This window comes from Silene latifolia, chromosome 1 (genome assembly GCF_048544455.1).
Source record: "Silene latifolia isolate original U9 population chromosome 1, ASM4854445v1, whole genome shotgun sequence".
Classification (NCBI taxonomy): domain Eukaryota; kingdom Viridiplantae; phylum Streptophyta; class Magnoliopsida; order Caryophyllales; family Caryophyllaceae; genus Silene; species Silene latifolia.
Window position 1 is genome coordinate 45,810,871 of NC_133526.1, and position 72,089 is coordinate 45,882,959.

General features: G+C 38.7%; 4 protein-coding genes across 4 annotated transcripts; 2 read left to right on the forward strand and 2 right to left on the reverse strand.

Moving 5' to 3' along the window:
• The first annotated feature begins 21,776 nt into the window (after positions 1-21,776).
• Positions 21,777-22,259, forward strand: LOC141645661 (uncharacterized). Its single transcript, XM_074453991.1, has one exon. The coding sequence runs from the start codon at positions 21,777-21,779 to the stop codon at positions 22,257-22,259; it is 483 nt and encodes a 160-aa protein (XP_074310092.1).
• Positions 22,260-27,388: 5,129 nt separating this feature from the next.
• On the forward strand, positions 27,389-35,694 carry LOC141604900 (protein CHLOROPLAST IMPORT APPARATUS 2-like). The gene is made up of 4 exons (XM_074423461.1): positions 27,389-27,534; positions 27,649-33,476; positions 34,239-34,394; positions 35,242-35,694. Exons 2-4 carry the CDS (start codon positions 32,394-32,396, stop codon positions 35,284-35,286), a joined length of 1,284 nt encoding a protein of 427 aa, XP_074279562.1. The 5' UTR covers positions 27,389-27,534; positions 27,649-32,393; the 3' UTR covers positions 35,287-35,694.
• Positions 35,695-36,676: 982 nt separating this feature from the next.
• Positions 36,677-39,744, reverse strand: LOC141604908 (laccase-17-like). Its single transcript, XM_074423473.1, has 6 exons — positions 39,519-39,744; positions 39,097-39,248; positions 38,680-38,924; positions 38,459-38,587; positions 37,275-38,237; positions 36,677-37,165 (listed from the first exon to the last, which is right to left on the reverse strand). Exons 1-6 carry the CDS (start codon positions 39,621-39,623, stop codon positions 37,035-37,037), a joined length of 1,725 nt encoding a protein of 574 aa, XP_074279574.1. The 5' UTR covers positions 39,624-39,744; the 3' UTR covers positions 36,677-37,034.
• Positions 39,745-57,109: 17,365 nt separating this feature from the next.
• On the reverse strand, positions 57,110-62,826 carry LOC141604917 (E3 ubiquitin-protein ligase SDIR1-like). The gene is made up of 9 exons (XM_074423485.1): positions 62,607-62,826; positions 61,739-61,892; positions 61,533-61,587; positions 61,359-61,411; positions 61,051-61,279; positions 60,856-60,970; positions 59,896-59,941; positions 58,951-59,082; positions 57,110-57,463 (listed from the first exon to the last, which is right to left on the reverse strand). Exons 2-9 carry the CDS (start codon positions 61,811-61,813, stop codon positions 57,344-57,346), a joined length of 825 nt encoding a protein of 274 aa, XP_074279586.1. The 5' UTR covers positions 61,814-61,892; positions 62,607-62,826; the 3' UTR covers positions 57,110-57,343.
• Between the last annotated feature and the right edge of the window lie 9,263 nt (positions 62,827-72,089).

The following is a 72,089-nucleotide window of genomic DNA, read 5'->3' on the forward strand; positions in this document are numbered from 1 at the left end:
TATGTTAAATTTATATGTTATTTTTTTTTTTTGTAGGGAACAAAAAAGGCGGCTTTGGCGGATAAGCCTAAGTCCACAGACATGCCAACGACCTCGACTTCACAACAACTTGATGAGGTATTTAATTAACTTCTCCATTTTTTAAAAATTAACCTCGCTCCCTTTATTTATATTTTGTCTGTATTTATAAAAAGCATGGTAATTTTGTGTAGGGGACAAAATCAAAGACTCATTCTTTCCGGACCGAGAAAGTTATTAGGACTTTAAACTCCACACAATATAAAGGGAAGGATTACATGCAAAAAGTAAGAACGGTGACGATGAAGAGACTGCATGAGGAGGCTGGCCATCGCATAGCCACCGAGCAATTGATAGTTATTCCGCTCGAAGAGGATATTCTAGGGGTTGAGCGCCAAGCACATGTATCATGGGATGTGCTAGCCGTATGGGCCCCTAGACAGTTGATGTCCAACACATATTTGTTTGGATGAAGTAAGTTTCTTAATAAATAATTTCATAGTCTAATATTCCGACTACTAGATAGTGTTTTAAATACCGGAATTAATACCGTAATAATGTAGGATATTGAAATTGAGAGTGATCCCGAGAAGAATATTCCATCCGATCTATACAGTTCCTGTGCCCCTATGTTTTATCTTTATTTATTCCGGATTTCACGTTCGAACAACGGGTAGATTATATTGCTCAAAGAATTGGCGACAACCAAGAAGTTGATTTTTGGCGCTTATAATGAAAAAGGGTAATAAACAAATTAATATTACGTTTCCCCCTACAATTGCATTTTCATACCTAATATATGTACTTGTTATTAATAATGATGATGTCTCTTGATGTAGCACTCATTGGGTGCTAGCAGCCATCATGCCGACAAGGAATAAAGTTTTCTGGTTGGACTCTTTACATCATCAACCAAGCGAGACTTTTAAGCACTTGATTAATATGTAAGTTTATAATACTGATTTATTTATAATAACATTTTCATTTTTTATTTATAGAAAAAAGCTCTTTCATATTTTTGCCCCTAAAAAAATTAGTTTCTGCCTCCTTTTTTATTTTTTAAAAAAAGGGTCTTTAAGAAGAAAAGAGCAAACGAGCAGGATCAACCCACGGAAGATTCTGATGTTGGCCCTGAATTTATTACGATAACAGGGGTACGTGCTCAAATACAATAACATTAAGTGCAAAATCTGTGTTTAATACTAATTAATACAATACCTAAAGTTCAAGATTTTGATGTGAGCCTTCTCTCGTCTGTTTTTTTATGTAATAATAGGCCCCTCGCCAGCCAGATAGCATACAATGTGGATACTACGCTTGTCGGTTCATGTTGGAGATTATTAGGCGAAGATATCTCGTTATTCCAGAAAAGGTTAGTAATAATTTAAACATGTGTTTATTACTTTTTTTTAAATTAGAGCTAATGTTGTCTTGCTTGTTTGCTATATATATATACCATGATGTTGCTAATGTTGTCTTGCTTGCTGCTATATATACCATAATGTCTTCTCTTTGTTTTTGCCGCATGTATGCAATCAACCAGATCTACAACAGATTGAGCGATACTCAAGTGTAGATATAGACGAGGTAAGAGACATGTGGGGCAACTACGTCTTAGAATATATTAGCTAGAAATGCATATACTCAGAGTTTAGATCAACTTATTAGTAAATTTTTTGTTGAAGTTAGGGAATGATTAGTTCATATGTAAATTCAACTCCTTGTAAGTATATATATATATATGATGCAGCTGATGTTGTGGTTGAATTCACAATCTATTGAGTTCTGATGAACCCAGCTGTGATTTATCTTTAGTCTTTGTTGACATATATGTGCGGGGTTTTTGAATGATATGGCATGAAACAAATTTATTTTTTCAAAACATTAGGAGTTTGTAATAAAAACGGTTACTAAAAAAAACCGTTGTGAATACCTTTCACAACGGTTAATAAAAATAACACCGTTGTGAATGACATTCACAAATACCCGCGCATAATATTCAACAACAGGTTTTAATCGAAGAACCGTTGTTAAAAGTCTTCACAATTTTGGAGGTAAAATTACAACAACGGGTATTAAACAAAGAACCGTTGTTACTAAAAATTTCAACAACGGGTATGTACCATAAACCCGTTGTCAAAAGTCTTCACAATTTTGGAGGGAAAGTTACAACAACGGTTATACATACGACAACCGTTGTTATATGATTCCCTCCAAAATTTTGAAACACTTTCCACAACGGAGAACACCCAACAACAACGGCTTTTAACCGTGGTGAATACTTTAGACAACGGTTTCACTAAATAAGCAAACCGTTGTAAATACCTTCTACAACGGCCGCTTTAACAACGTCCGCTTTTTTATTTTACAACGGTTTTTACCCGTTGTTATAGGCTGTATCTGTAGTAGTGATGGTATAATTTATGTAGACGAAGAGTTGAATACTGTGGTATGAAATTGGCTTGGAAAGTGCAGGTTCATGTTCTCATTGTTGGACTAGCCACCAAATACAAACTATAATTTGTTAATGGACTTCAGTGGGCATCTTATGGGCATGGTTGAATTTAGTAGTACAAGTATAGGTAATATTGTTACATGAGCACTAATTGATACAATTACGATAGTAATGTAGCAAATATAGGAATAGGCATGAGTTGGTGTTGCTATTGTATTTCAACTGATCTTGAGTGATGGGTAACTTGTTAAGGATTTTTCCGAGCGCTGAGTAGTGCACTTAAGAAACATTTAAAAATATGATTATAGGTTGAGCTATGTACATTGTGGGTCTATTCATTAGGCGAGAATTTATGTAACAGTGAGTTTACTTTGTAAGTTGTGGGTTATTTTTCAATGTTAAATAGTTTAGTAATTGTATAATTTGTATATTTATAGTTGGTGGATTAGTGGAAAAAAGATTTATGAATTAAGCTAGCTTGGATTGACTACCTCGAGAGGTAAGGACTTTTACCCTTTCTAAAATTAAGAGCATGTTCGATTTAACGTTTAAAAAGTTTTTACATATGTTTGGTAACTATGTATTGCTATTAGCTTTTCTGACTTTTAAATATTGTTCTATGTGACCATGGATCACCGGTTGGAAATCATTTAGCGCAAGCCGTCTTTATAATTATGTAGCAGACTCTGGGAGTTCTGTTGGTCTAGCAGGTTTTAAGGTGCATCTGAGACGTCCTTGGGATTTCGTCCCGAAAACTGAACTCTTGGCCCGAGTTCCATTTGGGTGGGGTTTGACCGGCTTCCACTCGCTAGGGGGGTTAGACTTTCTCTTTTGGCAGCCTCATCCTACTAACTGCCCAAATGTGAGAGATGCGCATTCTTATAAGTCTAACCAAGCACATGTGATACCTCTAGACCGTGTCAAGGGTAAGACCTTGGCACACAGGTGGTGAAAGTTATGGATTTTGAACGGTTTAATAAATGTTATTGGATTTACGATAATGTTGGTTTTGGAATATAATTCTGTCTTACTTTGATTTTGGAACTCCGTAAATTTTATAATATTATTCTATGTATTTGTCATTTCTTCTTATTTTCTTAAAACTCAGCTTTGCTGACGTCCTTATGTTTGGGTCGTTCTCCCACTGGAACTTGTACCTGTTTATGTTTTGGGTACAGTTGATAGGTACACTTGAGATGGTGCAGCATGGGTGCATATTGGAACGGGGAGTATTACGAGCGAGGAAGGATTTTTAATAAAACACTTCGTCTGAATTTATTTACATATTCTTTTGAGATTTAATGGATTTGGATTTTTATTTATCGTTTGGATTTTGTAAGACTTAAAGTCTTCCGCTGCTACTTATAACTTATTATTTATTTTGATATTGTTTTTGGACATATACTTTGTTTTCAAATATTGCCTCTATTTTACCTTGCGCTTGGCTTTGTGAGCTAAGTGTGGAGTGACAGCTCTGAATTTTCCATCTCTGGTTTATCGTTTTTGGTAATTAAATATATCTGTACAAATTAATTATACTATATAGTTTTAATCGATATCGCTGTGTGATAGACTGTAACTATTATATAGTTTTGGTTAAAGTATAAATTTAGAGAATACCAGAATATGATGATTTTCCTTAAAATAAACATGCCTCACTTATGGTATTAATTAGTATAAAGATGTTAATTATATAACATACACAAATAATATAATATAAGTATGTTATATTTTGGAAAATATTAAAAGGTAAATAAATCAAGCTAGATTTTAAAAAAATATAATATTCTGTAATTATTTCGATTTGATTTAATGCATATAAGTAATATATTTATATAAATATATAAGTATTTTAAAATTGCATGCCTAAATAGTAAAAGTAATTCTATTAGTAGTGAAAATAATTGTAGTAACATTGGATATAATAATATAAAAGTATTCGCTTATTTGAATAGTCAAAGCAACAATATTAGCAACAAGCGGAAGTAATGAAAAGTAATAGAAGTAATGACATTATACACTCATGCAAAAAATTTCTCGCTCCCTCTCCCTCTCTTCTCGCTAAGAACCCTAGCCGTCATCAATCAAATTTGAGGCTTCCATCGATTATTGACCGATGGTAAGGCCCCCAATAACTTTATTTATCAATTTTTAGTATGAAACTTTATGGATTAATCAATAAAAGTCTCCCTTTTGGTAAGATCTGTTTGTCCATCTCTATTTTCGGAGTTTTTTTAGTCCTTGTCTTTCTAGATTTTAGTTCTATTGGAAATATAGATAAAAGCGTCTTGGTCGTTCCTCACATTTTGAAGATGCGGAAGATCAGTTTCCTAATGGATCGTTATATGGTATTACATATGTTGTCGATTTATTGGTTGCACTCAATTTGGTTAGATGAAATTGTCTCTCGTCAAGGCTCAAGATTCTACGATCTTCTTGTGAAAAGCAGTTTGCGGCGATATGATAGAGGATGTGCTTTGGAGCAATTCAAGTTTACGGATCTTTCTTTGAACGAGATTTTATTTTATTTGGTTCTAGTCGAGTTGTATCCGGTCAAATTTGACACATGTTGTAGATGTCGTATGACTATTTATTAATGAATTGATCCTTTCTTTTAAAAAATAAGTAATAGAAGTAACAATGGGGTGGTGAAATTATCAATATTAATGCAGCAGTAGCACTAATAAAGTAACAATAATTACAGCGGGAGTGGTGAAAGTAACAATAACAATAACGAATGTAATACAAGTAACAATACTAATAACAAAAGAAGGTATATATTAACAATTAGCTAACCAATCGATTTAATTAAAATATTAATAGCGGAAGTAGTGAATTTGTCTTATAATTTATTTAATCATAATTTTAAAATTGTTTTTCTAATATGTGCCCTTAGGGCACACATTAATAATCCATATATGATAAGATAAACATATCTATCTATAAAATATAATTAAAAGGCTACCCTAAAATGAGAAATAAACGCCACGTAGACAAAGCCACGTAGGATCCAAAAAGCCATCTAAATTAAAATTTAATGTGACGTGGCATATTTAAATGTGATGTTGCATATTTTTAAGATGACATGGATTATCAATTTATTATTACATGACATTAATTTAAATCATTTATCTATAAATTAAAAATATTTACTTATTTCTATAATATTAAAGGATATTATCATTATTCTTAAATTAGTTTTGTATATTAAATATTATGTCTTCCAAAATTTATATAACCCTTAAATATTTACATCAAATTTCATAATTTATAATTAATATAGACGTTTTAATTGAAATTTTTGTAATAAAACATGTTAATAAATTTCATAATCTATAAATATTATTAAAAGGGTAAACTAAACCCTCAATTAAATGCCGCCTAGGCATGCCTAAATGCCACATAGACACACTAAATGCCACGTTGGTTAAAAAAAATCCAACTCACCAACTTCACACGTTCTCACCATTATCATTATATGCTACCACAACCAAAACAAACCATCTCTCGCCTACATTAATTAAAGCCCATATCTTAGCTTTTTAATCATGTTGTGCGAAAATCCCATTCAACAACTTGACACACCGTCACTTTGTTCATCATCTGTTATCGACAATCTGTTATCGGCTTCACACAGCTGCCGAAGATGGTCAAGCCGGAGAGCCCCACCGATGCCCTTGGTTTTGGATTATATTCACCCCGATCGGTAGGTTGGACGGCCAGCTGCTACCCCTGTGCGCGGATGGTGGCTGACACGCCTAAAACGTCGCTATTTAAGACGACCAAATTAACAATTTATATACCACAATACGTAATAATTAATACTAATTCTAAACTAGTAAAGTAGTAAGCAATGGGATCGAACCCAAGAGAAGGGGGGTTTTGCAATGGTGTATTCAATAGAGCAAGTAGAACAATTGTGAAAAATTAAACAACAACAAGTATGTAAAAGGGGAGGGGGGGTTGGTTTGGTTTTCGAAAGTAACAAAGACAAAGCAAAATTCAAACAAGAGTAAGCAACAAGTAATCAAACAAGTAAGTTTTTTAGATGGAAATTTATCAAATTTGAGAGAGACTTAATCCGACTCAATAAAGTGAGACACTTTAGTTAATAAAACCACAAAATCAATCCTTTAATTATATATTATCACCCTATTGTGAATATAAACCTTCTAACTCTCCTTAATAATGGCCAAATGACAAGGAAATTACACTTAATCAAATAACCCAACTTATCAATTCTACCAAGTAGAAATCACATACATTGGTCAAATTAACAAGAAGATATGAGCACTAGAGATTCAATAGGGGTAATTAGACACAATGAAATCACGATTAATGCCTAATTACAAGTTAATCCTTTACTTGCTAGTTAAGCCAAGAAGAAATTACATTCATTAGCAAAAATAACAAGGTGTTGCAAAGATGAGATTACAAGGAAATCACACTTAATAATCCCAACAACAATAAATTAAGGAACTTGATTAATTAAGCAACAAGGAAATCACACTTAATTACTCAATGTAAACAAGGATTCCAAAATTCAAACAATAAACACAAAGGATTAGCAATGATAATGAAAATTAAGGAAAGATTAAGTAGTCTTACAACCAAAGATTACACCTTTGAGCCGGATTAAGAAGAGAAGATTAGTTCTCCATAGTAGATCTAAACCCAATCAAAAAGATGAATAATTCCCAAAATTACAACTTGATTAATTAAAAATGAGCATAAGATGTCTTAACCTAGAGGAAAACATCCTATATATAGTCTAACATAACCTAATAACCATGGGCTTAACATAGGAAAAGCCCGTAACACAAAACGGAACAAACCCAGAAAACTCGCACCGTGCGAGTTCTGGGGTCTGGAAACTCGCACCGTGCGAGTTATGGCCTGGAGTGCGCTTTTCAACTGTTGCTTGCTTGATCCTTGGAAGGCTTCTTCATGATGTTTCTTCAATGCTTGTTCTTCACCCTCCTTTGATGCTTCTCTTAGTCACTTGGCACTTCATTCTTCACTAGAAAATCTCGCTAAATGGCAAAGCACTCGGAATTGGTCAAATAAGGCTAGAATTGTCAAAAACCGATACCAAATGTTACCAAATGAGCTCCAAATGATGCCAAACAAACGTAGAAATAGGAGCTCATCAAACACCCCACACTAAGCCCTTTGCTCGTCCCGAGCAAACTATAGTAAATCTAATCACTGCTAGGCTAAGAAAACCGCATGGGCACTCCTAATTCCCCTCACTTCTCTCACACTCCCTTCTTATATCATCCCTCTTCTAAAACACATGGTCACTTTTCTTCAAAGCTCCAACAAGTGAGTAAGTGACCCAAAATCCTCCAAAACTAACCTCTCTTCCCTCACTCGCCCTCCTTATGTCATCCCTCTTCTAAGATGATCCTAGTCCACCGATTCTTCATCACCAATTCTTCATCACTCACAACAACTCTCCTTATTTCTCCCCCTTATCACTCCGCTTGGTTCAACACAAGGTCACCATATTCATCAAAGCAACTCCTAACACATCAATTAGGCAACCTCAAATTCCTCCAAAATGATTCTCAATTCATTCATTCAAAACAACACAACTCAACATCTTCATTCACCAAGTGCGTCAAGCGCTAATTAAAGATTCGGCCTCAAACACCCCCCACTTAGTCTTGATACACTTCTATCCTACCCTTCCGGCCTTCTAGAGCTTCACTACTTATGTCACCACCATCAAATGGAAGTAGTCATATATGTGACATGATTTCAAGGCTTCAAAGAGTCGACAAGATTTTTCAATTTTTCCTAATTCTCTCATTTTGCCTAAACCGCCCTTTCGGGTATTCGGTTTAGCTCTTTTCCTCACCTCTACTCTCGTGGCTTGCATTCTTTTTTTCATTTTGCCCGGAGTGCCCTTTCGGGTTTTCACTCCGGCCTCGGCCACTTTCCCACTTTTGCCTAGGATGCCCTTTCGGGTTTTCATCCTAGCCGGGTTTTCTTCTTTTCTTTTTTTTTTTCTTTTCTCTTTTTCTCTTTTTTTTTTTTGAATTGAAATACGATGCATGAAGTGAATATATTACAATATATACATGATTTTACCAACTCATGCCCACCCCACTCTTAATTCTTTACTTTGTCCCCAAAGTGTGAGGTGAACACCCTAAACCCGCTCAAGAGTGTGAGCTTGAGGCACCTCCACTTCCCGGAGGTCCTCCCCTTCTTCTTGATTCCCTTCTTCTTCGAAATCTTGCCATTTCGGCTCTTGCTTCATCCACTCGAGTCTCACCATAGCCTTGGTATTGGGTGGGGAATTGTTGCATGTGTTGGGCATTCATGACTGCCACCATATCAAAAGTTGTGTTTTGGACATAACGCACTTCTTCCATATCCTCTTGGTAGTGGTGATAGCGGTTCTCGGTGATTCCCCACCGGGCATTCTTCATGAGTTGAATTTGAGAGAGAGTGGACTCAAGGTTTGTTACACGGTTTGTGATATCCGATTGCCATGTTTGGAAAGCCGGGTAGTTGAATTGTGGTGCCATGAAGGGATGTTGTTGTGGTGGTTCTTGTGGCATGTGAGGTGGAGTGAAGTGGGGTTCATTAAAAAGAGCATTTGGCATTGGCTCATCAAAAGGTGCATCAACATGTGGCATGTCACCATAAGTTAGAGCTCCCCCCCCCCCCCATTGTGGTTGCTCTCCATCTTCCTCATTGTCAGGTTCAACTACATGGGCTCTATCAACCCAAAGGTCCACAAACTCGTCATCGGGGGGGGGGGGGGGCATGTAAAAGTCTTGGCCACTTCCCCAACCTAAGGGTGAGTTGGGGGGACGGGGTAAATACATGTAATACTTGTAGTTCTTCCCACCTATACACCAAATCACCAAGGGGGTGATTCGGTCCACAACCTCAAGCATGTTTGCTTTTGTCAAGAATTTGTAGTCCATGAGGCAACTACCCTCAAGTGTCCATGCATTAGGTGGGAACGGTACACCCGTCTTTGCCACAATAATCTCAATCATACCCCCGATAAAAATGGTTTCCTTTGGTTCTTTTTGTAACTCGAGGCAACCTTTCACAAACAAATCAACCCAATCCGGTATCCCCCTCCCCTCCGGGGTCATGGACCAAAGGCATTATAATTGGAGGTAGTTCATCTTGGTGGGTTCGGTCATGACCAAAAAGTTTGTGTTTATATGACGGCTCAAGATGCGCAAAATGGGGTGGGGAAGGGTTGTGTTCTTTGAATTTTCGTGCCTCACATCCCCCGTAATGTTGTTCCAAAATTCACTCAATTTCTTTTTGTCAGTGGGTTCATTTATGGGGGCTTTAGTGATATGGAGGGCCTCCCTCACTTGGTCATAAGTCAATGTGTGGACACGTCGACATGCCCGGAACTTGATTCCCGGGGTTTTATCCCTCCCCAACTTTACTTTCTCTAAGGTGGAGAGAAATTCAAAGGTAACACCTCTTCAGGTGTGGGCGGCTTGCCCAATAATAGACTCTAGCCCGACCTTTTCTAGGAGCATTCGGGTCATGGGAAGCATTACCAACCCGATAAGAACATTTTCATCAAGAAATTTGGTTTGTGCTACGGTTGACACCGATGCAAACTTTTTCCAATTTTGGAGGGCTTTGTCACGGAGGCCCTCCTTTCGCGAGTACTCATTATCGTCAAAAGCTGAGGCTCCCTTGGGTCCTTGTGAGGAGGAAGCCTCGGAAGCCTTACCTTTTCCCATTGTACAACAATTGTTTTCAGAAAAGACACAAGTTTGAAAAGGATTTTTGGTTGAGGCAAATGAACAAACACCTAGTATGCACCAAAAGAGTAATGTGCTAACTAGCTGTTTATTGAATGTAAAGCACCTCACAAGTTAGAAATTGTTTAAGGGCAAGAACAACAACAATTAAACCACAAAATTATCGACTTTCCTAAGTAAAATTTCGAAAATTTGGTAACTTGAAATGACAAGAATACGAATAAGGTGTATACCTCCCTTTTGATTCTTGTAATTGTTGTTGGATGATGAATATTACACAAGAATGCTCCAATTAGTCCCTTAATCCAATTGCAAACCCAAAATCTTTAAATCTTGAATCAAATGAAACCCTAAGTTGAATTTCGTGACTGAAACGAGTCAAAATTTCTGCAAACTTTCGCCCAAATTGATGTTGGGTGATGAAGATTGATGAATATTGGAAGTTAAATGCTTGAAATTGATGATTTGTGAAGGATTTGAAGGTCGATTTTGAGTGGGTTTGCGTTAGGGTTAGGAAAGAGAAGGGGAATTATGAGAATTAGGGAAGAACAAAAGGCAATATAAAGAACACACGGTTTGAATTTCTGGGCTAGTCGATTTCTCGCACGGTGCGAAATATGGGGGTTGAAAACTCGCACCGTGTGAGTTGCCTGCTGGACTCGGACTCTTTGTTGCTTAATTCTTCAACTTAGCCAATTCTTTTACACATATTTCTTCCTTCCTTTCTTCACACATGCCCTTGAGTTGGTATCCTATACACTAACACACACATTAAAACATCCTAACATGCTAAAACATTAATAAAAATGCAAGTGAATTAATTTATAATGCAATAATTAAATGATGCAATTAATTTAAACATGCAAAAATGCAATGAAAGCAATGAAATGCGGAAATTAAATATGCAAGGGAAGAAATATTTACAAACTTTTGCCGTTTATTTAACGTCGATGGCTCGACAAAGTTGCATCTTCATTAATTATCATAAATTGGATCAACAAGGTGGAGTGTTCCCACTTCACCCATTTCAATTCCTTCATGATAGTGCTTGAGCCTTTGACCGTTCACTTTCAAAACTTTCCCGGACTTTAAGCATTTGATCTCGATTGCTCCATATGGGAAAACACGAACCACCTCATATGGTCCTATCCATCTAGACCTCAATTTTCCCGAGAAAAGTCTAAGCCGATTTTGAAAGAGTAAGACTTTCTCTCCTACTTGGAACACTCTTCTTGAGATCATGTTGTCATGCCATGCTCTTGTTCTTGCCTTGTAAATGGAAGCATTCTCATAAGCATCATTTCGAATTTCTTCCAATTCTTGGAGTTGAAGTTTCCTATGAAGTCCCGCTTCACTCATTTGCAAGTTGAATGATTTGACCGCCCAATAAGCCCTATGTTCAAGCTCCATGGGTAAATGACACGGTTTTACAAAATGTAAGTGGTAAGGTGACATCCCGATTGGTGTTTTGTAGGCCGTGCGATATGCCCACAAAGCACCATCCAACCTCAAAGTCCAATCCTTGCGGTCGGGATTCACCGTCTTTTCAAGGATGGCCTTGATCTCCCTATTAGAAACCTCGGCTTGACCGTTGGTTTGAGGGTGATAGGCGGTAGATACCTTGTGAATTACCCCATACTTTTTGAGTAGAGCTCCAATGGCTTTGTTACAAAAATGAGTTCCACGGTCGCTTATCAAGGCCTTAGGAAAACCAAATCGAGAGAAGATGTTGGTTTTGATGAATTCTCCAACTACTTTTGCATCATCGGTCTTGGTGGCTTTAGCCTCCACCCACTTGGAGACATAATCCACCGCTAAGAGTATATAAATATAACCACAAGATGCGGGAAATGGTCCCATGAAGTCAATACCCCACACATCAAATATTTCACAATAGATCATTGGAGTTTGTGGCATTTCTCCTCTTCTTGAAATTTTTCCAACTCTTTGGCATCTATCACATGTCTTCACCATAGCATGAGCATCCCAGAATAGTGTGGGCCAAAATAAACCGCTTTCCAAGACTTTTCTAGCCGTTTTCTTGGCTCCAAAATGCCCACCACAAGCATATTCGTGACAAAAGTTAAGAATTGGAATGATTTCGGTATCCGGGACACATCTCCTAATGACTTAGTCGGCACAAAACTTCCAAAGGTATGGGTCATCCCACACATAATATTTAGCATCACTCTTGATCTTATCCCGTTAGGAACGAGAAAGACCCTTTGGAAACTCTTGTAAAACCAAGAAGTTGACTATATGGGCATACCATGGCTCAATAGAAGACAAGGCTAGAAGTGTGTCATCCGGAAAGGTGGCTTATATTGGTGATTCCAAGACTTCTTGAGGCTTCTCTTGCACAATTCTACTAAGGTGATCCGCCACCGTGTTGGTTGTGCCCTTCTTGTCTTTGAGCTCAACATCAAACTCACACAAGAGTAATACCCATCGCATTAAACGGGGCTTGGATTCCTTCTTGTTCACCAAATGCCTTAAGGCGGCATGATCCGTGAAGATGATGACCTTGGCTCCAAGAATATAAGGTCGGAATTTCTCCAAAGTAAACACTACCGCAAGGAATTCTTTCTCGGTAGTGGTATAGTTTCTTTGATCCTCATTCATCATTGTCGACGCATATTGAATAACATGAGGTGCTCTTCCTACCCTTTGGCCAAGTACCGCGCCAAGGGCATAATTACTTGCGTCCGACATTATCTCTAATGGTTCATTCCAATTGGGAGGTTGAATTATAGATGCCGAAATAAGCTTCTCCTTGAGCATATCAAAAGCTTCCTCGCATTCTTCACTCATGATGAATTCACAATCCTTTTGAAGTAGCTTGCATAAAGGAGCGGCAATCTTGGAGAAATCCTTGATGAAGCGCCGGTAGAACCCGGCGTGACCTAAGAAAGATCTCACTTCACGCACATTAGTAGAATAAGGCAAGGTGCGAATGGTATCAACCTTGGCCTTACCAACCTCAATCCCCTTATAGGAGACCACATGTCCCAACACTATTCCTTCATCAACCATGAAATGACATTTCTCATGGTTGAGAACGAGGTTGGTATCAATACATCTTTGCAAGACCCAAGTGAGATGACTCAAACAATCCTCAAAAGATTGGCCATGAACAGTAAAATCGTCCATAAATACTTCAATAAAGTCCTCCACATGATCTGAAAAGATGCTCATCGTGCACCTTTGGAACGTTCCAGGTGCGTTACAAAGACCGAAAGGCATCTTTCTATAGGCAAACGTTCCAAAGGGACATGTGAAAGTTGTTTTTGTTTGGTCCTCGGGTGCAATTGGAATTTGAAAGTAACCCGAGTAGCCATCCAAAAAGCAATAAAAAGCTTTTCCCGCTAACCTCTCCAACTTTTGATCCGTGAAGGGAAGCGGGAAGTGATCTTTTCGTGTCACGGCATTGAGCCTACGGTAGTCGATACATACTCGCCACCCATTTTGAACTCGAGTGGGAATCAAAACACCTTCATGATTCTCGACTACCGTTAGCCCGGATTTCTTTGGGACAACTTGGGTTGGACTAACCCATTGACTATCGGAGATAGGATAGATCATACCTACATGAAGGAGTTTGAGTACCTCCTTCTTCACAACATCCATCATTGGAGGGTTCAAACGCCTTTGTGGTTGGCGAACGGGTTTGGCTTCATCCTCCAAAAAAATCCGGTGCATGCATAAAGTGGGACTAATGCCTTTGATGTAGGCCATTGTCCACCTAATTGCTTCATTATGCTGCTTAAGAACTCGGATGAGAGCCTCTTCTTGCTCCCTTGAAAGCTTGCTTGAAATAATTACCGGTAAAGTTTCTTCATCTCCTAGAAAAGCATACTTCAAGTGGCTTGGTAGGGGCTTCATTTCAACAATAGGAACCTTGACAATAGAAGGAACGGGTTTCTCCTTCGGTAGCTCTTCTAACAAAGTGGAAGAAAGGAAGCAAAAATCCTGGACAGGAGTGAACTCGCACGGTGCGAGTTTCCTGCTCTGTTTTTTCGCACCGTGCGAATTCCCTGCTGCCCTCCGGATTGCTTCCTTCTCTTTCCACTCTTCCATTGGCGGATTTTCCTCTAATTCTTGGATATTTTCCTGCAAATTACAAGACAAGGCATACCCCATATCCTCTCCAACCATTCCATTAGTTAAAGCAACATCTAATGTGTCAAGCTTACACAATTCATACACGGTTTGCACAATTGGTTCAAAAATTTCAAGAAAACACAAAGAAGAGGTCTCGGTTGGGTATTTCATTGCCTCATGTATGCTATACTCAATCTTTTGCCCTTCAAACTCTATTTTAAGGCGTCCACTAGACACATCTATCTTGGTGTTGGAAGTTCTCATGAAAGGCCTTCCCAACAAGATGGGAGTGGAGCCTTTCTCGGGTGCCATTTCAATTACATAGAAGTCAGCGGGGAAAAGCATATCCCCCACCTTCACCAAGACATCTTCAACAATTTCCTTAGGGTAGATATTAGACCTATCGGCCAAAGAGATGACCGTACGAGTCGGTTTTTAAGGTCCTAACTTGAGAGACTCATAAAGGTAAGTGGGCAAGACATTAATAGATGCACCTAAATCAAGCATAGCATGTTGACAATCCAAGTCACCAATTTTGCAAGGGATGGTGAACATGCCCGGATCACTACATTTTTGTGGCAAACGTTTTTGAAACATTGCCGACACATGTTCACTAGCCCTTACCTTTTTCATGTTTTTTGCCTTGTTGGTCCTCTTAGTAGTGCACAACTCTTTCAAAAACTTTGCATGCTTGGGCACACTACTAAGAAGATCAAGAAGTGGAATGTTTACCTCCACTTTACGAAAGATATCGTAAAGGTTTGAAGTCTTCTTGTCAATTATCCTTGTGTCATTCAAAGCACTTGGAAATGGAGCTTGTGGCTCGTATTCCGGAAGTGGTTCATTGATCCTTACTTGTTCGGGTGTAGATGCTTCCCCATGTTCCACTACCACTTCAATTTCATCTTCAACTACATCCTCCACTTCATGAACAATAGGAGGTGGCCTTGATTTCTTAGGAACCTTGAGTGCCTCTACCAACTCTCTACCATTCCTCAAAGAGACCGCTTTTGGTTGTTCTTTGGCGGGTGGAGGAATTGTGTGAGAAGGGAGGCTCCCTCCTTGAGTGGGTTGTGAAGTGAGTGTGTTGAGAATTTGACTAACTTGGGTCTCAAGGTTACCAATCCTAGAATCGGTGAGCCGATTTTGTTGAAGCACGGTGGTTTGGAATTCCTTGGTATTTTGTAGCAAGGCTTGGCTTTCTTTTTGCAAGATTTGGCTTTCTTTTTGCATTGCCACTTGATTCATAGCAAGTGTCTTCATCATCTCTTCCAAAGAATTTTGTGATTGGTTTTGATTTTGATTTGGCTTTTGAAATGAGGAATTTGAGGATCCCTTTTGGTTTTGATTTTGATTTCCACCCCAACCCATATTTGGATGAGATTTCCACCCTTCATTGTAAGTGTTGGAATATGGGTCAAACTTACTAAACCCAAGAGCCTTCACCGCTTCAATTGCCTCCTCCGTTTTCAAAGATGGACACCCATCGGTGGGATGAGTTGGATCATTACAAAGACCATAAAATTTCACATGAGATGTACTCCCATTCGCTTTTGCAAGTTCCTTAACCAAATTGGTAAGAAAATCAACTTTTTCCTCCATATGGTTGGAGCTTTGCCTTGAAGAAGATGCCACACTTGCCTTCCTAATTCTCCCCCCGAAATTCCTAGAGCTTCCTACCAATCTTTCAATCAACTCATTTGCTTCTTGGACCGACATGTATTTAATCCCTCCTTGTGTAGCGGCTTTAATCATCCTAGCATCATCCTCAAGGAGACCACCACAAAATTTCAAGAGTAGGTCGTGGTCGGTATACCCATGGTATGGACAACTAGCAAGAAGTTGTTTGAACCTCTCCCAATACTCATACAAGTTCTCCCCATCCATTTGTTCAACATTACTTATTTATTTCTTCAATTGAGAGGAGAGACTAGCGGGAAAATACTTCTCTAGGAAGGCCCTCTTCATTTGAGTCCAAGTAGTGATGCTCCCGGTAGGGAGATAGTAAAGCCAATCGTTTGCCGCGTCCTTGAGTGAGAAAGGGAAGGCTCTTAGTTGAAATTGCTCATCGGTAACCCCATTAGGCTTCATGCTTGAGCAAACCACATGAAATTTGTTTAAATTCTTATTGGGATCCTCCGTGCTAAGTCCATGGAATTGGGGCAATTGGTGGATGAGCCCGGACTTGAGTTCAAAGGTGGCATTTTCCGCTAAGGCAGGAAAGGAGATACACAAGGGGACTTGTGTAAGGTCCGGTGTGGTGAGTTCTTTGATGGTCCTAGGCCTTGGTGGATGTGGATCCTCATGTGGGTCATGTCTTGGTTGTTCTTTGGCATCCCCCATGATGATTCTTATGGGTTGTGGCTCGGTTTCTAGAACAAAAGCAACGGTGTTATCTTCCTCTTGGTCTTGTTGAGCAACGGGATTAATTTCTTCAATAACCGGGGGGTCTCTTCTAATACCTCCTCCTATCCAAGCAAGTGATCTTTGAATCTCCGGGTTGAATAGAAAAAGTGGCTCACTTGAGTTCCTGGTATTGACCATAAACAATTCTACATAAGAGCACACAATCAAAAAGGTTCACACAAGTAATGAACAAGACACTAACAACAATGAACAAAGATTAACTAACACAACTATTCTAAAAACACCAACAAAAACACTAGCAAAACCGTTACCCTCCCCGGCAACGGCGCCAAAATTTGACACACCTAAAACGTCGCTATTTAAGATGGCCAAATTAACAATTTATATACCACAATACGTACTAATTAATACTAATTCTAAACTAGTAAAGTAGTAAGCAATGGGATCGAACCCAAGAGAAGGGGGGTTTTGCAATGGTGTATTCAATAGAGCAAGTAGAACAATTGTGACAAATTAAAAAACAACAAGTATGTAAAAAGGGGGGGGGGTTGGTTTTCGAAAGTAACAAAGACAAAGAAAAATTCAAACAAGAGTAAGCAACAAGTAATCAAACAAGCAAATTTTTTAGATGGAAATTTATCAAATTTGAGATAGACTTAATCCGACTCAATAAAGTGAGACACTTTAGTTAATAATACCACAAAATCAATCCTTTAATTATATATATTATCACCCTATTGTGAAGATAAACCTTCTAAATCTCCTTAATAATGGCCAAATGACAAGGAAATCACGCTTAATCAAATAACCCAACTTATCAATTCTACCAAGTACAAATCACATACATTGGTCAAATTAACAAGAAGATATGAGCACTAGAGATTCAATAGGGGTAATTAGACACAATGAAATCACGATTAATGCCTAATTACAAGTTAATCCTTTACTTGCTAGTTAAGCCAATAAGAAATCACATTCATTAGCAAAAATAATAAGGTGTTGCAAAGATGAGATAACAAGGAAATCACACTTAATAATCCCAACAACAATAAATTAAGGAACTTGATTAATTAAGCAACAAGGAAATCACACTTAATTACTCAATGTAAACAAGGATTCCAAAATTCAAACAATAAACACAAAGGATTAGCAATGATAATGAAAATTAAGGAAAGATTAAGTAGTCTTACAACCAAAGATTACACCTTTGAGCCAGATTAAGAAGAGGAGATTAGTTCTCCATAGTAGATCTAAACCCAATCAAAAAGATGAATAATTCCCAAAATTACAACTTGATTAATTAAAAATGAGCATAAGATGTCTTAACCTAGAGGAAAACATCCTATATATAGTCTAACATAACCTAATAACCATGGGCTTAACATAGGAAAAGCCCGTAACACAAAACGGAACAAACCATAAAACTCGCACCGTGCGAGTTCTGGGGTCTGGAAACTCGCACCGTGCGAGTTATGGCCTGGAGTGCGCTTTTCAATGTTGCTTGCTTGATCCTTGGAAGGCTTCTTCATGATGTTTCTTTAATGCTTGTTCTTCACCCTTCCTTTGATGCTTCTCTTAGTCACTTGGCACTTCATTCTTCACTAGAAAATCTCGCTAAATGGCAAAGCACTCGGAATTGGTCAAATAACGCTAGAATTGTCAAAAACCGATACCAAATGTTACCAAATGAGCTCCAAATGATGTCAAACAAACGTAGAAATAGGAGCTCATCAGTGGCGGTTCCCGATAATCTAAGGTCCGTTTCTGCCCTTTAATTTATTGCGCTTAGTCAGTTTTACCGTCTTAAATTTATTGCAACTTTTGAACATCCCCTTCTCAGGGTTACTAGCTCCTATATTGATGACACTTAATTGTCGTCCCTCTGCCTACCCAAACTGATTTCTACACACAATTTGATTTAATTTAGGCATTACATTAGGTGGATTTGGATGTCAATTGGGTCTACATATTGGAGTAATTGTCGTCCCTCTGCCTACCCAAATTGATTTGTACACACAATTGTATTAAATTGGGGTCTTATATTTGTTTGATTTGCTAGTAATTTGAATCTACCTATTGGAGTGAATTATGCCCCCATTCATTTTGTCCGTGTTAGCGACATCTGGAATTCTTCTTCACCTTCAACTGCAAATCTATTCACTGTAGTTTGTTAGTTTCATTTCTCTTGGTTTAATTACAAGTTTGGTATTCTAGAAGTGTGTCCGTTTCGCGATATGAAGATCAGTAAAATGTGGCGAGGCTTTAAGACTGGTTAACTAATGATGCCCAAACTATGTGTCAACAAAATATTTGAGACCAACACTTGGACGCACCCTTGGCAGATACTAATAACTGAGTCTAAGTAACATGGTGTTACTAATGGTTTATTCCTTATTTGTTTTATATTTTAACATAATGTGTTTGTTTGTTGCAGTTGTGCGTGTGATTCACTGACAACAAGAATTGGCAGACTTACATTCATCTTAACAAGTTCTCCTGAGGTGGGTTCTTTGTTTTTTCAAATTTTGCCAGCACTTTTGCTATTCATCAACACATTTATATTTAGGGAATGAGGAGAACCTATATAGAAAAATGTGTCTCTGATATGGAACGAGTAATGGAAAAAAATGTATCACAAAAGTTGTCATTAGTGATAAGTTGATAACTGATAAGTACATCCTGTTGCCATTCTCTTTCTACCCTCACCCCAACAAAAAGCGTAGTTTAGCATAAATGAAGCATCCTTATGTTAAGTTTTGCGAGTTCTCACCGTCCGATACGCAAGCGCAACTTCCTGCATCGAAAGAATTCGGCCACTTTTGATTGAGCTCATATTTAAGTGTATCAGGGTTTGTACTCTTAATATCATATAATTTACAGATTGTTACCCACCCATTTGAACACGCCTTATTTTTTGTGCTCTAAATGTTAATATGATCATTTCAGGTTACTAAGCATAGAAAGTGATTAATCATTTTTGGACAAATTAAAATAGAACCCGATCAACTTACTGTGAATAGAGAATATTTAGTAATTTCAGCAATAGTTATGTCAGGAAGGCACTATTTGTTTCTTAGTTGGGAATGTGACACCTTGGTCATACATTTGTATACTGAAGTTTCCTTCCAGTGGTACACCATAGATCATGTAGTCATGCCGAAATCAGGAATTGCCCGACCTTAACTTTCAATCATTTTAGGATACTAAGCATAGAAAGTGATTAATCGTTTTTTGACTAATTAAGATAGAAGTCGATCAACTTATTTTGAATAGAGAGTATTTAGTAATTCCAGCAACAGTTATGTGAGGAAGGCACTATTTGTTTATTGGCTGGGAATGTGTCACCTTGGTCGTACATTTCTCTACCGAAGTTTCCTTCCAGTAGTACACCACAGATCATGCCGAAATCAGAAATTGCGCGTTATTTTTTCCATCTTCCAACGTCTAATTTTAGACATATTTACCATTATTTGTTTAATTCCAGCCTATTTAACATGGCTACTGAGCTCTAACCCCAAAATTATAACTCACAGTTTTCATATGGAGTGTGGTCGTCGCAAAAGAGGTCGTCAACGTAAGGCGACAAGTTCCAATGACTCAAATTGGATCACCCCTAACATCTCACGGCCGGTCGTGTTGCGGAGTGTAGACAACAAAAGTGGTCCTCTTCTGCCCGTTTTTATATTTGTTGCTGAATATTGTAATTAAAAATATTTTGTTCTTACTTACCATATTCCGGGTCGCAGCTCCAACGTTTGACGGCATGGACATTGAACCAACTAATTCTCCGACAACGGCCCAACCAGCTGGTACCTCTAACTTCTCAACATCCATGGAAACTGCGGGCGGAAATTTCCCGATCAGTTCGGTTCATCCAGCCACCAACGGACGTAAGAGAAACACAGGCACCAGTGACCTTGCTTATAGTCCCCGTAGGCGAGGACGTCCACGCAGGTCAACAAGTGCTGATAACCCTGCCTCAACCGCTCGCGCCCCCCAAGTGGTCTTCAGATCCAAAAACAGTATATTATCCCCACTTTATTTATGTTTTGCTATTTCTGAATTACACAAAAACGTTTCATAAGTATTGCCTTCATTAAAAACAGGTCCAAGTCACATCTCCGAGGCCACGCGTCCACGCATGACCAATCTGTTGCCACGACGATGATGAACCCGACTTGTGCAAGGGAAGCCTCAGGAAGTCTTGGAATCACCAATACAAGCTTCCTTTCCGGATGATACACTCCTAGCATTGTCATCCATTGAGCCATGGTATGCCCATATAGTCAACTTTTTGGTCTTACAAGAGTTTCCAAAGGGTCTTTCTCGCTCTCAACGGGACAAGATCAAGAGTGATGCTAAGTACTATGTGTGGGATGACCCATACCTTTGGAAATTTTGTGCCGATCAAGTTATTAGGAGATGTGTCCCGGATACCGAAATCCTTCCAATTCTTAAATTTTGTCACGAGTATGCTTGCGGTGGGCATTTTGGAGCCAAGAAAACGGCTAGAAAAGTCTTAGAAAGCGGTTTCTTTTGGCCCACATTATTCCGAGATGCTCATGCCATGGTGAAGACATGTGATAGATGCCAAAGAGTTGGCAACATTTCAAAAAGAGGAGAAATGCCACAAACACCCATGATCTATTGTGAAATATTTGATGTGTGGGGTATTGACTTCATGGGACCATTTCCCGCATCTTGTGGCAATGTTTATATACTTTTGGCGGTGGACTATGTTTCCAAGTGGGTGGAGGCTAAAGCCACCAAGACCGATGATGCAAAGGTAGTTGGAGAATTCATCAAAACCAACATCTTTTCTCGGTTTGGCTTCCCAAAAGCCTTGATAAGCGACCGTGGCACTCACTTTTGCAACAAAGCCATTGGAGCTTTTCTCAAAAAGTATGGGGTACTTCATAAAGTATCAACCGCCTATCACCCTCAAACCAACGGTCAAGCCGAGGTTTCTAATAGGGAGATTAAGGCTATCCTTGAGAAGACGGTGAATCCCGACCGCGAGCTTGAGGTTGGATGATGCCTTGTGGGCCTATCGCACGGCTTACAAAACGCCAATCGGGATGTCACCTTACCGCTTACTTTTTGGGAAACCATGTCATCTACCCGTAGAGGTTGAGCATCGAGCTTATTGGGCGGTCAAGTCGTTCAACTTGCAACTGAATGAAGCGGGCCTTCATAGGAAACTTCAACTTCAAGAATTGGAAGAAATTCGGAATGATGCTTATGAGAATGCTTCCATTTACAAGGCAAGAACAAGAGCATGGCACGATAACATGATTTCAAGAAGAGTGTTTCAAGTGGGAGAGAAAGTCTTACTCTTTCAAAATCGGCTTAGACTTTTCTCCGGGAAATTGAGGTCTAGATGGATGGGACCATATGAAGTGGTTCGTGTTTTTCCATATGGAGCACTTGAAATCAAATGCTTGAAATCCGGGAAAGTTTTGAAAGTGAATGGTCAAAAGCTTAAGCATTATCATGAAGGAATTGAAATGGGTGAAGTGGAGGAAACACTCCACCTTGTTGATCCAATTTACTCAAATTAATGAAGATGCAACTTTGTCGAGCCATCGACGTTAAATAAACGGCAAAAGTTTGTAAATATTTCTTTCCCTTGCATATTTAAATTCCGCATTGCATTGTCTTTATTGCATTTTTTCATGTTTAAATTAATTGCATCCTTTAATTCTCGCATTATAAATTAAATCATTTGCATTTTCATTAATGTTTTGGCATGTTAGGATGGTTTAATGTGTGTTTTAGTGATAGGATACCAACTCAAGGGCATATGTGAAGAAAAGAAGGAAGAATGATGTGTAAAAGGATTGGCTAGAGTGAAGAATTAAACAACAAAGAAGAATTAAACAACAAAAAAGACGATTCCAGCAGCAAAGTTGCACGGTGCGACATTTCTCAGAGCTTTTCTCGCACCGTGCGAGAAAACTGCATATACCCAGTTTTCAGCTTCAATTCCCACGACATCCCCATTTGTTCTTCCCCAATTCTCTTAACACTCACCCTTTCTCCTCATCCTAACCCTAAACCACTCAAATCCCTCCTTAAAACCCTTCTCAAATCATCAAAATCAAGCAATTAACCTTCAAATTTTATCAACTTTCATTACCCAACATCAATTTGGGCAAGGTAATTGCAGAAAAATCACAACACCATCAACAATTTCGACTTAGGGTTTCGAGTGATTGAAGAATTGAAGACTTTTGGAGTTGCAAATTGGATTGAAGGGACGAATTTAAGCATTCTTGGTTAGCATTCATCAACCAACAACACAAACAAGGATCAAAGGGAGGTATAAAACCTTATTCTTCTCCTTGTCATTCATAGTTACCTAAATTTCGAATTTGAGTGCTTCAAAATCGAAATTTGGTTGTTTAATTGTGTTGAAGTTTGTCCTTAAACAATCTTTTAACTTGTGAGGTGTTTTAATTCCAACAAATAACTAATTAGCACATCATTTTTGTAGTGCATATTAGGTGTTTGTTCTTTTGCCTCACCCAAAATCATTTCCAAAAAAATTGTTTTTTTTCTGAAAATTAATTGTTCTACAATGGGCAAAGGTAAAGCTACCGAGGCTTCCTCCTCAAAAGGACCCAAGGGAGCCTCGGCTTATGATGAGAATGAATACTCGGGTAAGGAGGGCCTCCGAGACAAGGCCCTCACGAATTGGAAAAAGTTTGCTTCGGTGTCAACCGTAGCACAAACTAAATTCTTGGACCAAAACATTCTTTCTAAATTGGGAATGCTTCCCATGGCCCGAATGCTCTTGGAAAAGGTCGGACTAGAGGCCTACACTAACATGGCCGCACACACCCGAAGGGGTGTTACCTTTGAGTTTCTTTCTTCTTTGGAAAAAGTGAAATTGGGAAGGGACAAGACCCCGGGGATCAAATTTCGGGCATGCCGCCTTACCCACACCTTGACTTATGATGAGGTAAGAGAGACCCTTCATATCACCAAAGCCCCCATCAAAGAAAACCTTGACAAAAAATTGATGAGTGCCTTTTGGAATGATATCACGGGGGATGTAAGACATGGAAACTCAAAGAACACCACCCTTCCCAACCCGGTTTTGCGCCTCCTAAGCCGCCACATAAACACCAACTTCTTGGTCATGACCGAACCAACAAAAATGAACTATCAACAAATACAATGCCTATGGTCCATGACCCCGGAAGGGAGGGGAATACCGGATTGGGTTGACTTGTTTGTGAGCGGTTGCCTTGAGTTACAAAAGGACCCAAAGCTTATGAACTTGATGGTAGTGGTCGCATGGACTTCCATTACTTGAAGCAAGCACACATGCTTGAGGTGGTTGACAAAATCACCCCCTTGGTCATTTGGTGCATGGGTGGGCAAAACTACAAGCACTACAAGTTCTTAACACCCCCCCCCCCCCACCCCCACCACTCACCCTTGGGGTGGGGGAGTGCACAAGATTTCTATATGCCTCCCGACGATGCATTTGTGGACCTTTGGGTCGATAGAGCCTAAGTAGTTGAACCAAATGAGGGTGAGGGTGGAGAGCGACCACAAGTGTGGGGGGCTTTGACTTTTGGTGACATTCCTCATGATGATGCACCATATGATGAACCCATGCCTAATGCCCTGTTTGATGAGCCCCATTTCACTCCACCCCAAATGCCACAACAACAACAACAACAACAACAACAACAATATCCTTTCACGGACCCTCAATTCAACTACCCGGCTTTCCAAACATGGCAATCCAACATCACAAACCGTGTCTCAACCCTTGAGTCTACCCTTTCTCAAATGCAACTTACGGAGAATGCTCGGTGGGGAATCACCGAAAACCGCTACCACCACTACCAAGAGGATTTGGAAGAGATGCGTTATACTTCAAACGCAACTTTTGATATGGTGGCCGCGATGAATGCTCAATACATGCATCAATTCCCCACCCAATACCAAGGGTATAGTGAGACTAAGGTTGAGGAAACAAGAGCCGAAATGGCTAGATTTAGAAGAAGAAGAGAATCAAGAAGAAGGGGAGGACCTCCGGATTATGGAGGTGCCTCAAGCTCACACTCTTAAGTGAGTTTAGGGTGTTCACCTCACACTTTGGGGACAAAGTGAAGATTTAAGTGTGGGGTGGGCATGAGTTGGTATCATGTATATATTGTAATATATTCAATTCCATGCATTGTATTTCATTTCAAAAAAAAAAAACACAAAAAAAACAAAAAAAGAAAGAAAAAGAAAAACTCGGATAGGATGAAAACCCGAAAGGGCATCCTAGACAAAAGTGGGAAAGTGGCCGAGGCCGGAGTGAAAATCCGAAAGGGCGCTCCGGGCAAAATGAAGAAAAGAGTGCGAGCCACGAGAGTAGAGGTGAGGAAAAGAGCTAAACCGAAAACCCGAAAGGGCGGTTTAGGCAAAATGAGAGAAGTAGAAAAAAAAAAATTGAAAAATCTTGTGACCTCCTTGAAGCCTCGAAATCATGTCACATACATGACTATTTCCATTTGGTGTTGGTGACATAAGTGGTGGAGCTCTAGAAGGCCGGAAGGGTAGGTTAGTAGTATGCCAAGACTAGGAGGGGGATTTGGAAGCTTACTTTGTTACTAGTGCTTGGCATACTTGTTGTGTGGAGTTGAATTGTTTTGACTTTTCTTATGCATTGTTGGAGAGGTTGAGTTTGGTTATTGAGTTGTGAGTTATTGGAGAATTGTTGAAATGGAGGTGTTTGAGGTTGCCAAATTTATAGGTTAGGAGAGGCTTTGATGACTATGGTAGCCTTGTGTTGAACCAAGTGGAGTGATAAGGGGGAGTAATAAGGAGGATGTGATGAGTTTGGGAAAAAGGTGAATGGTTGAATTGGTGGACTTAGGATCATCTTAGAAGAGGGATGACATAAGGAGGGGGAGTGAGAGAAGAGAGGTCCGTATTGGTGGAATTCGGGTCACTTACTCACTTGTTGGAGCTATGAAGAAAAGTGACCATGTGCTTAGTCGAGGGATGATATAAGAAGGAAGAGTGAGATGAAGAGAGGGGAATTAGGAGTGCCCATACTTCTTGGCCTAGGTGGTGATTAGGTTTACTCTAATTTGCTCGGGACGAGCAAAGGGCTAAGTGTGGGATGTTTGATGAGCTCCTATTTCTACTTAGTTTTGGCATCATTTAAAGCTCATTTGGTAACACTTGGTGACGGTTTTTGACGATTTTGACGTTATTTAGCCAATTCCATGTGCTTCACCATTTAGCATGATTTCAAGTGAAGATTAAGAAGCCAAGAGATCGAGAGAAGTGTCCAAGGAAGAGCCAAGAACAAGCATTGAAGAAATACCATGAGAAAGCCTTCCAAGGATCAAGTAAAGCACGAAAGAAAAGCGTGTTCCAGGACCAAACTCGCACCGTGCGAGTTTCCAGACACCAGAACTCGCACGGTGCGGCTTTTCTGGGTTCACGCCGTTTTGTGTTAGGGGCTTTTCCTGTGTTAAGCCCATGATTATTAGGTTACGTTAGACTATAAATAGGATGTTTTGAAGTAGGTTAAGACATCTTATGCTCACTTTAATCAATCAAGTTGTAATTTGGGAATATTTTCATCTTTTTGAATTGGGTTTAGATCTAAGCATGGAGAACTAATCTCCCTTTCTTAATCCGACTCAAAGGCTTAATCTTTGGTTGTAAGACTCCTTAATCTTTCCTTAATTATTATTATTGTTCTTAATCTCTTGTGTTTAATTGCTTAATTTTGGAATCCTTGTTAGATTATTGTGATTAAGTGTGATTTTCTTGTTGCATAATCTTTCCAAGTTCCTTAATTTATTTGTTGTTGGGTTTATTAAGTGTGATTTCCTTGTAATCCCATGTTGCAACAACTTGTTATTAGACAAATGAATGTGATTTCTTCTTGGTTTAATTAACATTAGAGAGATTAAGTTGTGATTGCTCATTAATTGTGATTTCATTGTGAGTAATTACACCTATTAGATTCCTATTGCTTCATCTTCTTGTTAATGAATCTATGTGTGTGATTTCCACTAGAGGAGTTGATAAGTTGGGTCAATTATTAAGTGTGATTTCCTTGTGATTGACTTCTAATTAAGGGAATTTGGAGATTTAATCTCACTAATAGGACAATAATATTAATTAGAAGGATTGATTGAGGGGTTTTGTCAACTAAAGTGCCTAACTTTGGGTCGGGTTAAGTCTCTCTTAAAATTGATTAATTTCCATCTTAAAACTCACTTGTTTGATTGCTTGCCTCATACTCTTGTTTGAATTTCCTTTAATTGTCCTTGAAAACTCAACCAAAAACCCCCTTTTTACATATTCGTTGTTATTGTTGTCACAATTGTTCTAATTGTTCTTTTAATTTCATTATTGCAAAACCCATCTTCTCTTGGATTCGATCCCTTGCTTACTATTTTACTAGTTTATAATTAGTGTTAATTAGTGTGCTTAGTGGTATATAAATTGTTAATTTGGTCGTCTTTTATTGCGACATTTTAGGCGTGTCAGGAAGCCACTGATCATTACAGTACGTACATTTACAAAGAGGAAAAGGATTCGAACCTATGAGGTATCGTCCATAAACTTGCCGTTTTACTACAATGCCGATGTTAATTTTCAACTAGCTTACCTTTGAACAAGTTGTCATGCTGAGTTTAGTTTGGCGTATCCACATACTTTTTACATTTGTTTCCTTATATGGACTTGTTCTCTCTTTGATGAATGGTCTTTTGATGAAGGACCTAAAGACATAATAGGAGTAGACTAGTATAACAGTTGAAGTGGCTGTTTCACTGTTTGTTCCCAACTCTTTTTATGACCACTGTGAGTTATTCTGTGTAAATTGTTCCCCTTGTTTTCCCGCAAAGTAAGCTATTAAGTGTTAAGCGTATGTATGGTTTGGTAAAATAATGTTCGTTTTCCTATCTGTTTTCTCAGGGACCTGGATGATTGCTTATTTGCTTTCCTTTCAAATTTACAATGACGAAACTATTTGAGCTTTACAGCAGTGGAGCTCCACAAGTTGATTGTATTGACTACTTCTATTAAGGTGTGCAAGTTTATGTTTGAAGTCTTGTTATTTGTCAGCGAGGGGACAATAGACATACACAGGAAGTGGAAACCAAATAATTTTGATTAAAATCTGCTTTTAAGATCTCTCCTATGTTTTGAAAAAGAAATGTCATTTTCCCTCCTTTTTTATATTTATTGTCTCATATATCTGAAAGATCCCTAGTCATCAACTACTGTATTGAGCTTTATTTGGGGAGACTTGCAATATTCGCCGAAGATAAATGTGTTAGAACTTAGAAGTGTGTAGATATACGATCTCCATCAAATTGACAACATATGCATAATATATGGACTAGATTAAGTTACGTGGGTACTTGTACTCTATCAGTGATTTCATTTCAAAACAATTAGATTAAGCGACATTCTAGCATTTCAATTAGTGTGCTTTGTCATCTTGGATTGTCATATGCTTAATAGTGTACTCCATTTGATAATTATTGTATGGTAGGCTGTGGACTATCTTGTGTCACAATCTAGGATATCTATCCTTGTGGAATAAGTGTGGTTCAGTTTTTCAGCTTGCCAATAGTAAGCACTGAGCCGCACAAGTTTGGAAACTTAGCCTTGCTGTATGCATATACTCCATTTTATTTGTTATCTGTTAGTTTTTTGTTTTTGATTTATTTGTTGTTTTGTTGATATCTTTGTTGAGTTTATGGATGTGGTACTCAAGAAGGGTAAATGGCTGAATTAAGTACCCATTTTTGAAAATTTCGTTGCCTCTCAGGCTGTGTTCTTTTGGATTTAAAGTCACTCCTTTTTAAGTTCAGTTCATATTCAATAAATTCAGCTTTAAAAAGTCCAGTTCCTATTAATTCAGTTTAGTTCATACCCTATAAGTTTCGAAAAGTTCAAATCTAAGTTCAATTCATATCCTATAATTCAGTTCAGAAATTTTGAGTTAACATATACAGAGGATTAGGTTATGTTATGTTCAACTTGTAAAGTTAACCTTTTATTGGTCAGTGAGGGGAAAATCAATTGTAAAGAAGAGCTTATTTCGAAACAACCTCTCTATGTTGAATCAACAACCTATTAATGTAGTGTGCATTTGATCCTTTTATCCCGCTATTTGCGATAGCCCTCATTAAGGTAATGTTATTACTATAACGACACTTATTATTTCTCTTCACTACTTCATTGAGTCCTAGTTTGTTTTTGCTATTAGTCCATAAATACCCTCACTTTTCGAACATCATTATTACCCTGGAACTAGTATTTTGTTTTGGTGGGTATGAAACAACTCATAGAAGTATTTTTATTTTGGATGTGGCGTATGTTTTATACTGTACATTATTCTTGTAAAATTTAGTAGATATTTTTATTTTGGATGTGCGGTATGTTTTACGCTATATATCCTATGATAATGATAATTAGGAATTTGTTTTGCTGTTATGGGATAGTTAAAAGTAGAAAAAATCTACTGTATGAAACGGAGTAAGAGATAACGATTGCAAATAGAAATCAGGAGACATTGGACTTTTCCTAAATTCTAATCCCAAAATCTGTAGTGGTCATTTAACGCAACGTAATAAGGTCATCTGCCACACAAACCATTGGCAAAAGATACCAAAAGTTGCATATCATTGTCTTGCTGCTTTGAGGGAAATATAAAAAATATTAATATCTCAAAAAGGAAGGACTTTCTCCCTCTCTATTCCTAGTTACACGTGAAAGTTGCCGCCAATCAGAAAGTATCCTCCATGTCAGCCCTATAATCCTGAGCACCCAATAGGAGTTTGCCATGTCACTGGATAAGAGAGCTTACCTTAAGAAAAAAGTGTATTTAATGAGTTAGGATTATTTCACAGATATTATTGGTAGCTAATGTGAATGAGGAGCAATCCTTGCCCATGATTAAGATAAATTTATGTTAGGATATATCGTTATTGTGAAACATTTCACAATAACGATATTTTAGAGAAAAGGGAACACATTAGGCTGAATAGGAGGGAGTATATATCATGTTAGGATTGTATTCATATGACTGATTGATTATTACTCTATAGTATGAAATTATTCAATATGTTACTATAATTTTTTTGCATATTTTTAACTATTGGAAAAATAAAATAATTTATTCAGGGTTGAGTTGAAAGAAATTATTGAAACAATTTCACATAGGATCGAGTAACTTTTAGCTGATATGAAGTAAAACCACTAGAATAGGCATTGTCGCATCGACTTCAAGAGAAGCCGCCGGGTAGAAAATCTAGCAATAATTTTTGGTACTCTATAACATAATTCTTACTCTTATATAAGACCTTTTTTAGTTTTGTGCTAAAAAAATGTCTTCAGTTCAAAATGGCAATAACTAATTTTCTAATTGTGATAGTTGTTAAAAAGTAAAAATTGCTAATTACGAACTAAATTCACCATTCCCTTCGGTATGGTTTGTTATACTCTTCCTTCCCCGTCTCAATTAGTCTCACTATAGACGGATATATCCGTCTAAAGTGAAAGACGGGTCAAATATGCTTAAAGTGGTGACATTTTTGGGCCCCGCCATGCAACTTGTTACTTGTCTTATGCTTAAAGTGGGTCGATATTTGGCCCGTCTATAACTATAGACGGATATCTCCCGTCTATAATGAAAATTTGTGTCCCCGTCTTCTTGCTTCCTTTGTGCTAATCGAGTTTGATTACCCTAATCATAAAGTACATACCAATTCCTTATTAGTAAAATGGGCCAGCTGAATCATTTTTGAGATGAGGAGTTAAGGAAGTTGATATTTACCAAATAATAATGTTCTTGAAATAATGTCAATATGACAAGTGATGAGTAACTATTGTTCATGAATTAATTACTCATGAAACACTCCACCAGGCTACCACTAAATTATTATCATTTTTGGCTGAATATTGGGAAAGTGAACTTTTATTTTTTCACAATCTGGTAGTTAGCCCTGTCGCAATTACTATGAAAGAATTATTAATTTGAAAAAAAATATTAAAGTCATGTGTAATAATGACTATGAAAGAATCCCCTGCAAAAAAAAAAAATGACTGAAAGAATTTCTATTTGAAAAAATATTAAAATCATGAGTAATTTTGGAGGCAATCTGGATACAAAAATCCAATTGATTTTTGGCTCTCAGACAGACTCGTGTTACTAACAAAATGGTAAAGTTGCGTACATCCGATCCTCCCCCTACCCCGCAATTGGTGGGAGCCATTGAGGTAATGGGGTGATTTTGTTGTTGTTGTTGTAATGTCTGTGTTGCTGCATTTGTCTGCTATCGTGTTAGTAATTTTCTATAGAGTAAAAAGCTCCAAGATAATTTTGGTACTCCCTACCTCTAAATTATTTGTTTACCTTGTTAAAGTACTCTCTCAAAGAATAAAAATGATTAACAAATGAATGAGGATTCAATCATGTTTATGACATTCTTGCTAACGAATATATGTCATTTTTACATATCCGATCGTTTTATTCAAAATGTAATGCTTGAAATTCTACAACATATGAGTGTATCAGTTTATACTCCTACAATAGCAATAATTTTGGCCAAACATTTCCAGTTTCACCTCTGGATTTTCTTCCCTTGCATTAAGTCTTGCTATGCTCATTTCTGGACTTAGTGCAGTGGAGCAAGTACTTGAATCTGAGGGGCACTATAGTCAATGATGCTTTTAAATAACAGCTTTAAGGACTTTACTTGAGTAAATAGAGAGAAAATAAGAGAAAGGTAATAAAACTAAGAATGGTCCACTTATTATTGTTGGGCATATATGAAAGAAAAGGTTGTCCGTTGCTCAGTTGTCAGTCCATCACTCATAAAAACACACACTACCTCTCTCTGTTTTATTAAGCCCTTTGTTATCTTCATAGATTTCACCTTAACCAGATCTTTATTTCTTATCTCTTCCCCCACTCGTGACCTATTATTATAAACACAAATTTCAATTTGTGTGACCCTCAACTTTGTTTTGTGGGGCTAACTTTTAATTCTAGGACTTTTGAGCTTTGTATATTTGCATTTAGCTAGCTGACTTCTCAATCTTTCCCTACAAAAAATCCATCCCCTTGAGATTTTTAGTTTTTGAGATTTGTGCCTGTCTTCCTTCTCTTATTAGTATTTACCCCATTTTACTGTTTCTATATATATAACATAAAAGCAGAGTCACTGCATTTCTGCATACCAAAATCATAACTTACATTTATTGAATAGCTTTCGTTGGTCAATTCAGTTTGGAATTCCAGAAGTTTAAGCTTAGATCAGTGAGTACTGTTTGTTCTAGGCTTCCTGTCTATTGTTTGCAGCTTTTAGCATTCGTCGCCTTTTGCTAAAGTTTACTAGGCCCTTTAACTTGATTACCTAATAGGGTTCAGGGTTTTTTTTTAACCTATTTTCCTGCAAAGCTTGAAGCTTGTACCTCAATCTTCTACTTGCCATTTCTTTGCTAAAGCTATAGAATTCCCTGACTTTCCCCTTCTCTAAAGCTTATTTCAATTAGTCAACTCAATCTTTTTTGAGGTTTGACATTCTATTGGATCTAAATTTTGATGAGGATTCAAAAACAGTAGTGCTGCCTATTTTACAGGCTACAAGCCTTAAATTTTGGTTAGGTTGAGGACTATTTGATTAGATTTCATCATTCTTTCCACAATGAGCTCTTGCTTGAGTGGAGGTGGTAGAACTGCCTATGGAATTAACCTTGATATCATTATACCCCCCTCAACTTCGTCTAGATCGTCTCATTCTTCTTCACCTTCCTCTACTATATCAGAATCAAGCAATTCCCCACTTGCCATCTCCACTCGAAAGCCGCGAACTCCACGAAAACGCCCCAATCAGATATACAGTGAGGCAGCTACTCTGCTGTCAACGGCTTATCCAAATATATTTTCAGCTACTGATTTGAACAAACCTTGCAAGTTTATTAAACCCCATGAGTATTCTTCCTTTTCCTTTTCTTTTGAAGATTCCTCAGATGAAGTGCTCATGCCTTCTGTAGTTGATAAACCTTCTTTCCAGATTGATTCAACTGCCTATGAAAATCCATGCTCAAATTTAACAGATGAGTATGTTTGCCAAGCGAATACTTTATGTGATGGGTACGACGATTTTGATGCTGAATCTATCCTTGATGAGGAAACTGAAGAAGGTGTTATAGACAGTATAATGGGTAATTTTGATGTGCGTCTAAAAGAGGAAACTGATAATTCCAGTAGTAATGGTAATGGTGAGGTTGGTGGTGTTAGTGTCCCTGTTGATTTTTGCTATGGGTATCCGCTTGGTTTAGGGTTAGGATTAGGTGGGAGATTTGATTTTGGATTTGGGATGATTAGAGGAGGATTAGCCAATCCCTTTAGGCAAAATGATGAAGGAGAATGGTGGAGGTTTCCTGTTGTTAATGTGGGTGAAATTTCACCTAGATTAAATGAGGGCAAATCGCCAGAGAAGAAGAAAAAGAAAAAGAAAAAGATGATGAAACTGAATGCTGAGCCTTCTTCTCCACAAAGGGAAAAAAAGCCAGTGTTAGTTCCCCAGCTGAGTTCAATTACAAGCAAGGAACATTCAGAATCTAATTCCAAGTCATTCAAGGAAAATTCAGTCGCAGTACCAAAATCCAAAGGTGGGATGCTTTTAAAACTTAATATCAACGATGTTTTGGATGCTTGGTCTGATAAGGGCTCAGTTTTCTCCGAGGATGTTACAGGTTCAGAGTTTTCAGGGAGCGATGCATTGGTATGTTTAGATTTTAATTAAATTCTGTCTCCCTGCTCAATTTCCACCTTCCTTATTTTTACTTCAAATATTAATATCCAAATTGGGTGGTTGGTTTTTTTGGATTTCTGGCATCTAATTGAGCTAATTATATGCTCCATATTGATTGATCAAATTTATTTGAAAAGAATGATGGCCATATTTAGTATAATTCCAACTTCAAAGCTCTAGGTCATCACCATAGTCTAAGAAGAGTAATAGGCCAATTGATGACAGCAGCAAGAAAGGATCTTGTGAGTTGTGACTTTGTCAGGAACAATATTTTTAATGTGCCGCAAAATTCTTGTGCTGGAGCCTTTTTTTGGCATCATCTCTGTCATGACCCATGATTGAATATTGATGCATATCATTATAAATATACTCCCTAAATGACAACGCAATAGAAAAGTGTGTGTTTAATCATTATTTAACAAAAGATTCCCTTTTATATGGAAAAAGCCCAAATTAGATGTTTTGTTTATGATGACAACCTTCTACAGGACTAAAATATAGTGCTTCTGAATCTGAATATGTACGGAGTATTTGTTTATAATTTAATCCTTACTAAAAGTGCTACTTTGATATGTAGAACATCACCTTGTTAATTTTATAAGGTATAATATAATACTTGTGAAAAATGCTTGCGTTACTGTATCCACCACCTCTATGGTTACATATTCCCTTCCTCTGGAGCTATTGTTTGAAATGGCGAATTAGTAACTGAAATAACTGAATTTTTGGCAGGTACGTTTGGCGCAAATAGATTTGTTTGGGGAGAGTGGAGCGTTGAGGGAAGCAAGTGTTCAACGGTACAAGGAGAAACGACGAACACGTCTTTTCTCTAAGAAAATAAGGTACCAAGTCAGGAAGGTTAATGCTGATCAGCGGCCCAGAATGAAGGTATGCCAATTTAGCTATGCCATCTAAATCCATAAGCGTTTTCAGTCATGGGTCGTGCCAAATAGAAACATTTGGATTGGAATTTGTGGTTGTTGCTTTGTGTTTTTTTTTGCATCTTATATCTGGCTGGGAAGAAAAGCAGAGCATGAAAATTTAAGAGGAGACGAAAATTGTGACATAAAAACCATATATTAGGTGATAGGTTTGATTTCATTCGTGGGTGATAAAATCTACAAGTTAGTTTTCTTGACATTTTTCCATGAGATTAGTTTTTGGGAAAGATTTTATTAAAGCCTGTTAGTAGCTAAAATCAAGGCCAAAGGCAAAAAATTATCGAGGTTCAACACAAATCCCCAAAGTACACTCAATATAACGAGTCCCTTGAGATCTTTACTTACATATAGAGGTGGATTTGCCGATTTGGATAATGGGTAGTTGAGAATTTGATATATGCTACGGCCTGCAGTCAGCCTAAACTGTTGGCAGGGACACCTTGTAGCTGTTAATATTGATACAGATGTTCCCTTTGTTGAAGACCTGTCTAGGCATGATTTTTTTTCTAGTGAGCAGGTCTCGGATGGATAAGAGAGTCTCATAACACAATCATACAAGTATTTTAGTTGAAAGAAAAGGCTTCAAATCTGGCATTCTTAAAGAAAAAAAATCTGGCATTCTCAAAAATCTCGCCATTTGAACTTTTAAAGCCTCTTCCCATGTATGTCTTGTCTACAATTACTGTGATCAATATTTAGGTGCATTTTCTGTGCCAAAACTAATAAATATTGATGTGATTTCCTTTCATGACCCCTTTTCTGAAACTTGACATCACACATATTTTTGGTTGCAGGGCCGATTTGTTAGAAGGTTGAATTCACCTCAGCGTGAAGAATAATAAGTAGGAATTTGGTAGCTTACCATATTGTCAAGTGTCAGTTATGTGTGCAATCCTTGACATGATTTCATTATGTTCGTCTGCAAACAAGCTTTATGTGCTTTCACCGCTGGTATGCCACATACAGTGACTGACATTCGACGAACAGCCATGTATGGGAGTGCTTGATACGTTAGGTGGATTTGATTGTATTGTTAGATTACAGAGAATAATGGAGAGGTTGCAGTGTTAGTATTCACTCGATTTTAGTAAACTTGAATCATGGTTTTACTGCCGTCTCACCCCAGTTCCCTCTACGTTTGAATCCTGTACTTTGTATTTATTTGTCCTTGTAATGTATCTCAGTGACAAGATGCAAAATTACAAATTCATAAATGTCAGTGGCAACAAATAGCAACTGATTTTCTAGAATTGTCTTCAATTATTCCATAGCAGGAAATTGCTTGCAGAAATCTACACACAAAATGCAGAAAGAATTGAACTCTTGAAGCCTTGACACTTGTTCTGTACTCGATAAAATAGGTAAACAAATAACTGAATGAATAAAATAGGTAAACAAATAATTGAATGAATAAAATAGTTGAACAATTGATTGAACTGACGGAACAGTGGTTACTGAAAAAAAAAATCTTAAATATTAATTTAATTGTTTTTAGCTTTAGCCAAGGCTCGTAAGATTCATAGCAAGTCTCAAAAGCAACTAGGAGGAAGAGTGTTACTGAAAGTATAACTGGAAGCAATTAGCAGCTTTAGCATTTCGATTTATATCCGTTACCTAAAAGTATTACCGGAAGAGTGTTCTAGTAGAAAATACGACTAGGAGGAAGGTTTTGAGTGAGAGGAGAAGACGCTGCTGTTATACTGAAATCTATCTCTATGTCTTGGCTTAGACACAAATTCCGGAATGTGTACTTTTTCTTCCTTGTTATTCCTCCCAAATATCCTATTCAGTTAAGAGTTCCTGATCAAATTCCTCAATTCCCTTGTTCTTAAAGTGGATTGTCTAGACTCTAGCGTGCCGACCATGAAAAGGTTTAAGCATTGCTGGTGCTGCAGATGAGAGGACGCGACAGGAGTTGTGATCCTATTTATTCTTAATGTTTATTGTTTTCAGCTCATTTTAGGCCTCTCTTGCTAAAGTCATGATTATCAATTAAATTATGGAAGTGAGAAAGCAAAGGGAGATTGCAGCTGCTACAACTGTAGATGGGAAGAAAGGCGGGAAGATGCAAAAGCTGCTGGAGCTGCACATATCCAGGTTAAGATGGAGGCAAAGCAAAATACGTACTTTACTCTGTTCATCTCATATATGAAAATGTTATTATAAACAGATGTAGAAACAGATTAGTTTATTTTTTGCTTTTAGATGCATGCGCTAGCTGTGATGCAATTGGACTAACGTTTGCTTTCGATAGGATTGTATACCAAAATATGGTGAAGTTTAAACAACTTAAGAAAAGTCATATGTCAATTTGCTCATAAGTCATAACTTGTACAAGTTCAAACTAGTTATCGGATTTCTTGATCATTCAACAAACAAACAAACAAACGACTGGAAAGAATTGCAGAATGAAGGAGCGAAAATAAACTCAGTCGGCCACTCTTCACTAGTAAGGGTGAAGAAGATGGAAAACAGTGGCCGTGTAACTAAGTAGATCGAGCTCTGGTCTCGGAAAAGGTTATTCTCTGAAGACTGTAGGCAGTGCAAAAAATAAAAAATGATAATAAAAACATCCTAGTGAAAGCTATCAACATTTCGGAAGATCAGCTGGTGGTGGAGGCAGCTTCTGATTTGGGTGTTCCCCGTCTTGAACTAGCCAGGCCATCTTCAAACCCCAGCTTGTGTGAACTTCTAGATGGCAGTGCATAAACCACACGCCTGAAATACGACGAAGTTTTATAACCAATATCAGAAATTTATTATAGTTAGTTAGTCATCTTAAAATACTGTTATACTGCAATAGAATAATAAAGGCCTGCATGCATACCTGGGTTGTCGGCAAGGAAGCGAATAGCAACCCATCCTCCATCAGGCACACCAACAGTGTTCCTTTCAACAGGGTCGATAAGGTTGAACTTAGCTGGATCTTTCGTAGGATCAAAATTGCCAAAGCCTTGACCAACGACAAAGAAGTTAAATCCGTGGAGGTGAAGAGGGTGGCTCTCAGTCCCAAGGATGCTAGTATCTTGCAATATAAGCTCAACGGTTGTGTTATAGGGAATCACCTCTACTTTTGTTCGATTGATAACCATTGTATTGTTGGGTGGTGTTCCAGTGTAGTTAAAGGGGTGTAGCGGTGAGGAGGGGAAGTCGGCCGTGAACACTCCTAGGGAATTCTGTTGGAAGTGTGTTTGGAGGAGTGCTTTGGTGGGCATTACAAAGGACACATTGTTAACTGAACCAGCAAACATAGTGTTATTTGTTGGACCTTTACAAGCTTGGTTTTTTGGGCACGGGTTCGTCCCTAAACCCACAGTGAAAAAGAAATGCTTATCAACTTGTTTTGGGACATTGGCCGGGAATTGGGCATTGGCTAGGCTTCGAAGTTTGTTAGTATAATTGGTAACAAAAGAAGTATCTCTTAGTGCTGGAAGCACAGGTTTGAACAAAGGAAGGTTTTTAATTGAAGATGATTTAAGTGGGCTGTGGTATTGGAGTATGCCAGCTACTGTCGAGTTATCGAAGGTTCCATTGCCAGTAACATAAGGTCGAGCCATCATTAAGAATGTAGCACCTGGGTGATAAGGTTTGGCCTTGAGAAGGACATTGGAGGTTTGACCTGGAGTTATGATAACTGTGTCTGTTTCAAAGGGTTTGACATAGACAGCATCAACGTCAACCACGGTGAGAGTGTGGTTGGCAATACTGAAGAAAAGCTCGTCATTCAGTGCAGCATTGGCTAGTCTCAGGAGATAAGTTTTCCCCGGTTTGACGTTCAACCTGAAGGTATCTGCAAGTTTGCAACAAAAAAAAAAATGAGACTTTTTGTGTATCCAGCATTTGTCTTGAACATTACATTTTAGGGAAGCTAATCAGGACCACGATGGTCCAGGCGGCCAATCCTGGTCCGGACTTTTTGTGTGGTTGGACAAGTTTAATTTATGAAAAAATGATAAAAAGGAAAGGTCTAATGGTAGGGTCCTGGCCGGTTGAAGGCGTAAGTTTAGTTACCTTTAAGAGAGCAATTATATAAGGGGCCAGGGAGTCCATTGATAGTGTAGGCATCAGATACATTTGGACCGCCTCCTGTTAGTTGTGCTTGGTTAATAACTGCCTCAGTATCTGCATTCCACCATTCTCCTGCAGTCGTCACAAAGTGAGATTGTTTCATATTACTAATTGGAGGATTAATGATACAGGCATACAGTATGTACAGGCCGGTAGAGGCTTACCAAACACAATAGGAACTTCCTTGTGAGGTCGCTGAAATGGGTATGGAACGCCTCGTTTAGGGAGGATAATGATGGGCCCGTAAAGGGTTGAACGGAGCCAAGAAATATGTGCATGCCACCAAAGCGTGCCTCTTTGCCCAACAACAGTGAAGTTGTAAACATAAGACTGCCCAGTTTGTATGGGGCACTGTGTTATGTATGCCGGTCCATCTGCCCACCCACTTCGAAGCTGTCTGATACCATGCCTGTTCATGTACTTACATAAATCAGTATTTAACCTGTTTCTCGTGATTCTACTTTGGTTAATTCTTTTAGATAAAATTTGCTAATTTATGAAGGAATGATGTAAATTTCAAACTCAATATAGATAGATGTTACTCCGTAAAAAATATATCAAGTTTTTTAGCTGTAGAATACCAATGGATACTGATATTGTTTTGAACATGGTTGACAACTTTGATTAAGAGTCGATCACCCTCTCGTGCTACAATACGAGGTCCTGGAAACTGCCCGTTAACTGTAACGATACTCTTTGTGTGGCATAACCTTGTCACATTTTGTAGCTTGATCTATTAACATACAAATAAAGGACATGGTTAGGAATTATAAATTTAATATTGTAAAAAGATGATCGATCAACTATTCTTAGCCTGCATGAGAAAATTTAGAAGCTAATAAGTAGCCTTTTTCTTGTAGTGCGCAACTTCAGAATATACGATAATCTTGACTTTCCTTAATATAACGAGTACATAAACAATGTAAGGCTACTTGTTTTTTTTTTTTAGTATCATGCATGCATGAATAGATGAATTTGTAAGAGAGGAGTATGTTTCATGTACATCAAACTTGTAGTGTCTGGTGACACCAGTGTGTGTCGCATCAACGACATTGTCACAAAGAGCCCAAATAGTGGCAATGCTAAAGATGGCAACGAGTAACTTCATGATTGTAGGTCGAAAAACGCTTATTGAGAGGCCGGGAAGGGAAATGGGAGGATGAATTTGGAAATTGGAATAATGATGATGAAAGGTGGGAGAAAGAGAGTTATATAGTAGTGTATTGGAAGTGATTAGGTGAAGAGAGAAGTGAATAGAATATATAGAAAGATCGAGCATGAAATATGTTAGTTAGATTGTTAGTTTTAGAGTGATCGTAAAGTCTATACGTTGCACAAATACACAAGCTAGCTACATTATTATCAACTCTCTCTTTGGTTCCACAATTATTCATTCTATGTTATTCCAATTCTCTATTGATCATTGTATTTACATTTCTGACTTTAGTACTTATAAGGCTTTGATAGAAAGATTTAGACCGCTAAAATTTACCAAATTGACAAAAGAAAACGGTCACTATTTTTTTAACTATCCGTTATGAAAATTAACACGGTGTAATTAATCAAACTAAACTTCTAATTAGAACATATGAAGTAAAAAGATGTAAAATAAAATTAACACAGTGAATTTCCAATAGATCATATTGTGAATTGTGACTTTATTATAAACATTTAGTTGACCAAGTGTTTTAAGGTCTATTTTACGTTGTAAAAGTATAATTTTAGCTCTGAAGTTGACATTTACCAAACCAAACCAAGTCTCTTTCGCAGGAGAGAGTTTGTTCATGTAAAAGTATGACATACTTGAACATAATGTTTTGTCTATGATATATAGTATGGTGGGATTACAATGGGTAAACCAAGTATATAGAGGTACGTAAAGCGTCACTTAATGGGTACTCTTGTCTTTGATAAACTTAGTACATACATATATGAATGGTATGCAATGCATGGTTGTGAGGTCTACCTCCATACATGATTGCATTGCAAAATACTACTACTACTTGTTCAAGCTATGTTTTAGGCTGTGACAAATACAACCACACCTAGGGAGGGGGTATTTAAAAAATACGGGCTGAAAGAGGCATCTTATCCTGTTAAGTTTGATTGTTTGTGTAATTGATTTTATGTTTTAATTGGAGCACATCAGCCCCAAAAATTTTTGTTATTCCGTATAAGTACAATTAACTTCTAGACTTTATTTCAATGACAATTTCCTATGAAAAATCGTGAAAAAAAATTATGGGCAATTTTCTATGTACACCTTGAGATCATACTAACAGTTAGGAATAGGGATGTCAATTTAGACCGAAATCGAATCAATCCAAAGAAAAAAGTTCGACACAAACCCAATTTTTAAAAACTCGTGCCTTCAACTTTATCAACTCAACTGCGGTAGAGATAATTAAAACCCTTAACTTTGCGCAATGGTGATATTAGGCCCTTAGGTTTCATTTGTAGCAATCAAGCCCTATAAATTTAATTTAGTCGAAAGTGAAATAAACCCCATTATTTGATTTTTCATGTACATTTCACCAAAATTCATTTTATAATCTAGTTAATCGAATATAAAATTCAATTTTTATAACCTTGTAACTTTATATCGCACAGTCTGATGTAGCTACTACTACATTAAAGCCATGCGTGTAATTTGCCCGATTATTTCCTGCTGTCAAAAAAAAAAAACTCTAATACAATAATTCTAATAGCGAGTATTTCTAATAATTTTATAATTGTTAAACAATTTATTATAATTGTAAGAATAGTTCATTAAATTTTGTCATATTTTATTTTATTTATTATAGATGGATGTAAAATTATTCTTTAGAATAATAATTGTATATAAACTTTATGTATTATTACTTGTGTAATATTAACATAAAATAAATTTTTGTTAAGAATTCAGTGAAAAATAAAAATCGTAGATGAATTTCACTTTTTTTCGTTAAAGTTAAGCGGCTTAATTATTACAATTAAAACTTAAAATCTAATCACCATTAAACAAAATTAAGGGGCTAAATTGCAACTTTTAAAAATCCCGTATCCAGTCCCAACCTAGGAAGTATGTCTCTTGCATTTGCATACTTGCGCTCCTCACTATGTGTAACGATCTTCAGGGATTAAATTCGGAAAGAAAGCTACACCAGGCAAGATCAGTCACAGGAACTCCAAGAATCAAGAAAAGAGTTCGGATGAAAATCGAAGAAGTCTTATTAGCTAAAGAATGATTACAAATGTAAAGATTACAAAATGTAAACTATTCTTAGAACTAAATGATTACAGGAATTCTAGAGAGAGTTTTTGTGAGGGAATTGTAATGAAATTTCTGAATGAATTCTACAAAATGATATCAAGGTTATTTATAGTTCATAACTAACTTCTCCAATTGTCTAACTAACTGAATAACAACCAATTGACAGCTGTAACAGTTGTTATTCTGATGTGTCAAGTTTGTTAGAGCAAGTTCGTTGCATTTCACTCCCCTTAACAAAGCACTTGTCCTCAAGTGTTGTTCAAATTGAAATCAGGAAACCTCTTGACAAAGTCATCATATGACTCCCATGTAACATCTTTTTATGTGCCATTAGACCAATGCACCAGCAAGTACACTTCATAACCCATTCCCTTCTTAAACATTTTTCTCTCCATCACTGCTACTAGTTCCGCTCTCAACTGCAAATTTTCATCCACAATAAGCATAGAGGCCACCACAGGGGATGGTCCATAGTGTCTTCTGGATGCACCCTTGCATGGTCAGGTAGGTTCGGTTTATAAGTTACTTCCCCTATTATAGCAGTAATCTCAAAGGGGCCAAAGTACCTAGGTGCCAGTTTATTACAGGACCTATAAACAACAGAGTGCTGTCTATAAGTGTAACACCCCCTCATACCAAGGTGCCTTACCAGGACCACCCTACCATGAAAGTATGTTACCATCTCGGTTACCCGAGGTTAGTAAATATCAAAAGCGTCTGAACTAAGCACATTTATTAAAGTACCAATGATATAATGTTTACATCAAACCAAATCCCAAACTGATCCAACGAAATATAAATAAATGTCTAACAACTGAAAATCATAACTACGACTCGAACAGTGATGCTACGACTGATGATGACAATTCCCCCATGACTGTCCCAAGCTCACCAATAGCAATACCTGTCAAGTCTGCTCACCATCCCCGAATGGATCACCGCGGGTTTTACAAATAACAACAGGGGGTCAGTATTACTCAATCAATGTAAGGCAAACAACACGGTAACCAGCTGATCATCCACACTCCCCGGTCTCCCGATCTCACATAGTAACCGACTACACACCGAAGTGTGTAGCCCTGCCAGATTACCCATCGCAACAAGTAATCCACGCCACCAGTGGGTGACCGCAGCCGATCCCACCAAGTCTAGCTCATCAACGAGCCACTAAAACAAATCCCTGTCTCTTAATGTGCACATCCCCTCCCGTGACGAGTTCCACGGAGGGCGAACTAGGGTGTGAAGCCACTCCCGCAAGTGACTCCACCACAATCACACACACACACACAACATCACAGCTGTCACAACACCACAACCGTCACAACACAACCACACCAACACCAACACCGTCACCACAACACCCAACCTCCGATGATCAGCAGATAACAACAATTACAAAACAAACACAATCTTGATCAATTAACAGTAAAACTGAGTAGGAAACCCTACCTTAGCAATCAACAGTAGAATGTAGATCAGACAATCAGAAAGGCTCCTCTACGAAGTCTTCTCCTATACAATAATCACATAACACAATTACATAATGAACCATCCCCCTTTTATTCCCTAATTCCAAACATACAGTAGTCCCAATAAAACATAAATGACATAGGGAATGAACTTACCAACAGTAGAATGCGAGATTGCACGTAAAGGTCACAACGATTGCACACACACGAGATTAGAGGATGATTAGGGAGTGACTAGAGAGTAATTAAGGTAATCGTAAAATGATTAGGGTTAAAATGACGTTTTAGAAACTGACGGTAAATATAAAAATAACCCTAAACACTCCCGCATCAAACCACTAAAACAACACTCGCCAGACCGGATACTCGGTCGAGTAAAGATATACTCGGCCGAGTATCCTCTACTCGGTAGAGTATTCCCATACTCGGCAGAACCAAAACAGACCCTACAATTAACACTACGCGGCCGAGTAGAGCCTACTCGGTCGAGTATGCAACTTAATAAAATCCGTAGTATTACAGTCTTCCCCCCTTAAAAAGAACTTCGTCCCCGAAGTTCACACTCCACCCCAAAACAAGACACAACACAACGCAAAAATACTATGCTAACAAGCATTTACCAACGTCAAAGAACCACACAAGACACCACAAAACTCACTAACCCGACTCAAACTAAGACAAAACACAACCGCGACCATCTCCTACCTCCCTAAAAAGACAACGATTACGTCCCCGTAACCAAACATACCTGATCAAAAAGATTAGGAAAACGTTCTCGCATGGCTTCCTCGGGTTCCCATGTGACCTCTTCCACATTATGATTAGACCAAAGGACCTTGAGTAAGACCGTCTCACCATTTCTTGTCTTACGAACCTTGCGATCAAGAATCTCTTTAGGAATCTCGGCGTAGGCCAAGGATTCATCAAGCTCGATATTCTCCATCTCAAGGATATGCGATGGATCACTCACATATTTCCGAAGCTTAGAAACATGGAAAACATTGTGGACTCTATCCAAAGCTGGTGGTAAAGCCAATCTGTAAGCTACTTCGCCTATACGGTCCAAAATCTCATAAGGACCTATAAACTTCTGACTTAGCTTACCTCTCTTACCAAACCTCATCACACCTCGCATAGGTGATACTTTCAAAAGGACCTTGTCACCTCTCGCGAACTCAATGTCCTGCATGTGTAAATCGGCATAGCTCTTTCGACGATCTTGAGCCGCTCTCATCTTTTGCCGAATTAACGGACTTGCTCGGCCATATCCTGTACCAGGCTTTGTGGCCCTAAAACCACTGTCTCGAACTATCATCCCAACAAACGGACTTCGCACTTCCGGCCATACAAAGCCTCGAAAGGTGCCATCCTGATGCTCGTATGATAACTGTTGTTGTATGAAAACTCGATCAGATCAAGCCTGTCTTCCCAGCTGCCCCCAAACTCCATAACACATGCCCTCAACATGTCCTCTAAGGTCTTGATGGTTCGTTCCGTCTGACCATCAGTTGCTGGATGGAAGGTGTACTCATCTTCAAGGTTGTACCCATTAACTCTTGTAGTTCTTGCCAAAACTTGGATATGAACCTCACATCACGATCAGAAACGATATCTTTAGTTATACCATTCAACCGAACCACATGCCTCCTGTAACCCAGTGCCAGCTGCATCTTAGACCAAGAATCTTTCATTGGAACGAAGTGAGCTGACTTAGTTAACCGATCAACAATCACCCAGATCATGTTGTTACCTTGCTGTGACCTAGGCAATCCCACAATGAAGTCCATAGAGATTGACTCCCATTTCCACTCAGGTACTTCCAAGGATTGTATCTTACCTTGTGGTCTCCTTTGTTCACCTTTGACTCTCTGACATGTCAAACACCTGGCAACGAACTCAGCTACATCTTTCTTCATGTTTGGCCACCAGAAAGTCTTCTTAAGGTCTTTGTAAAGCTTATCACCACCCGGGTGAACCGAATAAGGAGTACAGTGAGCCTTCGTCAAGATCACTCTCCTCAACTCTGCATCCTCAGGAACACACCATCTCCCATCAAAACGAACACTCCCATCTGTATGGATAGAAAACCTGGAAACTGTCCCACTCTCTACTCTTGACTTCCACTCTTGAATCTTAGGATCAAGTTCCTGCTTCCTCTTGATGTTCTCATATAACTCTGGCTCGATCGTCAAATCCCCGATGGTATCTCCCTTCCTTAACATAAAGATCCCCATCCTAGACATCTCATCCCTCAGCTTTAACAAGGACATAGCTGTACATAGCGAATGAACGCTCTTCCTACTCAAAGCATCTGCAACAACATTAGCCTTACCCTCGTGATAGACGATCTCCATATCGTAATCCCCGATCAGCTCCATCCACCGTCTCTGTCGCATGTTAAGCTCCTTCTGAGTGTAGATATATTTTAGACTCTTATGATCAGAAAACACCTTGAAAGTTGCTCCATAAAGATAGTGCCTCCAAATCTTAAGAGCGAAAACAACTGCACCCAACTCCAGATCATGGGTAGGGTAGTTCTCCTCATATGGCTTCAGCTGCCTCGAAGCATAAGCGATGACTTTCCCTGCCTGCATCAAAACACAACCAAGACCATTCTTTGAAGCATCGGTATATACCTCAAAGTTCTCACATCCCTCTGGCAAAGCTAGGATAGGAGCTGTGGTCAAGCGTTCCTTTAAGGTCTGAAACGCCGTCTCACAACCCTCGTCCCAAACAAATCTGGTCTCTTTCCTCATCAAAGACGTCATGGGCCGTGCTATGGTAGAGAAATCTTTCACGAATCTCCTGTAGTACCCAGCAAGGCCTAAGAAACTCCGAATCTCAGCAACATTCTTCGGTGATTTCCAATTGGTCACGGCCTCAATCTTACTAGGATCCACAGATACCCCCTTCTTAGATATCACATGCCCCAGAAAAGCCACCTCCTCTAACCAGAACTCGCACTTAGATAGCTTGGCGTAAAGTTGATTCTCTCTCAGAGTCTGCAAGACTATCCTCAAGTGCTCCTCATGTTCTTCCTTAGTCTTGGAATAGACTAAAATGTCATCGATGAACACAACCACGAACCTGTCTAAGAACGTTGTAAAGATTCGATTCATCAAGTCCATGAAAGCTGCTGGTGCATTGGTCAACCCAAAAGGCATCACCACGTACTCATAATGACCATATCGAGATCGGAACGCTGTCTTAGGAATATCCTCATCTGCTATCCTCAGTTGGTGATAACCTGACCTCAGGTCAATCTTGGAGAATACACCTGCTCCACTTAACTAATCAAACAAGTCATCGATCCTGGGCAAATGGTACTTATTCTTCACTGTGACACGGTTGAGCTCTCTGTAGTCGATGCACAGTCTCATACTCCCATCTTTCTTCTTTACAAAAAGAACTGGGGCTCCCCACGGTGACACACTAGGCCTGATATAACCCTTGCTTAGCAACTCATGTATCTGCTTTTTCAACTCTGCTAACTCTTTAGGTGCCATAGGATAAGGTGCTTTGGATATCGGACACATTCCGGTTTAAGCTCCACGCCGAAATCAACATCCCTCTTGGGAGGCAAACTCGGTATCTCCTCAGGAAAGACATCTTCGACCTCTCCCACCACAGTATTCTTGAAGGCTGTCGGCGGCTCTACTCGGTCATCCCTCACATGGCAGAGAATCAAGGGGCACTTCTTTCTCAAACATGACTTTAAAGTCATCACAGCTATGAACTTACACTTAGGTTTCACCACAAACCCTCTATAAGACACCCTAACACCCTTAGGCCCCTTTAAAGATACTCTCTTTTGCCGACAATCTATCCTGGCATCATACCTACCCAACCAATCCATCCCGACGATCACCTCGAACCCATCCATAGGAAACTCTAACAGATCTATCGACAAATCTACCCCTCCAACCACCATAGACACACCCTTATACAACTTAAGACATGACACCGACTCCCCTGAAGGTATGAACACATCATCTTTTACAACCTCAAACTTACCCAAACCCATAGACATGGCATGACCCTTAGACACAAAAGAGTGTGTAGCCCCCGAATCAAACAAAACGAAAGATGGTACATTATGAACAAGAAAGGTACCGGTAACTACATGAGCATCATCTTGCGCTTCCTGTTTGTCCATCATGAAAAGCTTTCCACTGTTTTTCTGTCCTCCACCATGAACCGAAGCATTGGAGGTACTTGGCTTAGCTGTTGAATCTTGGGTGGTGGTGTTGTTCTGCCGCTGATATGATCCACCACCACTGCGGTTATAGCTGCCCTGGTTGCCCTGTCTACCTCGGTTGCCCCATGAACCTCCCGGTCGGTTACTAGCAAAACTCTGAGTTGGCCCGTGGGAGAAATTCCCATCGATTTCCCCGATCCGGTGCCAGGCCCGAAATCGGTGCATTCCCGTCTTCTGTGGCCGACACCACCACAGCCGTAACATGTTATGTTGGAGTTGTCACTCACACTCCGACCTCCGTTCTTGCCCCAGCCTCGAAAACCCCCGGAGCCATGACCCCCAACAGAAAAAACTTTGGAGTGGTTGTAGTTACCCTTCTTTTTGCCTGACTGACTGTTGCTTCCACTGTCAGCCTTCCTCTTTTCCGCAGCAGTCCTCTCGTTGATCTCCTTTGAGAGATCCACCATCCTCTCATCTTGGCTCGCCCTTAGATACACTTCCTTAAGGTCAGTAGCAACCCCCGCTGCCCTTAAGGTCAGTAGCAACCCCCGCTGCCATACGTTTCATGATCTTGGCAGATAAACCCCTCTCAAAGTGGAGAGCTAAACCCCTCGGTCCTAGCTGCATGTCGTCAACATAACGAGATAGCTCCATAAACCGATGATAGTAGTCAGTGACAGTCATCTCCCCGGTCATGGTGAAGGAATCAAACTCGGATCTCATCTTGTGTCGAATATGCTCTGGCACAAACTGCTCTCTCATAGCATTCTTCAGCCCAGACCACGGAATAGCTCCCAAACCTTCGACCTGGTAATAAGCTCTAGCATCATCCTTGACATTTTGCCACCAAACATCTGCTTCACCTCTCAGGTAGTACACTACCTGCTCAACGATCATGTCTTCGGGGCACTTAACCATTTCCATGAGAGCTTCAATCTCACGGTGCCACTTCTCGAGCAGCTTTGGTTCCCCTACCCCTTCATATGTGGGAGGGTTGAAACGAGCAATGTTGATGCTGAGCTGAGTAGCATCCATCGGCCTCTCATTTCCCTTTCCCACATTTCTAAGAGCTTTCATGAGAGCCTCTTGTTGCTCAATCATGCGAGCAACCTCATCAAGAGTCATCTCGGAAGCTTGAATCTGTGCAGGGGTTCTTTTGGGCGGCATTTTGAGCTGATAAGAAACAAGGAAACGTAAGCACAAAAGCCTACGGCTCAAAATGTAAAAAAAAAAATCTCCCGCCAAAAGAACACTCGACCAAGTATCAAACAACACTCGGTCGAGTAACGACTACTCGGTCGAGTACCCCGGGTACTCGGTCGAGTTGCCGACTCCAATAGCCAATCTAAATTACCCAGAAATCATACTCGATCGAGTATAAATGACACTCGGCCGAGTAAACACTACTCGGTCGAGTACTCTTATTTACTCGGTCGAGTAAACACAAACAGTAGCCACTGCTACTCACTGTAAAACTACACTCGGTCGAGTGCTTGGTTACTCGGCCGAGTACTCCCTACTCGGTTGAGTACCTGCCCTGCTCGGCCGAGCCATACCAAAGACGGGTTAAAACAGTATAAAGTCCCCCTATCATGCTTTCTATCCCCTCATCAAACACATAACAACAGGAACTAAAATGCCACAATATAAACACATAGCCATACCATTCATTCCCAGGTGAATCCAATACACCAAAATTCACATACTCATTCTTTCTACTACTTTTCCAAATCACCAAACTTCCGAATTCCACATGTAAACTTCCAACCATCACTTATTATCAACATGAATCGTCATATGCATGCACATACAAGATACAAGATACAACACTCAACACTCTTCCCCATGTGACCGGCTCGAGTTAATAAGGACCAAATTGCGACTCCGGGACGTCTCCCGAGTCTTTGCGGTAGCTCCAAACAACTCTCCCCGGGTTCATTTTATTTAGACTCTCTAAGTTCATTAGGTTCATTTGTTTAGGTGCCGAAATTTTCGGCTCTAATACCACTTTGTAACACCCCCTCATACCAATGTGCCTTACCAGGACCACCCTACCATGAAAGTGTGTTACCATCTCGGTTACCCGAGGTTAGTAAATATCAAAAGCATCTGAACTAAGCACATTTATTAAAGTACCAATGATATAATGTTTACATCAAACCAAATCCCAAACTGATCCAACGAAATATAAATAAATGTCTAACAACTGAAAATCATAACTACGACTCGAACAGTGATGCTACGACTGATGATGACAATTCCCCCATGACTGTCCCAAGCTCACCAATAGCAATACCTGTCAAGTCTGCTCACCATCCCCGAATGGATCACCGCAGGTTTTACAAACAACAACACGGGGTCAGTATTACTCAATCAATGTAAGGCAAACAACACGGTAACCAGCTGATCATCCACACTCCCCGGTCTCCCGATCTCACATAGTAACCGACTACACACCGAAGTGTGTAGCCCTGCCAGATTACCCATCGCAACAGGTAATCCACGCCGCCAGTGGGTGACCGCAGCCGATCCCACCAAGTCCAGCTCATCAACGAGCGACTAAAACAAATCCCTGTCCCTTAATGTGCACATCCCCTCCCGTGACGGGTTCCACGGAGGGCGAACTAGGGTGTTAAGCCACTCCCGCAAGTGACTCCACCACAATCACACACACACATAGCATCACAGCTTTCACAACACCACAACCGTCACAACACAACCACACCAACACCGTCACCACAACACCCAACCTCCGATGATTAGCAGATAACAACAATTACAAAACAAACACAATCTTGATCAATTAACAGTAAAATTGAGTAGGAAACCCTACCTTAGCAATCAACAGTAGAATGTAGATCAGACAATCAGAAAGGCTCCTCTACGAAGTCTTCTCCTATACAATAATCACATAACACAATTACATAATGAACCATCCCCCTTTTATTCCCTAATTCCAAACATACAGTAGTCCCAATAAAACATAAATGACATAGGGAATGAACTTACCAACAGTAGAATGCGAGATTGCACGTAAAGGTCACAACGATTGCACACACACGAGATTAGAGGATGATTAGGGAGTGATTAGAGAGTAATTAAGGTAATCGTAAAATGATTAGGGTTAAAATGACGTTTTAGAAACTGACGGTAAATATAAAAATAACCCTAAACACTCCCGCATCAAACCGCTAAAACAACACTCGCCAGACCGGATACTCGGTCGAGTAAAGCTATACCCGGCCGAGTATCCTCTACTTGGTCGAGTATTCCCATACTCGGCCGAGTATTCCTCGGCGGAACCAAAACAGACCTTACAATTAACACTACTCGGCCGAGTAGAGCCTACTCGGTCGAGTATGCAACTTAATAAAATCCGTAGTATTACAATAAGGTTGTAACTTCACATAAACCAGCTCCCCAACTGACAATTGCACCTCAGTTCTGTGTTGGTCACTTTGGTTCTTCATTTTGACTTAAGCTCTTTGTAAATGGAACTTGAGCATCTTGATACATTCCTCCCTTGTCTTTAATCTCCTGTCAACTGCAGCCACTGTGCTATCACTAGGAATGTAGGGCATATGTAAATGGGGAGGTTGTCCAAACACAACCTCAAAAGGGGTAGTGCCAATAGAGGTATGAAAGTTTTGTTTTACCACCATTGAGCCAGAGGAATCCACTGAGCCCAATCTTTTGGATGCTCTCCATTCATGCATCTGAGATATGTCTCCAAGCATTTGTTAACCACTTCAGACTGGCCATCATTTTGTGGGTGGTAGGCAGTGGACATACACAATTCCACCTGTTGGCATTTAAATAGTTCCTTCCAAAACTTGCTCAAGAATATTTTATCCCTATCACTAACAATTATTTTTGGTACCCCATGCAGCTTAAACATCTGCTCAAAATAGATCTTGGCCACAACCTTAGCATCAAAAGGATGGCTCAAGAGTAGGAAGTGTGCATACTTACTCAGTCTGTCTACCACTACCAAAATGGTATCCTTCCCTTCAGACTTAAGAAGCCCTTCTATAAAATCCGTAGAAATATCCATCCAAATTGTTGTAGGAATTGGTAATAGTTGTAATAGCCCTGCTGGAGCCTTCAATAATGGCTTATTCTTTTGACAAATCACACATTGCCTTACCAAGTTCCTCACATCCTTCTTTAGATTCTTCCAATAAAAGAGAGCTGACACCGTTTTTGCAGTCACATAAGTGCCAGAATTCCCTCTTAATGCTGACGCATGCATAATGGAGAGGATTTCCTTTCTTAACATTTCATCAGGTCCTACCACTAACCTTCCTTTTTTGCTCAACTGCTCATTTTCCAATTTGTATTTAAACTGTGAGCTAGGTTGATCTTTCAATGATTGAATCAGCTCCTAACATCCTTGTTTCTACCAATTGTTGTACACTTTTTCTGTAACAAGTCTGTTCTCACTTGGGTGACTGTCATAGCTAACAGTTCTCCTCCAGTAATCCTGGAAAGAGCATCTGCCATAGTATTCTCCTTTCCCGTTCTATAAATCACTTCATAGTCTAACCCAAGTAACTTAGGCAAGCATTTGCTTTGAAATGAAGTGGTAATTTTCTGCTCCAACAAGTACTTGAGGCTGAAATGGACAGTTTTGATTATGAAATGTCTACCAATAAGGTAAGGCCTCCATTTCTCCACAACCATAATAACAACTAACAACTCCTTCTCATATGTAGATATAGCCAAATGTTTCTTAGATAATGCCTTACTGAGGAAAGCAATGGGGTGGCCCTTCTGTGATAATACAGCTCCAATACACTTGCCACTTGCATTTGTTTCCACTTCAAATTGTTCAGAAAAATTGGGTAGTGCCAGTACAGGTGTCTTGCTCATAGCCCCCTGTAAACGCTTGAATGCTTTAGTAGCTTGCTCATTCCATGTAAACCCATTTTTCTTCAATAAATTGGTCAGGGGCTTGTTGATAATACCATACGCTTTGATGAATTTCCTGTAATAACCAGTTAACCCCAATAAACCCCTTAACTCCTTAACATTCTTAGGCATAGGCCATTTCGGCATAACCTTAACTTTAGATGGATCAGTGGACACTCCTTCTCCAGATATCACATGCCCCAAATAATCCACCTCATGCACACCAAAGATGCACTTACTTCTCTTAGCAAACAAGTTATGTTCCCTCAATATTTGTAATGCTGCTCTTAAATGCTTTCTGTGTGCTAACATTGTTGAGCTATATATGAGGATGTCATCAAAAAATACCAGAATGAACTTCCTCAAATAAGCACTGAATATTGAATTCATGAGACTTTGAAATGGTAAATGAGCATTTGTGAGACCAAATGGCATCACCAAAAATTCATAGTGGCCTTCACGGGTCCTAAATGCTGTCTTAGAAACATCTTGATCAGCCATTCTGATTTGCCAATATCCGGCCCTCAAGTCAATTTTTGAGAAAATTGTTGAACCACGCAACTCATCCAATAGTTCATCTATTACAGGAATGGGGAATTTATCCTTTACTGTATGTTTGTTGAGCTCCTTATAATCCACACAGAGCCTCCAGGTGCAATCTTTCTTCTTAACCAACACAACAGAAGAAGAAAAAGGGCTCTGATTGTGCTGCACCACCCCACTCTCCAGCATCTCCTTGGTAATTTGTTCAATAACATCCTTCTGTACGACATGATATCTATATGTCCTGACATTGATTGGGAATGTACCAGACATTAGGTGGATCTGGTGGTCACGAGATCTTTGAGGAGGCAAGGTTGTTGGCTCATCAAAAACATTTTTAAATTCCTGTAAAGCTTCTTCTATGCCTTCTAAACTGGTTATATGATTCAAACCAGTAGAAAGATTCCATGTTGGTTGCACTTGTAATGCAAATATTTGTCCAGCCTTGCAATTTTTCCTCAATTTTTCACTATTTAACCAGTAACAATCTCCTCTTTTCACACCCCTAAGAACCACCTTTTTCTCTGTATAAAAATTCCATTTTCAGTTCTTTAAAATCCCAACTAACTGGCCCTAGAGAAGCCAACCACTGAATTCCTAATACCATTTCACAGCCTCTTAAGGGCACCACCATCACATTAGCACAAAATTCTACACCATGTAATTGCCATTTAAATCATTTACAAATTTTTGTGTTTATTATTGTACCTCCATTTGCCACAGACACCTCTAAAGGATAGGCGCCAGAGACACCTCTAAAAGATAGGTGCCAGTTATTCTACACCATAACTTCCTAGCCACCTCTTCATCTAGAAAGTTATGTGTACTGCCAGAATCAATCAAAATATGCACACTTTGGGATCTCACTCTCCCTGTAACTCTCATAGTTTGAAAAGAGTTATTACCAACCATAGCATTAAGAGAAATCAAGGGTTGCTCCTCCATCAAGTTCTCTCCACAAACATTTTCAATTGTATTGATGTCACTCTCCTCCTCCAATTCACTTTCCTCCACAAACCCATCATTATCCTCAATAGGAACCACCTGAATTCTATACAGTTTGCCCTTACATATGTGACCAGGTGTATACTGTTCATCACAGTGAAAACAAAGGTTTTTCCTTCTCCTTTCCTCCACATTAACAAGTAGAGGTGGTCTTATGATCCTTTGGTCAAAGGTATTTCTTGGGATCATTTTTGTGAGGTCTGTATGTTAGAAGCCTGAGAATTTTTTGTGTAATTGTTATTGTAGTTGTTATTTTGTGGGTTTTTGTTGTAAGTCTGAAACGAAGAAGAAAATGGTCTTTGTGGTGGTTTCTCTAAAATGGGTTTATGTAAATTTCGGGTAGCATTCACAACCTCCTCTTGCAACCTAACATACTCAACTGCCTGTGCTATGGTTGTTGGCCTAAAAGCTTTCATAAATGGTTTAGTAACAGCTTTTAATCCACGAACAAAGTTATCCATAAAGTATTGATCATGAAGCAAAGGGTTTCTTTAAAGCATTAACCTTTCAAATGTTGAAAATTATCAATATATTCATCAATTGAGCCAATTTGGTGAAATTTATTAAACTTCTCTACAACATTACTATCAAGTTCTTCCCTAAATCTAGCACATAAATCGGTTTTAAAATCATCCCAATCAACATTTCTCCTTACAGCCAGATAACTATGCACCCACAATTCAGCCTTTCCAGTCATATAAAAGGATGTTAAATCAATTTTTTGATGTTCTGAAATTTTACACAAGTCAAAGTATCTAGCACATTCTTTAACCACATCCTAGGATTTGTACCATCAAACACAGGAAATTCAACCTTAGGATTAAAGCCTAGATTGCGATTAGGATTTATACCTGTGTTTGGTACTCCAGTATCATTAATTTGGTGATTTTCTGTTGATTTTTCCTGAAACAATTGCAAGATTGTCGCCATTTGATCTTCAATTGATTTCATTCGTTCCTCCGTTGTTGCAGATAGTTGAGCAATTGTAAGACGAGCCAACTTTCAGTTTATTTTACCCAGAATCTTGATACCCAATTTCAACCCAGAAAACGATCTATCCCAGAAATTCGAGCTTCAAAACCCTAATTTTAATGGCGGAAGTAGCGTGATATTCAGGACCGGGGTCTTTGATACCAAATGTAACGATTTTCAGGGATTAAATCCGAAAAGAAAGCTACACCAGGCAAGATCAGTCATAGGAACTCCAAGAATCAAGAAAAGAGTTCGGATGAAGATCGAAGAATTCTTATTAGCTGAAGAATGATTACAAATGTAAAGATTACAAAATCTAAACTATTCTTAGAATTAAATGATTACAGGAATTCTAGAGAGAGTTTTTGTGAGAGAATTGTAATGAAATTTCTGAATGAATTTTACAAAATGATATTAAGGTTATTTATAGTTCATAACTAACTTCTCCAATTGTCTAACTAACTAAATAACAACCAATTGACAGTTGTAATAGTTATTATTCTGATGTGACAAGTTTATTAGAGCAAGTTCGTTGCACAATGTAACCCCAAAAAAAATACCAGTTGCAAAGATTAGACTGTCCCATCCTTCTTATCCAATTTGAAAACCCAATATCAAATATATTACCTATCCACTCATACTTAATCCAATCCAATCAATTTTTAAGAATTTTTTTTTTAAAAAAAAAAAAAGGTTAAGGGACTAAAATAAAATCTTCAAGATAATTATTTTTATGTTTTAAATCAAGTAAATAAAGATTTAATCGGATAAGTTTAAAAATATTCCATTTACAATATTTCATCAAGTTTCTTTCATAATTGTTTTTTTTATTTGATATCCACGGGTATCAATCTCTTACCCAGTTACCCCACCTTCATTGGGTATGAAAAACTCACTCCCTCCATACCAGACCAATGATAACATGGTAAAAAAAATGAGATTTTTAAAAAAAGAGGGTAAAAGCAAGGGTAAAGATGGGATTAATGGGTTAAATGTTGGGTTGGTGAGTGGCCTAATACTTAACATTTGTGTAAATATAAGAAGAATACAAGGGTATTATTGTAAAAAAAAAACAACTCATTTATAGTATGTTACCATTAGTGTGATACGACCAGATTAGGTTAAGTGTTACGTTGGTGGAGGGAGTACCTCATAGCCCATTGGGTTAAGGTATGGGTATGAAACCAGTATTTTTCTCAATCAATTTTTTCAAACAAATAAATAATTCGTATGTGTTTGACTCATCCCAACTACAGGTGGCAATCGGGTCACTCGGGTCGGTTACGGGTCGGATCAAAGCGGGTCGGGTCATATCGGGTTCGGGTTATGTCGGGTCAGTGACGGGTTCGGGTCGGTTCGGTTCATGTCGGGTCGTCTTCGGGTCGGGTCATTAACGGGTGGCAAGTCGGGTCAGGTCATTAGCGGGTCAGTGTCTAATCAGGTTATCAGCATATATTTTATCTTATAAATTTCGTTTTGGATGGTAATTTTATGTTTAAATAACAGGTAAGTGTATTAATTGTAGTTTTAAGTGAAAATAATTAAGATGAATGTCAATTTGGTGTTATTTAAACCATTATTAAGCTAGTTCATTATCGAGTCATCTATCGGGTTGAGAAAACATCGGGTCACGGGTCGGGTCGGGTCGATTCAGGTCGGATTCGGGTTGGAGAAAATAAGGCTATTATCGGTTATCGGTTCGGTTCGGGTCGGTTTCGGTTCACCCAATTTTCGGGTTGTATCGGGTCGGGTTTCGGGCGGGTCGGGTCGGGTTCCTCGGATCGGGTCAACTTTTGCCAGCTCTAATCCCAACCCCATAAATCATGCCTATATTGTTGATTGAAACAAACACTACACATTGAATCAGGTATGAAATGTGAAGTTTTGAATATGCAAGTGGAATGAGTTTGGACGTCCTAATTTCGTAAATCTATCCAACCCAGTCCATTGTCATCCCTAGTAATAGTCCATAAAATAATAGAGAAACATAGCTGCCTACCCTGTGCGGGTGCCTGGTGGAGATACGAGTCCATAAACCGATTATAGTATAATTATGATACTCTAAAATAAATCAGCATTTGGGACTGAAAAGCTGACCACACCCAGTTCCATCAATTTCACATGAATACACTCCAACAAGGGCAACAGCTTCACAGCCATTGTTCGTTCTACTTGGAACATCAGATCTTCCCACATATAAACTAAAAAGACCAAAGCATCAGAAGGCATAAAGCTAAGTAGCTAACCAACAAACAAAACTCAAAAAGATCAGGAAAAAAAAGCCCTACAACGTAAACAAATAGCACAGCTTCTCAGTTGTAATACGGATTCTTAAAGAACCGGGAACATTTTCCTTCCTTTTCCTGTTTCTGTGTACATGAGCCTCCCAAGTCTAACGAAGACATTCCTAAGTAAACCTACATTTACATAAAATGCAAGCAAGCCTATAATACGACAGGTTCAGAACTTACAACTTGTTAAACCATTAACGAAGCATCAACTTGATCATCTTCTTGCCAACCAGCCCCAACCTTAAATTTACACACAGGGCATGTTCCTTGTTGTCTTAGCCATGGGTCAATGCAACTTGCATGATACTGCGTTAATAACAAGAGATCTCGTAAGGTGGCATACTCGCATATCATGTCAAGGGGATAACAAAGAAACTTACAGTGTGCAGCTAATGGCTCCCGCAGGATTGGGGGGGTTTGGATGTAAACAACCTTACCCATGCCAAACACAAAGACCATAATAAATATTGTCCCCTAAATATACAGATACTCCCATACTTACTATTTCGCGATACGGGGGCATAGAATTTAGCGAGACATTTTGCACTATCCATCATTTTCCAAGGTGATGAATACAGAATAGTGAGCCTTAAACTCCAGTGACCTTGTTTCAAAATATTTTAAAGTGTGTGTAAAATAAAATACTAGGAAAGGAAACAAGTGGGTTGCACGAAGAAGAGACGTGAGGAATATGATTAGTGTTAATTTAAACGAACAAAGCAAGACCATCTCATCCCTGCCACACAAAGACTCACAAAGTCACCGCCACTTCCACAACTCCAAAAGTAGTGACTCTCAGAGACAGTTTCATCTTGCCTTGATTATTCTACCGCCACATTGAAGAGGGATGGTGCAAGGGTGAGGACTCTTGGGAGAGATTGAAATTGAAATGTTGGACGCATTGACAGATACTCCCTCCAGTTCTTTAGAAACACCTCCTAGTCCATTTTTGGCCTAGTCATTAGAATTGCCCCATTTCCCTCTTTAGTATACATTTGTTAGTAAAACCACCTTACTTTATTGGTGAGACCCACCACTCCACTCACAACATTAATTCTTGGGCAAAAAGTAAATGGGGCATTTCTAAAGAAGCGGAAGGAGCATATGTCATGTTTCCCGGGAGACCGGAAAGTAAAAAAAAAATTGTGCATTAAAGGATGATTCATGTCAGCCGACCCCAAATCATTTTGGGATTAAGGCTTTGATGTTGTTGTTGTTGTTGTTGTTGTTGTCGTCTTATTTGTGTCTCCAAGATTTTAAACTCAGAGTCTATACTGCCTCCATTTTTATAATTCCTCCTCCATTCTTAATTATATGGTGGAAAATATAAGCCGAGGAAAGATATGTGGTCACAAATCATTATAGCCACACATAACTAACTCAACAGGAAAGATTTTCAAGTTGGAAGTTCAAAAACGGATATCCAAGAAGAAAAGTAGGACGTATGAAAATGGATGAGTAATATTTAGAAGATAAAATATTACAAAAATGGGACCACCTATATGAAATATTAGGGATCCACCACTGTTTGAATGCATTGGAGGATCGATGTTGTCTTACATGGGGTCCTGGGAAAACCAAAGCTAAATGGTACATCTATTTTTCCCAGTTACTAAAATCTGAAGTCATAATACTATTTTTAAAAGATTTAACTAGACAATGAAAACAAAATTTTATAGGTTCGTCAACGGCTGAATGACTTGATATAGATCTAAATTTAGGGAACCAACTACTCATCCACATACAGATTAAAGTGTAAGAGATACATAAGAGATTTTTATGGCGAAGCTCACCTGGTGCAAGCATGGCAAGCTGCGAATGACTTCTCCCACATTCACTTGCTCCAAGCATACACTACATGTTAGTTCATCTTCGGAGCTTCCCTTGGAACTGCCAATATTGATCGAGATGTCCAGCTGCTTCTCCTTCACGAAAAAGGTCAAATCTTTCAGGCACAACTACGGAACAACTAACTGACTAATTCCTGAAATATAGAAGTGTGAAATCAAGGTATTCAACTGGGCTTCATTTTTACGACATCTCAACTCATAAAATCCAATCCTGCCTAACAGCGATGGTATATATCAGTTCTTATGAACCCAGCTTTTCATATGCAACAGTCTTATAATAAGAGTATCATAAGTTAACCAATATTATGGGTAATTATTTGTTGGTTTTATTATTCAGTGGGTTAATAGTAAGTATATGGTGGGGATTCTAGTTTGAATTGGGCTGCTGTCACATTATAGGAATATGAGACCATCTCACAAGAGACTAACTAATCTATCAATTACCGGTGACTAGTGACTACCCCTTGTTTGTGTACTAGTGTAATTAAATGGCAGATCTAATCCTCCAAGAGTACAGGGTTGGTACCCTAAAAGCCAACTTGCCAGGTTAATATGTAATATAATATGTCGATTGTCGAAGGCCCACATAATTGTTAAGGGACATTATTTGTAATTCATCCAGATTAGGTTTATTATTGTTAGATTAAAGGTGTATATACAATAAGCATACACGCATAATCAAACAGGGCTATGATGAAGAGCCTTCACTCTAAGAAAGGAGAGAAAAAATTTTATCTGAGAAAGATTATGATTTGCAAAAATTCTAAAATTTCTGCATAACGTCAATCGAAAAGAACAGAAGATAAACAGCAGATACGTAAAATGCCTGTATTAAGCATTCAAAAAAGATGTGTTGCTTTGATTATACTTATGAGGATTGAGGACTACCTCAGGAGATGACGAAGATGATGCTTGCTGTAATGCTCCTGATCCACTGTAAAAGGATAAGAGTCGGTTAAAAGGAAACATGCACTCCACAAATCTAAACATCTAGTCTGCCTAGTCATATAGCACAACACACCAATTATTTTCTCTCCTAAACTAAACACAGACTAGTCCCTTCTATCAGATCGCAGTTCTCAAATGAGGACCTTATGGCCACAAACACAAATGCACCTAAATGTTCACTATAACCCTCAACAGCTAAATGTGTACCTAAAACACAAACATCGATTGTAAACAGTCACATAGAAAAGGACATACAAACAGAATTCAGATTGCCTCAAAAACAGTCAAGACCCAACAGGTTAATTGTTTCATTACTATAACAACAATACCCCACTGCCTCAATAGTTCCCGCAGGGTAAAGTGGATAAGATATACACAGCCTTACCTACCCCTGTGTTAGCGACACAAAGAGGTTGATTCCAAATGATTCAAGATTCCAAGATGAAAATTGCATCGAGAACTACATTGAATGACTGCTTCTTCACTATCGAAAGAAGCGCAACCACTTCGGTGAGCCATTTTTCTTTATTCCAGAACCAAAGACTAATGAGTCTTTGGCTCCATTGGAAAAGGAAAGGCTAACTGTTTAATTTTCTAACAAATAACCATAAGAGAGCCCAATTTACCAAAGAAAACGAAAAATTATTCTGAGTCAACTAATGGCTGAAAAATATACCAAAATCAGTGGAGCATACTGTGTACCAAACTAGATGCAAACTAATAACAAAATTTGGAAGTGAAAAATACATCTCCCATGCTGGTATGGAAAGGTGTTAATGTTTCAGTAGGGATGATTGAACAGCCAAAGCTTATACTGCAAACCACAACGCAAAAAACTCAAACCGCCAAATGGAAAATGAAATCTTTCTATCAGAAGCACGCAATAATCAGACAACTTACCTTTGGGTACCAGTAACTTTATACTTGTGGATAGGAAGAGCATTTATCTGTTCTTCGCTCATCGAGTTAACTGAAGGCGAAGTATCTCCATCTAGCGCTCTCAATGTTTCATAATCTAATGGACGATATATTAGTCAGAAACAGAGAAATAAATGGAGGGCAAGCAATACAAAGGAGACCACAAACTCGTCGCACCTAAATCATCAAATTCTCGGTCAAGAAGAGCAAGCTGTAGTCTAAGGCCTTGCAGCCGTCCTCTAGATGCAAACGCGATTGATGGTGGCATTTGCAACCGAAATTCAGTACGACGAAGTAGACCACTAGCTGCTACAGCATGTGCTTGTGCCTGAGCTTGAAGTTGTTGACATGTGGCATACATTCTTAGGCTCGTGGCCATCAAAAAGAAGCCAAATACAAGCCAGAGCTTCATATAGAGTCAAGAAGAAACTTATTAGACCCCTTACAGAAATCAACAATCATAGGATAAGGAAATAAACACCTACCAAAAAATTTGGTGATAATTGATGGGAATTTAGTACAATGAAGAGCAATAGCACTGCCAAAAATAAAGTGAGAAACATAAACATCAAACCATGGAAATAGCCAAATTGAAAGTTTATAAATAATGGTTAAAGTGCTAAAACTGAAAATGATAAAGATAGAGCCACAGATATTACCAGTAACAAGAAACGTAAGTGAGTTAGCATTGAGTGGCCTAGCTGCATGGAGACGCTGATATGCAAGCAAAATGACAAGATACATATGGACAAACATCAGCTAATCAGCATCATTTAAAAAATAACACACACACACACACACACACACACACACACACACACAAATACCAACACGTAAACAAACAAATATTTTTTAAGAAACATACCATCCTGCGTTCCGGGACTATTCCCGGGAATGAATTTTCAATGTCAGCTCGAGTCCCTCGAAAAACAAAACTCATGATCACAAGCTTCACAAAAATAACTCCAGTATCAAGATCCCCTACCCAACAATGAAGTTGACTTCCTTTAACGGTAGAACTGCAGAAAATCATATAGCGATCAAAGCGAAATAAGAGGACATAAACCTACAATGAACTTACCAACACCTATGAAATAAATATGAATGAATGAATATGATCAACAAAGGCCACTATTAATCAAAGTGATTAACTTTCATCAAGGCAATATTAAAGCTCGAAAGACCCTTGAATTAAATAAGTTTGTGAAATTCAAGGAACCGAGAGATAGGCATAAGTAACTCTAATTCCATGAATTTGAGCTCGATTCCTACCATCAAACATTCTGATCATAATAGTCAAAAACTAAAACCAGAAACAAAATTCCAAGGAAAAGGAACTAGGCATAAGAAACCCTAATTTCGGCAAACTGATTTCTGCAATTAAACAATCCTTTCATACAATCGCCAACACCTAAAACCACAAACAAGATTCCAAGGACAAGAGAAATAGATATAGGAAACCCTAATTTCAGCAAACTGAGCTCAAATTACCAAAATTTGTGCAATCAAACAATCCATTCATAATCGTGAAACCCTAATTAAACAAATTGAGGTCAATGTCGACAATTAACAGTGTCATAATCGAGGAAATCGCACAAAAAAAAAGTAGCAATAGCAATAATCTAAATTGAAAACGTAAAAGATAATTACAAAAATAAAAGAGCTAAAAATCTAATCGAAATGGCATGCAAATATGAAATGGAAAATAGAATGAAAGAAAGAGGGGAACTTACGGTGATAAACTTGAGTACGCAAAGTTTGATGAATTAGTTGATGTTTATGATGATATATATATATATATATATATATATATATATACAATTAAAGACCTAAATTGCGAAAATGGATGAATAAAATCGATATTAGGAAGAAAGGAAATGAGTTATTACTCGTACTATTCAACTCTTCCCATTTCTTAATCGTTTACTTACCAGTACTGATTAGGATAATAATGATTTTATACTTGAATATCTGAGAATATGTTGTGAATTTATTAAGGTTATTAACATGTGTTCTTAAAACACATTTTAGAAAAATCCTTTACTTATTTTGGATGTTAATGTTTAATGCTTGTAGGAAATACATTGATGCTCCATATCTTGGTGCTATTTTGACTTTTCATTATTTCGTGAATAATCTTGGGTTTTTCTATGGGAACTCGTTAATTATTGGGTTTTAGTAGTAGGTAAATAAGACAAAATAAATTGCTTATAAAACAGATTGCTTAACTACTCCCTAATCAATCTGTTTTTGTGTTATCTACTCACATGGGAAGTATTTGACCCGTCGTAAACTACTAACGGATACTAACGGATATACCCGTCGTAAACTACTAGCGCGCTTATTAACATTAATTCCGTCAAGTTTAGACGCTAATTGATGATGTGGCACTGATGAATTGGATGTTCATTTGTTGACTGGTATTCCCTCCTTTCTTCTGGTTAAGTTTACTTTTCTCTTTTTTCTTATCTTTCTCTTATTTATATGTTACTCAATTTAATCCTTGGTTTCCATTACTCCTTTTTTTTCTTCTTCTTCTTCTTTTCTTCATATTTAATCCATAATTTTGGTCTTGTCTTCTTCGTCGTCGATTTGCTGGAGGAAAACCCCCATTGTGGGTCTTCAATTTAAAACGCAAGCTTGCACTAGGTATATGTGGAAGAAACATTGTTTTGAAAATTTCTGGATCTTTAAACAACCCAGGGAAAACAATATCTTGAAGATCTTAAATGGCTAAATGATACGGTCGTTATGTACCAAAAATAAATACCCTAAATATAACTAACAGAAACTAGCGATAAGTAGGGTCGATCTCCACAGGGAGGCAAGATATCTATCTGTAAGTCCGTCTATCTAGTCACAATTGGGGGTTTTGAAATTTGTTTTCTAAACTACTAAAGATTAAAGGCAAGAGAAATAGAGACAAGCGCGATAAAGCAAGAAAATTCGAGATAAATAATCAGATAAAAGAGGTATGTCAGGATTTCGGTTCACCATGGCAGTTCATCGATTCAGTCATAAATAGTCTAGACAATCTACTGTGAGAAGGGCATGGGAAAGGTCCTTCCGGTCCGCTGCGCTATCCACCCTAGATTTCCACTAACTTAACTTCCGTCCTCATTAGGGTAGTCTACTGTTCATAGCAAGTCTGTTCATTCTAATCTTCCGATCCAGGAACGAAATTAACCAGATTAAAGTTATTTAGAAGCGTGCACTCAACTAAACATGTTACAGTTATATTGCTATGGTGACAGATTCTCACAAATAAACCATCTAGCCTATTCACAATATCGTCACTTTACTACCATGGCTCCCCTAATCCTAACATAGGGAGATTAGCTACTCATGCTTTTGAAATCAATAACAACAACAAAAAACATAAGCATACCAAGAAAAGACATAATAGAGAGAATAAGATTAAGCATAAACTAAATAAATCGATAACAAAAGAATAATAGAACAAGGATTAAGAGAAACAAAGTATTGGATTAAGATTAAAAGAAGAGAAAGATTACAATAAAGCAAATCCGGCGTAAAGAACAAGTAGCAGTGATTAAGAGCAAAGTTCCAGTGATTAAGAGTAATTAAGAGTGTGTAGAGATGTTTATGACCTAATCACGACTTCCTTATATAGGAAAGCATTTTTTATTAACAAAATAAACCTAACACGGATTAGTTAACCCGTGTAACATAGCAAATAACTCGATCGAGGCTTTTTATTCCCCTCGATCGAGTATTCTTCCAGCCAAACCGTTTGATCGAGCAACTAAGGCTCTCGATCGAACACTCCCAAATTAGCCATCTTCGATCGAGCTGAGGAACCACTCGATCGAACTCTTTCTTCTGCCAAACCACTCGATCGACCATCCAAATCTCTCGATCGAGCACTTTCCACTGAGAACAGCCTTGACTTCGTCTTGACAGCTTCCTAAGACCTTCCTTCACACTTCCCGAGGTACGTCTTCTGCTCTAAATCTCCGTCTCCTTAAAATGCATGCTAAGTGGGATGAATAAGGTGCGGTTCCACTACTTTCAGGCCCATTTCTGCAGTTAAGACAAAACAAATCAAAGTAGCCAATTCGGGGCATTTTGCAATACAAAGCAACGTAAATAGCATAGAAATGCGTGCAATAAGAAGCTAAAAAGTCTATATAAATTGCACGTATCAAATCTCCCCAAACCGAACCTTTACTCGTCCTCGAGTAAACTAAATGGAAACTAATGGAATGGATATGAAAGCTCAGAGCTACCTATAACTTGTCCACTTAAACCATTTTAATGCAGCAAACTAACACTTATAGCGAAATAGTCAAGTGCAAACGAGTTATAAGATGTCTATAACAAAGCTGAACCGTTGACCTTGCAAGACCTTTGATAATGGACTCTCACGGGTCACTCTTCTCTCATGAAGCAGAGGGTAAGCATATGAGTGTAAGAGAGAAGGAAATATAGTCGCTCACCTAAACTACGACCCACATAAACATGCAGCTAATATGATAGACAATTCTAACTACCGTATATACATTCCAACCAATCAAGGTCTGTCACAGCCGAGGGCTTACAAAAGTATGGTAAAGTGAGGCAATGGGTAAGAAAAGGCAAAACATTTTTGGAAATGTGAGGGTATAGGCGGCCAAGCTAGTTCCTAAACAGAGCCAAACTAACAACATCTGTTTCTCATCCATCAGAATTAAGCACAATGCCCTTGATTTGGCATTCAAACTCACCAAACCGAACCAAACATACTCCTTTATAGATAATGATAAAGCATAGGAGCGAAACAGTCAACAATCAAACATCTTTTTTTTCTTTTTCTTCATTTGTTTTTTTCTTTTTTCATTTTCACGTTTTTTTTTTTTTTTTTTCCATTTTTTTGAATTTTTTTTTTCATCCTCCTTTTTCTTCATAAATTACCAACTCCCGATAATACAATACAAACCAAACTTGGATCAATAAACTATATACCGCAAAACATATACTAACTAGCTTGACAAGGCAGGCTAAATTTGGATGTAGTAAAGGGTCAAAAAGGCAAATTTGGCTAATAGTGAAGTTTAATGGGTAAAAATGAAAGAAAAGGAAATTGTAAGCACCTCCCTGCATGTGACACCAACCACTAACCCGAATTTATGTAGGCAAAAAGCAACCGAATTTCATATATGTGCAAATTAATGTTACATGTTATGCAAGGAGTATACTACTCACAATTCCTACATGAACTGGTCATGAATAACACCCGCTATACGGCTCTAAAAACTTAGAAATTATAAGTAGGTTGCCAAAATTTTCAGGTCAAGTCTGTTTGTTCAGCTAAATTTAACATTAACTCGTAGATATGCAGAAGACAAAGCTAAAAGATATTAATTTATGCAAGGCTTAAGCAAAAGGACAAATTATAGTGCAGTTTCATCATTGAAATCTACCGTTTCGACTCAACCTACATGCTAAAATAAACGTGAATTTTTTTTGATTTTTTCGAATTTTCTAATTTTTAGGAGATTTTTGAATTTTATGAAAATGAATAACAATGCATACAGAAATTAAACGTGATAACAAAAATGCAATAAAAACATAAATGCATACACATATATGGATGCATAACCTCCCCAAACCAAATCGTACAATGCCCTTATTGTACTCAAAAATAGGGAAAGGAAATACAAACTAAAAAGCAGAGAGTGGAGATGCGGAAAACTCACAAGAATACGTGAAGTAGAGACCTCCCCAAACCAGCCAGCAACATAAGAGGTCACAAACAGCTTCACAGTGGCATCATTGGAAACGAATCAAACCAAGCAAACTGGATGGTACTCGATCGAGAAGGTATAGGACTCGATCGAGTACACTGGGCTGCAAAAGCTTTCGATCGAGAAACAAAAGGGCTCGATCGAATGGCCATCATCTCTGGGTGCTCGATCGAGAAGAGTAGTGCGATCGAAGGGCTCACGAACTCAATCGAGTAGAAAACAGCTCAATTGAGAGCTCCCTATTGCGTGAATTCCTAGGCATTCAGTAAAACACCTGCAAAAGACGCAAATAGCAACCACAAATACGACCAAAACCAAGCCTAAATTGTTCAGAGTCTATGGTTCAAAAATCAATTATTACACACACAACTGAAATGTTCGAAAAAAAACTAAAAATTAAAACTCCGGGTTGTCTCCCGGACAGCGCTAGTTTTAGATAGGTCCCAGCTCGACCTTCTTTTCTTTTAGTTAGCTACTCCAATTGAGCCTAGTCAAAACAGCTCAAAGCATGCAGCAATCGATCAAATAACTGCGCATGTGCTACACAAAAATGTAAGTAGAACCATAAAATAGCAATAGCATAAGAAATTAAAATGAAATAGCATTTAAGTCTAACAAATTTCCTATGACAGCTCCTAAAAACATCCACAAAATTATTACTCCCTCCAGCTAAGGGCGAAATATAGAAGCTCAAATTAACCGCGAGCGGAAAATAAGAGAGCTCATGAGCATTTGACTCAAAAATAACGCGAGTATAATCCAGATGCACTGACGAGTTTGTATTGTGAGGTGGAGGAATCTGGTCTGCTAAAGGAGAAGGTGGATATTCATCCCAAATGCAAGGGACGGTAAAGTCAATTGGGTCCTCAATAATAGGTTCATCCATAATATCGTCATAACTATCCCATTTAACCACAAGACTGTCAAAACTTTTCTCCTCACTCTCCTTATGGCTAGACTCGACAGTAGGGAAGTTCTCAAAGAGACCTTCCCAGTCGTCCTCACTATCTGTGCAAGAATCATAGAGGGGTTCTAAATTATCCTTATAAAAGGGATTATCAACCACGCTAATGGTCTCCTCTATTTCATCGTCAGTATTTCCTAAAACGGTTTCTAAGGTCTCACCCACCCCCTCATCTGAGTCAACATGAAGAGAGAAATTGGGTTTAAGAGTTTCAGTAGCAAACCATTCAAAAAATTCTAATACCTCTTTTACAGGGATTCCTTCAAAATCCCACTTAACATTAGCCTCGAGGTATGCTCGCGTAGGGGCATTAATTCCCCGAATGATAGACTGGCATATTTGGAATCCCGAAAGCATTCCTCGTCTTGGTTCGAGCCACTCCTCCCACCTGTCTATATAAGAACCAAAACTTTCGTTCTCTCTCTGCGGAAAGTCAAGAACGAGAGACATGAGAATGGTCTCAAGGAACCGAGGTTCCTTGAGACAAGAAATAGACTAAATAAAAACAGATAAAACTACGCTGCCTCCCCGACAACGGCGCCAAAATTTGATACGGTCGTTATGTACCAAAAATAAATACCTAAATATAACTAACAGAAGCTAGCGATAAGTAGGGTCGATCTCCACAGGGAGGCAAGATATCTATCTGTAAGTCCGTCTATCTAGTCAAAATTGGAGGTTTTGAAATTTGTTTTCTAAACTACTAAAGATTAAAGGCAAGAGAAATAGAGACAAGCGCGATAAAGCAAGAAAATTCGAGATAAATAATCAGATAAAAGAGGTATGTCAGGATTTCGGTTCACCATGGCAGTTCATCGACTCAATCATAAATAGTCTAGACAATCTACTGTGAGAAGGGCATGAGAAAGTTCCGTCCGGTCCGCTATCTACCCTAAATTTCCACTAACTTAATTTCCGTCCTCATTAGGGTAGTCTATTGTTCATAGCAGGTTTGTTCATTCCAATCTTCCGATCTAGGAACGAAATTAACCTGATTAAAGTTATTTAGAAGCGTGCACTCAACTAAACATGTTACAGTTATATTGTTATGGTGACAGATTCTCACAAATAAATCATCTAGCCTATTCACAATATCGTCACTTTACTACCATGGCTCCCCTAATCCTAACATAGAGAGATTAGCTACTCATACTTTTGAAATCAATAACAACAACAAAAAACATAAGCATACCAAGAAAAGACATAATAAAGAGAATAAGATTAAGCATAAACTAAATAAATCAATAACAAAAGAATAATAGAACAAGGATTAAGAGAAACAAAGTATTGGATAAAGATTAAAAGAAGAGAAATATTACAATAAAGCAAATACGGCGTAAAGAACAAGTAGCAGTGATTAAGAGCAAAGATCCAGAGATTAAGAGTAATTAAGAGTGTGTAGAGATGTTTATGACCTAATCACGACTTCCTTATATAGGGAAGCATTTTTTATTAGCAAAATAAACCTAACACGGATTAGTTAACCCGTGTAACATAGCAAATCACTAGATCGAGGCTTTTTATTCCCCTCGATCGAGTATTCTTCCAGCCAAACCGTTCGATCGAGCAACTAAGGCTCTCGATCGAACACTCCCAAATTAACCATCTTCGATCGAGCTGAGGAACCACTCGATCGAACTCTTTCTTCTGCCAAACCACTCGATCGACCATCCAAATCTCTCGATCGAGCACTTTCCACTGAGAACAGCCTTGACTTCATCTTGACAGCTTCCTAAGACCTTCCTTCACGCTTCCCGAGGTACGTCTTCTGCTCTAAATCTTCGTCTCCTTAAAATGCATGCTAAGTGGGACGAATAAGGTGCGGTTCCACTACTTTCAGGCCCATTTCTGCAGTTAAGACAAAACAAATCAAAGTAGCCAATTCGAGGCATTTTACAATACAAAGCAACGTAAATGGCATAGAAATGCGTGCAATAAGAGGCCTGAAAGTGGTTTTGCGGTCCTCATTCGCTATATGAGGGCCATGGTTCGTCCGGAGCTGATGGAGAATGGGACTTCTCCTGCCATCGTTTGCCCTGGACTGTTGCTGGAGGTATGAACCTTCATTTCGTATCATGAAAGATCATTTCCTTTTCTTATCGAATCACAAAAGATCATTATTGATTATCTTGACTTGCAGGCGTGGGTGTACTCCTACTTTCCGAGTCTCGCGCCCAAGAGGACAGAGCCAGTGGAGAGAGCCTATCCCGTTGTGAGGGATTGGGTGATGTGTCGCACGAAGAGCCAGCGTTCGTTTTACGACGTCTGTCGACGCGACGTGAACGCTCTGCAGTTGGAGGGCGTGAGTACCTTCGACTCACCTTTCTTTGTTTGCCTCTTCATTGCTTTATTTTAGAACTGATCATAAGAATGACCTCTTGTTTGCTTTTCATAGTGGGTGCCCAGGCCTTGGGTGGACTACACTGGCGTCCCTCCTTTTGTGGCTGAGGTCCTTCGACCCAGGAGCTCGAGCCGGTTGCTGCTGAGGACGTCGATGGGTCCCGTGTGGTACTTGGGCGAGCGTTTAACTCGTCAGTGCTCTCTTGATGTCTTAACGGTTCCCATCGATCCTCCTCGGATGATGTTCAGGGAGCCTTCCGATGCTGAGAGGAAGGCAGACTTGGCAGACGTCGGTGGCGACGCCCTCCTTCCTCTACCGGAGGTTGGCGTACTGGCCAGTTGTGGTAAGTGCTTTATTCTTCTTTCGATTGTCTTGAAAACATGGTGAATGATCATCAATTAATGGGAACCATTTGAATTTTGCAGGAGGTTGAGGTGGCGGGCATCGAGCCCCCAGTGTACCCCAAGACCCTCGAGTATACTGATGCGACGGGGATGACGACGATTGATGCGTGTCTTTTATATGATGTTTTACATCCCATTTTACACGCATTTCAGAGCTCATTCATGTAGTTTATGCTACATTTCTCCCTATTTCCGTCTACTTCCGTATTTTTGTACATTATTGCAGAAATGTGAAGAATCCAGCGGAAATCGAGCTAAATCCGTCCCCGAGTATCCTGCATTGCATTTGGCGTGAAGTATTCGCTTAAGGAACGATCTTGGTGCGCAATTCAAGGCCCAAAAGACAAATCCACGAGATTATAGAAGTCAAGTAGTAGCTCAAGCAGTCGATCGGCCGCTGCCATCAGTCGATCGACCAACTTGCGGGTTCCAGAAGCTGCTGTATACTGAAGTTCAGTCGATCGACCACTACCCTAAGTCAATCAACCAAACTGCTAAACAGACGAGAATTAAAATACCGTGAATCTTGAAGCCCAAAGTTATGTTAGGTTTAGGAAATAATGTTACGTCATTTGCTATATAACGTAACCTAGAACACCAAGTCAATCATTCAGTTTTTAATCAAGCTTTTATACAGTAACATTTAGTTTGATAATTAGGGTTTGGAATATTGTTTAGCATCGGAATTTTCATTTCTCAATCGTTCCCCTGCAATTTCGGAATTCTTCCTGCCTTATTTTCAGTTTCATTACTTTATTGATCATAGTATAGAATTGTTAGTTAGTCTCCCGAAACCTTTATCATCATTTATGTCAATTGTTTATTTTATCGTATCAAGTATGAATTCTTCTGTTTATTTCATTAATTTTATTGTTGTCATACCCATCAGCATGAGTAGCTAAATCAATTGTGCTAGGATGTAGGGGAATTATAGTGTAGGCGGCAAAATAATGAACACGGCCTGATTCGCATGTCAGTCGATCGACTGACATACTTAGTCGATCGACTGACCTCGTAGGGTTTTATTTTCGTTTTAATTGTTTTAATTCTTTATTCGACAAATCGAGTGCACACGACTAGTTGGATGTTTAGGATATGACTGACCCATTAGATCGAGAGATAGGGACAGTTGCTAGACCATCAATTCAAATGACTAAACTATACTGAGATCGAAAGATAGGTAAAGTTTAGACCGTAAATCACTTTTCAGGACGAGAGTTAGTATTAGTGATATTAGGGACCTATAGCGAGATCGAAAGAGGCTATTTGTTAAGTGTGGACCGAGAGGACCTCTTTATTTCCCGCCTCATGTGTTTTGATTTAGACCTGTTTAGTATGCTGCCGCCGAACTATAACAAACCGATCATCCTAGTACCCCTTCTTTATCTGTTTAAACCGTCTTTTTAGTTTATTGTTATTATTTACTCTTAGTCATAGACCAAATCAATTCAACCCCCACAATTGTTACCTTAGACTTTTATTAGACAGGTAGAAATTACGTCTGCCTCCTTGTGGTTCGACCCTGTTACCACTAGCCTAGGTTAGTCTTAATAGGAAATTATAAATCTTATTTTTGGTACTCACAACGACGGGTATCAAATTTTGGCGCCGTTGCCGGGGAGGCAATAGTTCTAATTTTTGGTTGTTTTAATTTAGTCTTTCTTAGTTTAAGGAACATCCGTTCCTTATACTTTTCTTATATTCTTTTTGTAGTTTCCTCTTATGCGCAGGTCACAGGATGGTGAACTAGTACCATTCAA

What these genes read in the sequence shown, in the direction of transcription:
- LOC141604917 (XM_074423485.1), bottom strand. Translation starts at nt 61,813, where the DNA reads ATGAGTTTTGTTTTTCGAGGGACTCGAGCTGACATTGAAAATTCATTC. An exon ending in CCGAGAATTTGATGATTTAG is followed by an intron (nt 60,971 to 61,050) that starts GTGCGACGAGTT and finishes ATCGTCCATTAG; the next exon opens with ATTATGAAACATTGAGAGCG. An exon ending in CATCTTCGTCATCTCCTGAG is followed by an intron (nt 59,083 to 59,895) that starts GTAGTCCTCAAT and finishes TTTTTCGTGAAG; the next exon opens with GAGAAGCAGCTGGACATCTC.
- LOC141645661 (XM_074453991.1), top strand. Translation starts at nt 21,777, where the DNA reads ATGTCACCTTACCGCTTACTTTTTGGGAAACCATGTCATCTACCCGTA.
- LOC141604908 (XM_074423473.1), bottom strand. Translation starts at nt 39,623, where the DNA reads ATGAAGTTACTCGTTGCCATCTTTAGCATTGCCACTATTTGGGCTCTT. An exon ending in AACAATATCAGTATCCATTG is followed by an intron (nt 38,925 to 39,096) that starts GTATTCTACAGC and finishes GTACATGAACAG; the next exon opens with GCATGGTATCAGACAGCTTC. An exon ending in ATATAATTGCTCTCTTAAAG is followed by an intron (nt 38,238 to 38,458) that starts GTAACTAAACTT and finishes GCAAACTTGCAG; the next exon opens with ATACCTTCAGGTTGAACGTC.
- LOC141604900 (XM_074423461.1), top strand. Translation starts at nt 32,394, where the DNA reads ATGAGCTCTTGCTTGAGTGGAGGTGGTAGAACTGCCTATGGAATTAAC. An exon ending in TTTCAGGGAGCGATGCATTG is followed by an intron (nt 33,477 to 34,238) that starts GTATGTTTAGAT and finishes AATTTTTGGCAG; the next exon opens with GTACGTTTGGCGCAAATAGA. An exon ending in ATCAGCGGCCCAGAATGAAG is followed by an intron (nt 34,395 to 35,241) that starts GTATGCCAATTT and finishes TTTTGGTTGCAG; the next exon opens with GGCCGATTTGTTAGAAGGTT.